Source organism: Lactuca saligna, chromosome 3 (genome assembly GCF_052625555.1).
Source record: "Lactuca saligna cultivar CGN05327 chromosome 3, ASM5262555v1, whole genome shotgun sequence".
NCBI lineage: Eukaryota > Viridiplantae > Streptophyta > Magnoliopsida > Asterales > Asteraceae > Lactuca > Lactuca saligna.
The window spans coordinates 214,047,891-214,119,979 of record NC_136419.1 but is presented as its reverse complement, the minus strand read 5'-3'; the positions used below and the strand labels follow the sequence as shown (position 1 = coordinate 214,119,979).

The following is a 72,089-nucleotide window of genomic DNA, read 5'->3' as shown; positions in this document are numbered from 1 at the left end:
CCAGTCTCAAACTGAGGACAAGGTTATAAAACGATTTTCTTAAAATGTTTTCAAAATAAAATAAGGAGGACGCAGGCGTACGATCAGCCAGAACTCGTAGATAGACCCCAAAAATACCTTACGGGTTATTTGATTTTGTGATATGTTAGAACAACATGATAGTACTAGGTTGGGGACCTTCCGGAATTGCATGATTGTATGATGCTTGATAGCCTAGGGTTCTCCCTTATATGAAATTGACATCATTACTGTAGTTGATTAGTGCATGCATCGTAGCTATACATAATTAAGATCTTATAGCCTGAGAATGTTTTGTTTAGCCTTAATTCCTATTCTTGTTTGATGAAGGGCTTAGGGTAGGATCAGGTATTCAAAAGTCTATAGGGTCCAACGTTATGTATGGTTAGCATACACGAGTGCTGCAGGGTTGGTGGATGTTTCATGAGCGGGTAGGTTGTTTGAGATGAGTCCGCCGATTATGAGATATTTGGTCTTCCTCTAGGAGTGAGGATTGAGCGCTCGGTATTATTATGTATATTTTCAGGGCGTTGTGATGATACTTGAGACAAATATGGGTATGTATGGAAGGTAGTATGGGCCCGTACTACTGAAAGCATAGGACCCATAGGCGTAGCAAGGAATTCACAACCCCTAGGGTTTAGTTGGGAGTTGGTTCCCAGTTCTTCGTGTGGACTATCTGATACTTTGTGTTATGTTTCAGAATGGTGATGACCAGGTGCTTTGTGATTGGATCTGGCTCGGGATCAGCATCAGGATCAGAAGAGGGTGGGCAGGGGGCGCCGACAGCGCCCGAGACTATCAGCCATATGAGACCAGATGAGATGGATGATAGGATTCGATAGATCCCGGACGATGAGGTTGCTGCTATGTTCCAGGCCGAATTACTGGAGATGTTCGGGTCTATTAACACCGCTACGGTGGAGTATTTTGATGATCTCTATGCAACCCTCACTGAGGCGGCTGCCGCGACAAATAAAACAGCCGTATTGGCGGTAGGGTTGGGAGCCGGTCGGGCTTTTCAGTATCGGGACTTCGACAACATGAAGCCCCCTACTTTTGATGGGACTCAGGACCCCATCAAAGCCATTAGGTGGTTGTCTGACGTGGAGGGATGTTTGTTCACATGCTTGTTTCTTTCTGACGAGATGGTCAGATGTGCCCTGAACTTGCTGAGGTCCGGGGCAAAGGACTAGTGGAGGTTTTTGACTGGGTCGTATTCGGACGAGCAGAGAGCTGTTGTTACTTGGGGGCAGTTCAGGAATATGCTCCACACTCGCTACATTCCTCGATTCGAGCGAGAAAGGTTAGCTCAGGAGTTCCTGGAGTTGAGGCAGGATCGGGAGACAGTGACGAAGATCACTCGTATGTTCACTGAGAGGGAGATGTTCTGCCCGGATTTTGCATCTGAGCAAGCTCAGGTGACTCGTTATCTGAGCATGCTCAAGACAGATATTCGACAGTTTGTGGCAACCCAGTGTTGTGATACGCTTCTAGAGTTACAGGAGGCCGCCAGGCGGTGGGAGCTTGAGATTGAGTTATAGCTGAGAGAGTAGGGTTGGGCCTCGACACAGTCGCAACTGGCGCCAAAGTGGTCTAAGACCGCTGATTCCAGGTCAGGGGGACAGCAGAGCCGCACTTGTGGCAAGTGCAGAAAGGGGCACTCGAGTGCTTGTAGGTCTGGTAGCGGATACCGCAAATACGGCCACGGGGGGCATTTTGTGAGGGATTGTCGTCAGGTGGCCCCGGTTCAGGTTATGAGGATCTGCTACCACTATCACTAGGTTGGTCATGTGAAGATCAACTTTCCACAGCTCGCAGCCAGGCCGGCGCAAGCTCCAACACCAGATCAACTACATTGAGGACTACTGATGGGAGTCAGGGTAGAGCAGTGCCCCCGAGGGCCCAGGGGCGTCCCTTCAAGCTTACAGCGGAGGAGGCCAGAGCAGCACCAGATGTGGTTGCTGGAATGTTTATATCCTTTATCTCATTTATTATATCGGTTTTATGCTTATCCGTGTACCTGTGATTAGGTACGTTTTTAGTGAACTCCTTGCTTGCTTTGGTTTTATTTGACTCGGGAGCGAGTCGGTCTTTCGTATCTCAGACCTTTAGTAGGGAGTTTGGTGTGCCGGTTGGCGAGTTAGAGTGTCTGTCGCCAACGAACACGAAGTTTCTGCTTCTTTGGTCTATCGAGGGTGTGAGCTGGAGATCTTCAGAGTGTCCTTTCCGACAGATTTGATACCGATTCCCATGGGGGAGGTGTGTGTAATCGTAGGTATGGATTGGATTAGCCAGTTCGGTGCCATGATAGATTGCGAGGGTCAACGAGTTGTAGTTTGAACCCCAAGTGGGGGAGAACTGATTGTTTATGGAGAGGGCACCAGGTTGGGATCAGGGATTTGTTCAGCCGCCAGGGCTTGACAGTACATTCATCATGGGTGTGTGGGTTACCTAGCTAGCATACCTGGTAGATACGCGGGCCAGGGAACAGGTTTCAGTTTCAGAGGTTCCGGTAGTCAGAGAGTTTGATGATGTGTTTCCGGAGGAGTTACCAGGAGTGCCTCCGGAGAGGCAGGTCGAGTTCAGGATCGACCTACTGCCATGTGCGGCCCCTATCGCTAAGGTGTCGTACCGGTTGGCACCACCAGAGATGCAGGAGTTTTCACTACATCTTCAGGAGCTGCTGGGAAAGCAGTTCATTTGTCCTAGCAGTTCTCCATGGGGAGCACTGATCCTCTTCGTCATGAAGAAGGACGACTCGCACCGGATGTGCATTGATTATAGGGAGCTTATGTCACACCCCAAAACCAAGAACGACGGAAACATTCTAAGGCGGAGGACATCATGTAAAGTATCACATCACAGTATAACAGTAAATAAGCAAACAACATCATCCATTGCATTAAATATAAAATTTTAATACAAGAGTGTTCCGTACAGTTATAGACACCAAAAAGTAAATCAAAATAATAAGATGAGTCTTGGATGCGCTCCATCTTCTCAAAAGCTGGTCTCGGTACCTGTCTACTGACGACCTGAGAATACAAGTTATTTTGAAAGAGTTTATCAGCATTAACCTGGTGAGTTCATAAGTAATTTATTGTCGGTGTTTGTATCAAAACGTTTGAACGTGGTTTTAAACATGAGTTTGTAAACATTGGTGATAAAAGTATGTAAATGTTTGTAAGTATTTGTAAAGTTTGAATCTCTCAGAAAAACCTATATTTTCTATTAAAAGTAGCCTTTTACCAAGGCGTAACTGTTTTGTATGTTCGTTTATAATGAAAGTGTGTAATTCTCCAAGTGTAACTATCATTAACAAAATATAGTTTGTACATTAATGTTTAAGTGAAATGATCACTAAATGTATATAAAGGGTAAATTATTGTAGTACTGTAGTGTTGTATTATAGGAACTACTGTTGTACTAACTACCTTAAACCGGATTTATATTAAGGTATCGTGTCATTAATTGTACCATACTATCGACTAGGTAACAACGACAAATGTAGGTCGTAAAAAGGTATGATGTTTGGCACCCGCAGACTTGCAGGTCCGGTTGTAGCTAGTAGCAAGGTGTAGGATAGTCAATCCAGTATAGATTTATACGCAAACTCACGCTCTCCCACCAAGAGACTCTGGCTACAACTCGGGCCATGATATTTAAGGCATGCTCCGATACAGTGGATCACAATTTTGTCAATGTATTCGTGTATATGTAATGTATTGTTACTCGTTCTAGTATCGTTGTATATGTTCTCTCTCTAGTATAATTGTATATGTTCTTCCTCTAGTATAGTTGTATATGTTCTCCTTCTAGTATAGATGTATATGTTCTTCTTCGAGTATAGTTGTTTATGTTCTAATAGTAATGTAATGTATATGTTCTCATAGTAATAAGTACTGAGTCATGAATGAACTGACTCATTGATCTAGCAATAGTATAAGTATGATCCTGTGCTACCCCGGTGGTAACTTACTAATGATGTAACCAGTACGCATGAATATGGAAGAAATTTTATGACTATATATGTACACATGATATATAATTAATATTGAAACGACCTTCGAATGACTACCCGATATCCCACCGGACCACATCTCAAGCGCGAAAAGGAAATAGGGCGGACGGCCTTCCTAAGCCTTTTAAACATTGCTTATATAACTATACATATACGGGCATGAAATTTATAATAATTATAACAAAGTTTAAGTAAAAGCATTTGATAAGTAAAAGAGTTTGTAAAACAGTTTGAAGTAAAACAGTTTGATAAACAGTTTGAATTGTAATAAAATCATTGGTTTTGTAGTTATTAATCACATGTGATTGATGTAATAACTATAAGTAGTCAACTTGTATTCCCCCACATTAAAGCATTTAAAACATTTAAAAGTATTTCAAAGGTTAGTTAAGGGGCATGAACTCACGTGTGGTGAGTGGATTGCATTGAAGTGTCGGGTACAGTGCTAGGTGACAAATGAAGATTGTACACACACACGAGCCTAGTTATCATATAATGAACATATATATAACTAATTAGCCAAATTTTACTAATGAAATAAGTTGGGACACTCTAGAACATGAAAACACTTTGATTCAAGTGTTAAAGATCACAAGGATTGCATCCAAGTGTTGGTAGGGCAAAGCTAGGGTGTTTGGGGTTCAAGGGTAAACTCCCTTGGAGTTTACGGTTTTGATGGTCAAGACCCAAGGAGTTTACGGTAGTAAAATCTAGAGTTTACGGTCGTAAACTCTAGTCGTAATAACCATGTGTTGTTTTGTGGTTTAACAAGCTCTTTTGAAGCATTTCTACTAAGTGGTTTGGCCTTTGGAATGGACTAGGGCAATAAAAACACTCCTTGGAGGAGTTTACGGCCTCAAGGACATTTCCCTTTGGGTTTACTACCGTAAACCCTTATGTAAAGGGTATTGTCATGTTTTCAAGTCCTTAACAAAACTAGGTAATTGTCTAAGCTATTTTTTAGGGCTAAGGAAGGAAAATGACCCATTTAAACATACTTTAGGGTGTTTACGGTTTTGGGAGATCCCCAAATAGTAAACACCTATAAATGTGGGTCTTTGGTGTTTTTCAAGGCTTACACACATCAATGGAAGGTTTAAACATGTCAAGGTAATTCTTAATCATCAAGCTAGGGCTAAACAAGGGACTTAGGCACACTTTGGTGCCATTTATGGTGTTTACGGCCCAAGAATCTCCTTGGACCGTGAAAACCTCTAACCTTGTGTTCTTGGCATAATTTATTGATGTTTAAATGTAGTACTAGCTTAATAACACTCAAGGATGGAAGTATTTACTATTAGGAGGCTTGATTTGAGCTAAAAGGCCAAGAACACTTAGTGTGTGTTCTTGGTGTTTTGGAAATCTAGACAAAATACATAAATGAATGGATGAATAGATGTACAAACACTAGATTAAGTGTTTTACAAGCTTGAAATGGTTAGAACACTTACAACTTTGAAGATTGGAATTAAATCTAGGATGATACTTGAAAGCCTTTTTGGAGTATACTCTTTTGGGTATTTGCGGAGTAAACACTTATGGCTAGACTTTTGGGGAGTAAACTCATACATAGCTATGAGTTCACGGTTTTTGGGTGGTTTTACAACCCAAACATAAAAGTTTGGTCGAGAATTTCTAAGACCTGAGGTGTTTGCGGTTTTTAAAATTCAAAACCCACGACGACACTTTCTTTCACCCGTTCGTTTAAAAATAATATTAAAATAATCAAATGAACTTTATATTTATTAAAAATAAGAAATAATGACGTTAACTTATGATACGAAGTGGTTGACTTTTAGAGTTTGACCGAATGGAAATTTTGGGTTGTCACATCATCCCCCTGTTAAGGGAATTTCGTCCCGAAATTAAAGCCTAAATAAATAAAGTAGTTACAAATAACTAACCAAAGAGATGAGGGTATTTTAGTTTCATCTGATCCTCACGCTCCCAAGTGAATTTCGGTCCTCGCTTGGTGTTCCAGCGAACCTTCACAATCGGGATACGGCTTTGCTTCGTCTGCTTGAATTCTCGGTCCATGATCTCTACTGGTTCTTCCACGAAGTTGAGGTTCTCGTTGAACTCGATCTCATCGAGTGGGATCACGAGAGTCTCATCGGATAGACACTTTTTCAAGTTAGATACGTGGAATGTAGAATGTACGTTACAGAGTTCTTCGGGTAGGTTGAGTTTGTAAGATATAGGGTCGATTCTTGCGATAATATCGAAGGGTCCTATATATCTCGGATTAAGCTTCCCATGCTTACCGAAGCGTATCAACCCCTTCCAGGGTGAGACTTTAAGAAGGACTCGGTCTCCCACCTGGAATTCCAAAGGTTTCCTTCGCTTATCAGCGTAGCTCTTCTATCGGTCTCTAGAGGCCTTCAATCGTTCACGGATCTGAACGATCTTCTCTGTTGTTTCCCAAATGATTTCCGGGTCTGTGAGAGTACTGTCAGAAACTTGCCCTTAGCTAATTGGGTATCACCCACTTCAGCCCAACATAGAGGGGATCTGCACTTTAAGCCATAGAGGGCTTCAAATGGAGCAACCTTGATGCTCGTGTGATAACTGTTATTGTAGGAGAATTCGACAAGGGGTAAATGAGTATCCCATGCCTTTCCAAAGTGTAATAGCTCAAATTTTCAAATAAAATTTTCATTTAAAATAAAACAATTTCATTCAAACAATAGTATTTATTCCAAGTCTCATTTCAAAATATAATTAAAAGAATCCCCAAGATCTCCAACAATGGCAGTGTGTACGCATCACGCCGGCGCCTTCCCACGGTCCTCGCTAGTACCTGAAACACATACATACAACTTGTAAGCATAAATGCTTAGTGAGTTCCCCAGTATACGACTTACACACATACGCCTTTCCAGGCCCTGACCTTCCGGTCCACAATACTTTGCCTTCCGGCCCGTAACATAATCGCCTTCCGGCCCATAACATTTTGCCTTCCAGCCCGTATCATATTGCCTTCCGGCCCATAGCATATTGCCTTCCGGCCCATAACATTTACAACACATAATACATTTAACATAACACACATAGCACATACATCATACATCATACCTGACCTTTCTGTCACATAATATATCGCCTTCCGGCCCGTATAAACATACATATCGTGCATAGCATCTACCTTTCTATTTATAGCATAAATAACACATATCATATACGACCTTCCGGTCTCACAGTCAAACCCTTCCAGGTGAAGTATAGTGAGAAGACTCACCTCGTAGTATGTAAACTATCAACTCTTGAAACTACTCGCACTCGATCCGCCAATCTGCAGACTCCCTATAATACCATATACCCTTATTAATAATCTTATCAAACAAGACAACTGACCTTACGAAATTACATGCAGGTCAACTCTGGTCAACGGTCAACTTGACCGGACTCGTCGAGTGCAAAGGCGACTCGGCGAGTCTAGACGTCCTCCCCAACTTCCCTGTAGTTCCCCTTTCTACCCGTCGAGTATCCCTCCTGACTCGACGAGATCCTCGTGGAAGAATCGCGGGGCCACCCCGACTCCACTCGCCGAGTCTGAAGAACAACTCGGCGAGTCCCAGTGAACCTTCAAGCTACTCGCCGAGTCTGAAGAACAACTCGGCGAGTCTCAGCAGATCTTCAAGCTACTCGCCGAGTCTGATCATTGGACTCGGCGAGTCCATGCCATGCAGTCGATCAACTGCCTCCTGGAATCCGCATGGTCCCGAAATATATAATCATGGGACTTTCTGGACCTCTAAACATTCTATTACTGGGATTTAAACGCTTGGGTAACAACTTTATAATTTATCTAATCACTAAATGGGTCTCATAAACCCTAGATTCGTGTACACCACCAAAACAACAGAAATGGTCCGAGTATTACCTGAAAACGTGTTCTCTGTGTCCCCAACCTTCAGAACTCAATCCTCTTGATCTTCCTTTGACCAAAACCTTGCCTCTTCTTGCCTAACAATATCCTCAAGGTCCCAATAGCCTTCCCTTCTCCTCTAGTCGTCCACAGATGCTAGGTCCTTCACAATCGGCCAAAAAACGTACAATGACGGCCTAAGAGGCATTATATACGTTCCAAACTAAACGGCTAGGGTTTCTGCTGAACAGCGTCGACTTGCCGAGTCCATATCTGGACTCGTCGAGTCCAGTCGCGCACCCGCGACCAAGCATGTGGTCCTACTCGGCGAGTCAGACACCAACTCGCCGAGTCCCTTCCTAAAATGTCCCAAAAAAAGTTTTAAAACAATACCTGAAATTCCGGCTGTTACAACTCTCCCCCACTAGAACTAGACTTCGCCCTCGAAGTCTCACTCTGCGAATAACTCCGGATGTTGCTCCCGCATTTCACGCTCCGGCTCCCAAGTCATCTCCGATCCCTTCCGATGTTGCCACTGAACCAACACCAGAGGTACCTCCTTGTTCCGCAGAACCTTGATCTTCCGATCCCTGATGGCTACCGGTCTCTCGGCGTAATTCAGGCTCGCATCCACCTATATATCCTCTAACGGAACCACTGCCAATTCGTCGGCTATACACTTCCTCAACTGTGAAACGTGAAAGGTATTATGAATCTGTCCCAACTCTGCTGGCAACTCTAGCCGATAAGCTACCCGACCTACTCTTGCAATTACCCGAAATGGACCTATGAACCGGGGCCCTAATTTGCCCCTCTTTCTGAACCGGATCACTCCCTTCCAGGGAGAAACCTTCAGGAGAACGAAGTCGCCAACCTGGAATTCCAACTCGGACCGGCGTCTGTCCGCATAACTCTTCTGTCGGCTCTGAGCGGTCAATAACCTCTGCCTAACCTGCTGAATCTGCTCGGTCATTTGAAGTACGATCTCTGTACTGCCCATCACTCTCTGTCCCACCTCTCCCCAGCAAATGGGAGTCTGACACCTCCTACCATACAACAACTCAAAAGGTGGCATACCAATGCTCGAATGATGGCTGTTGTTGTAGGAAAACTCCGCCAAAGGCAAATGCGCATCCCAACTACCCCCGAAGTCTAACACACACGCTCTAAGCATGTCTTCCAATGTCTGAATCGTCCGCTCGCTCTGACCGTCTGTCTGGGATGGTATGCGGTACTAAAATGCAGTTTAGTACCCAGCTCCTCATGGAATTTCTTCCAGAACCTGGAAGTGAAATGTACATCGCGGTCTGAAACAATCGAGATCGGCACTCCATGCCGAGATACTATCTCTCTCACGTATAACTCCGCCAACTTCTCCGCTGATGAACTCTCGCTAATGGCAAGGAAGTGTGCACTCTTCATCAACCTATCCACAATCACCCAAATTGCATCGACTCCTCTGGCAGTTCTTGGCAATTTGGTGATGAAATCCATCGTAATCTGTTCCCACTTCCACTCAGGGATCTCCAAGGGCTGCAACTTACCATGCGGTCTCTGGTGCTCGGCCTTAACCCTACGGGAGGTCAAACATCTCTCAACGAACAAAGCGACGTCTCTCTTCATGCAAGGCCACCAATATTCCTTTCTCAAATCCAAATACATCTTCGTAGCACCGGGATGGATCGAGAATTTCGATCTATGAGCCTCCTCCATCAAAGTAGCACGCGTACCGCCCACGAATGGTACCCAAATCCGACCCTGAGACGTCAGAAGTCCTCGTCCATCCTTAACGAACTCTGAAATTAACCCGACGACCCGCTCCTTCTTCTGCATCTCAGATCTCACAACCTCGGCCTGTGCCCCACGAATAGCATCTAATACCGGAGTCATCACCGTCAACCTCAGACATACGTCTCGCAATGGAGTGCTCTCCGCCCTACGACTCAATGCATCGGCTACCACATTAGCCTTGCCTGGGTGGTAAAGGATCTCACAGTCATAATCCTTAACCACGTCCAACCATCTCCTCTGACGCATATATAGGTTGGGTTGATCCATCAAATACTTCAAACTCTTATGGTCCGTGTATATAGTACAACGAACCCCGTACAGGTAGTGACGCCAAATTTTGAGAGCGAACACTACTGCCCCCAACTCTAAGTCATGCGTGGGATACCTCGCCTCGTGAGGCTTTAGCTGTCTCGATGCATAAGCTATCACATGGCCCCTCTGCATCAACACTGCACCTAGTCCCGAAATCGATGCGTCGCAATATACGACAAAGTCCTCCATCCCTTCTGGGAGAGCTAATACCGGGGCTTCGCACTGTCTCTGACGAAGTGGCTCGAAGGAAGTCTGCTGCTCGGGTCCCCATGAGAATGTAACACACTTCCGGGTCAATCTGGTGAGTGGTACCGCGATCTTGGAGAAGTCTCTAATGAACCTCCGATAGTACCCCGCCAACCCAAGGAAACTCCTGATCTCGAAAGGTGACTTCGGTGCCTCCCAACTCATCACTGCCTCCACCTTGGCCGGATCGACCAATATCCCTGCCTGATTAACAACATGTCCAAGAAATTGGACCTCCCGCAACCAGAAGTCACATTTGGAGAATTTTTCATATAACTTCTCCGACCTCAGTACCTCAAGGACGTCCCTCAAATGTCCCTCATGCTGCTCTCTAGTTCGCGAATACACTAGGATGTCGTCGATAAATACGATCACAGACGGATCCAGCATCGGCCTGCATACCCTGTTCATGAGGTCCATGAACACTGTCGGGGCATTGGTGAGCCCGAAAGGCATCACCACGAACTCGTAATGCCCATACCGCGTCCTGAATGCTGTCTTCTGGACGTCCTCATCCCGCACTCTTACCTGATGGTACCCTGATCTCAAATCGATCTTGGAAAACCAAGATGCCCCTTGCAACTGATCGAATAGATCATCGATCCTCGGTAACGGATAGCGGTTCTTGACCGTCACCTTGTTCAACTCCCGGTAATCGATACTCATCCGGTGTGAACCATCCTTCTTCTTGATGAACAGAATCGATGCTCCCCACGGCGAGCTACTCGGCCGAATAAATCCCTTCCCCAGCAACTCCTGGAGTTGCGAGGACAACTCTTGCATCTCTGGAGGTGCAAGACGATAAGGCACCTTCGCAATAGGCGCAGCCCCCGGAACCAGATCGATACCAAACTCTACTTGTCTCGCAGGAGGTACTCCCGGCAAATCCTCGGGAAAGACATCTGGAAACTCGCGCACCACTGGAACCTCCTCCACTGTCCTCGGTCTCTCAAAAGTCTCCCGCGTATCCATCACATACGCCACAAAACCCTTACATCCCTGCTGTAGGCATTGCCTCGCCCTAGCGGCCGAACAAAAAGCTGATCCCGAACGGGTACCCTCGCCGTATACCGTAAGAACTCCCCCACTAGGGTCTCGTATAGTCACCAGCTGACACTCGCAGTCAATGACGGTGCTGAATCGACTCAACCAGTCCATGCCCACGATGACACAGACATCCCCCATCGCAATAGGAAAGAGGTCAATCGGAAACGCAACCCCGAAAATCTCTAGCACGCATCCCCGAAGAACCTCCGTAGCACAAACCACCCTCTCGGCCGCAATAGAAACGCTCAAAGGCCGACTTAACAGCTCACGACTAATGCCAATATGCTGACTAAAAGCTAACGATACAAAGGATCTACTCGCACCCGAATCAAATAATACTAGAGCAGGCATAGAGTTCACAAGAAAAGTACCTACACATACATTAACATAAGCATAACATTTCGACTTTAAAGTAAATACGTGAATGATAGCATACCTGCCACAACATCGGGCGCAGTGCGGACCTCCTCCGAAGTCAGCTGAAAGGCTCTCCCGCGAGCCCTCGGGGCCTCGACCTTCGACGGTCGGGTCTCAGTAGTCCTGGTAGTAGGTGTAGCTCCCTGACGAAGCTGCGGGCACTCGGCCTTCCGATGGCCTGTCTGGTTGCAGTGAAAGCAAACCATAAACCCCTTAGGGCAATCCCTGGCAATGTGTCCCTCCTTGCCACACTTGTAGCAACCACCAGCTCGACACGCCCCCTCATGACCCTTGCCGCACTTCGCGCAAGTGCGGCCCCTCGGACCTCCCATCCTCGAATCAGCGGACTTGATCCGCTTGGCTGCCGGCTGAGACTGAGTCGGCCGCCGATCCACCTGCCGAGACTCGGCCTCCTCCCTCGCCTGAGTCTCCAACTCGATCTCGCGCTTCCTGGCGTTCGCCTGAAGCTCAGTGAAAGTACGGTAGGTGGAGTTTGACACAAACTCCCGGATATCCCTATTCAGAACCCCCAAATACCGGCTCATCCGTGACTGCTCTGTAGACACCAGCTCGGGGCAGAACATCCCCTCTCATGAAACTTTCGTGTGACCACTGCAATGGAATCAGTACCCTGTTTAAGGGTCAAGAATTCCTGAATCAATCGCTCCTTCTCCACCGGGGGAACGTACTCGTCCCTGAACATCTCAGTAAACCTCTCCCACGTCACCGCTGTAATCTCCGCCAGAGTGAAGTTCGCCGTCACGAACTTCCACCAATCCTTCGCTCCCAGTCGGAGCTGGTTCAAGGCGAACCGTACCCTCAGGTGCTCCAGGCATGAGCAAGTATAGAAGCACCCCTCAATGTCGGCGATCCACCTCATCGCCGCAATCGGATCCTGTGTCCCATCGAACTCAGGGGGTTTCGTGTTGCTGAATTCTCGGAACAGCAACGAATCGCCCCCTTGCGGCCTAGCAGCAGCCACGGCTGCGGTAGCGGCAGCAGCTGCAGCCTCAGTCAGTGCGGCGTACCGCTCCTCGAATGTCTCCATCAGCGTGGTCTTAATAGACCCAAACATCTCCGGGATCTCGGCCCGGATCGCTGCAGCCACCTCCTCCTGGATCATCTGACGAATATCCTCGTCACTCACAGTGCTCGAACTCGCCCCATTACGTGTGATAACCATGATGTCTCTGAAATACAACATAAAATTATCAGAGACTCCACCAAGTACAATTGTACTCGATAACGCACCCTACTCAGTCTCCGATATCCAGGGATTCTTACTTGGGTCTTCCACCGACCCGGTGTCTTCGGTAGTACGGGCCCAATACTACCGACCACACTGTATCAGTATTCGTCCCAAATCTTCCTCCCCAAACCCCGAATAATGAGTACTCTACTTCTAGTATTCACTATCTACTTGCACGCTACCGAACATCTCATATAAGCAATCTTCCTAGACTAAGGCATCACAAAACAGGCCATTCTAGTCCTATCATGTATACCTAGTCTTCTAGCATGCATAACAATTCATAATTCAGTGCATAACATAACATCGTAAGGTATTCTGGGGATCTTTACCGTTCGGGCGCTGGCTGATCGTACACACTGCTCCGTTCTTGTTTACCACTTTACCATTTATAAAAATTTATGTCTTTATTATATTTTTTTTAAAAGATTTTTCCTCAAATCCTCGGTTTGAGTCCAGTTACACCCGAAGGTACACCCGAATCCCTCAAACCAAGGCTCTGATACCAATTGTAATAGCTCAAATTTCCAAATAAAATTTTCATCTAAAATAAAACAATTTCATTCAAACAATAGTATTTATTCCAAGTCTCATTTCAAAATACAATTAAAAGAATCCCCAAGATCTCCAACAATGGCAGTGTGTACGCATCACGCCGGCGCCTTCCCACGGTCCTCGCTAGTACCTGAAACACATACATACAACTTGTAAGCATAAATGCTTAGTGAGTTCCCCAGTATACGACTTACACACATACGCCTTTCCAGGCCCTGACCTTCCGGTCCACAATACTTTGCCTTCCGGCCCGTAACATAATCGCCTTCCGGCCCATAACATTTTGCCTTCCGGCCCGTATCATATTGCCTTCCGGCCCATAGCATATTGCCTTCCGGCCCATAACATTTACAACACATAATACATTTAACATAACACACATAGCACATACATCATACATCATACCTGACCTTTCTGTCACATAATATATCGCCTTCCGGCCCGTATAAACATACATATCGTGCATAGCATCTACCTTTCTATTTATAGCATAAATAACACATATCATATACGACCTTCCGGTCTCACAGTCAAACCCTTCCGGGTGAAGTATAGTGAGAAGACTCACCTCGTAGTATGTAAACTATCAACTCTTGAAACTACTCGCACTCGATCCGCCAATCTGCAGACTCCCTATAATACCATATACCCTTATTAATAATCTTATCAAACAAGACAACTGACCTTACGAAATTACATGCAGGTCAACTCTGGTTAACGGTCAACTTGACCGGACTCGTCGAGTGCAAAGGCGACTCGGCGAGTCTAGACCCTTTCTACCCGTCGAGTATCCCTCCTGACTCGACAAGATCCTCGTGGAAGAATCGCGGGGCCACCCCGACTCCACTCGCCGAGTCTGAAGAACAACTCGGCGAGTCCCAGTGAACCTTCAAGCTACTCGCCAAGTCTGAAGAACAACTCGGCGAGTCTCAGCGGATCTTCAAGCTACTCGCCGAGTCTGATCATTGGACTCGGCGAGTCCATGCCATGCAGTCGATCAACTGCCTCCTGTAATCCGCATGGTCCCGAAATATATAATCATGGGACTTTCTGGACCTCTAAACATTCTATTACTGGGATTTAAATGCTTGGGTAACAACTTTATAATTTATCTAATCACTAAATGGGTCTCATAAACCCTAGATTCGTGTACACCACCAAAACAACAGAAATGGTCCGAGTATTACCTGAAAACGTGTTCTCTGTGTCCCCAACCTTCAAAACTCAATCCTCTTGATCTTCCTTTGACCAAAACCTTGCCTCTTCTTGCCTAACAATCTCCTCAAGGTCCCAATAGCCTTCCCTTCTCCTCTAGCCGTCCACAGATGCTAGGTCCTTCACAATCGGCCAAAAAACGTACAATGACGGCCTAAGAGGCATTATATACGTTCCAAACTAAACGGCTAGGGTTTCTGCTGAACAGCGTTGACTCGCCGAGTCCATATCTGGACTCGTCGAGTCCAGTCGCGCACCCGCGACCAAGCCTGTGGTCCTACTCGGCGAGTCAGACACCAACTCGCCGAGTCCCTTCCTAAAATGTCCCAAAAAAAGTTTTAAAACAATACCTGAAACTCCGGCTGTTACACAAAGTCAATCACACAGGATCTCAACATATCTTCCAGTGTTTGGATGGTCCTCTCACTTTGTCTGTCGGTCTGTGGATGGTAGGCTGTGCTCATGTCCAGCCTTGTTCCCAGGGAATGCTGTAGCGATTGCCAGAATCTTGAGGTGAACCTACTATCTCTATCGGAGATGATGGATATAGGTACGCCATGCAGTCGTACGACTTCCCTTATGTATGTTCTCGTAAGCTTCTCCATCTTGTCAGTTTCTTTGATAGGCAGGAAGTGTGCAGACTTGGTCAATCTATCGACGATGACCCATATGGTATCAAGTCCACCCGCTATCTTGGGCAACTTGGTTAAGAAATCCATAGTGATCCACTCCCACTTCCATTCTGGAATCTCTGATTGTTGTAGTAAACCGGAGGGCTTCTTGTACTCGGCCTTAACCTTTGCGCAAGTAAGGCATTTACTTACGAAGGTAGCAATCTCTGCTTTCATATTAGGCCACCAGTATAACTTTTTAAGATCCAGATACATCTTATCTGAACCTGGGTGGACGGAATATCGAGTTTTGTGCGCCTCGGTCATGACCAAGTCTCAGAAACCACTGTGTTTCGGTGTCCAGATCCGGTTCATCAAATATAAGGTTGCGCCACCCTTGGCTTCTAAATTTTTATCCATTCATCTAAGGGATTCAGTCGTCACTTTTTCAGGTTTCATGGCTTCAAGCTGGGCCACCTGAATTTGCTTAGACAAGTGTGAATGGATAGTCATTATCAACGACTTGAATCATCAACCAGAATATTCCTTTCGACTTAGGGCGTCTGCTACTACATTGGATTTACCCGGATGATAACGAATATCGCATTCGTAGTCATTGAGTAGCTCGACCCACCGTCGTTGTCTCATGTTGAGCTCGTTCTGATCGAATATCTGTTGTAAACTCTTGTGGTCGGTAAAGATAGTTCTTTTCGTTCCATACAAGTAATGTCTCCAGATCTTCAGAGCAAACACAACTGCTCCTAGCTCAAGATCGTGGGTCGTGTAGTTAACTTTGTGTGTCTTCAACTGTCTCGAGGCGTAGGTCATGACCTTACCACGCTGCATCAGAACACACCCAAGCCCTTGATTCGATGCATCTCAATAGACTACGAAGTCTTCTATCCCTTCGGGGAGGGATAGTATTGGTGCGGTGCACAAAGCTCGCTTGAGCATTTGAAATGCTCTTTCCTGTTTCTCTTCCCAGTCAAAGGCCATGCCTTTTTGGGTCAGTGTTGTAAGAGTTTTCGCAATTCAGGATAAGTTCTGTATGAACCTGCGGTAGTAGCCAGCGAGACCTAGAAATTGACGAATTTCTGTAGGCGTCTTCGGTGATGACCAGATCTCAATGGCCTTAATTTTGGATGGGTCCACGTGGATTCCCTCTTCGCTTACCACGTGTCCTAAGAATTTGACTCTTCGGATCCAAAATTCACATTTGGAGAACTTCATATAGATCTTCTTCGTTCGTAAAGTTCCTAGAACTTGTCGCCGGTGATCGCCATGCTCTTCCTTACTTTGGGAGTAGATCAGGATGTCATCGATGAAGACAATGATGAACTGATTCAAGTAAGGTCGGCATACTCTATTCATCAGATCCATGAAAATTGCAGGTGCATTGGTCAAACCGAATAGCATCATCACGAACTCGTATTGTCTGTAATGAGTTCGGAAGGCTGTCTTCGGAACATCCTCCTCTAGCACTTGTAACTGGTGATATCCGGATCTTAGATCAATTTTGGAAAAGTAGTTCGCCCTTGCAGTTGGTCAAATAGATCGTCTATGCGAGGCAGAGGGTAACGATTTTTGACCGCCAGTTTGTTGAGTTCTCTGTAGTCGATGCACATACAGAATGATCCGTCTTTCGTCTTAATGAACAAGACCAGTGCTCCCCAAGGTGAGAAACTTGGTCTTATAAAGCCCTTGCTGAGCAGTTCGTTAAGTTGACCATATAGTTCCTGCATCTCTACTGGTGCTAATCGGTAGGGCGACTTGGCTATTTGGGTAGCTCCTGGGACTAAGTCGATTCTGAACTCGACCTGTCGTTGCGGAGGTAATCCTGGTAGCTCTTCGGGGAAAATGTCGGGAAAGTCACTCACTACTGGAATGTTCTTTAGTTCCTTCGTTTCGACGCTCGTATCGACAACGTGAGCAAGGAATGCATGGTATTCTTTACGTAGATACTTCTATGCTTGAATACTTGATATAATACGAAGACTCCCACCGGGTTTGTCGCCGTAGACGATAAGAGTTTCGCTAGACGGGAGGTTTAGACAGACTGCTTTCTCATAGCACATGATGTCGGCGCGATGAAGACTCAACCAATCCATGCCGATGATAACGTCGAAGCTTTTAATCGAGACCGGCATAAGGTCGATTGGGAATGAATGGTTATCTACAGTTAGGTTACAACCTTAGTATATCCTATTCGTGCTTTCAGTTTTTCCATTAGCCATTTCTACTATGAATTGTTCTTTAAGTGTGTGAGGTTGTTGTTTAAGCATGTGAGCAAATTTGTGGTTCACGAAGCTTCGCTCCGCTCCACTATCGAACCGAATGCATGCATATGAGTTATCATTGAGGAACGTACCAGTCACCACCGTCGGGACAACAACTACTTCCCCATGGCCTATTGCTAGTACCCTCCCTGATTCGCCAGCATTCTTTGCTTTGGGGCAGTCCCTCTTATAGTGGCCCGCTTCACCACATCCATAGCAGGTCGGGCTCACGCCAGAGCCGGGGACTTGGGTGATCGGCCTCGTCGGAGATTTACAGAAACGGACTGTGTGTCCTTTCCTGTTGCAGTTAGAGCACTGCATTTCACGGCAGGGGCCGTTGTGGTGGTAGTTGCATTTGTTGCACTTAGGCAAACTTCTAGCATACTGCCCCACCGGAGCAGTAGCAGGGGTTATTGCGGCATGCACTGCCACAATTTGCTACTTTTTGGCAGCTCATTGTTTCTTCTTCTTCTCCTCCCAGAACTTCCGCTTAGTGTCAGCGGGTTTAGAGGGTTCCGAGATGTCTAGGGTTGTTGTTGTTGTAGGGGTTTTGACTCCATGATCAATGATTCGTTGTGCCAGTCGCTTGGCATTGTCGAAAGTATCAAGGTTTGATGATAGGACATTCCCCTGATATGGAGGCACTAGCCCCCATATTTACCTCTCGATCTTTTTCCCTTCAGTGGGAACCATATTGGGGCAGAGGGCCACCAGTTCGCTGAATCTGGCGGTATATGAGACTACGTTGGAGCGATTCATAGTTAGGCTCCACAGCTCTTGCTCCAATGTCGAAGACTGTTTCAGTCTTCTCGAACCATTGCGAGAGGGCAATGACTCCACCGGTTCCCTGAAAGGACTTTGGCTTGCGGTTGGTGAAATCCTTGTAGGAGCACTCTCTCGAGCGCACAGGGATTTCAGCAGGAATAGAGTCAACAAGGGTTCCACCTCTGCTAGCATCAGTAGAGTGATACTGAGCCATGGCAGTTGCCACTGTTGCAGCTACGGCAGCATTCAGGGCTGCAGTATCGATGACTGGAGGAGGAGGAGGTGCAGGGTTATTCCTGGGAGATTTGCGAGGAGGCATCTTTTAGCTATAAGTTTATAAAGATAAACAAAATGGTAAGAATCAATTGTAAGTGGGGTGATAGTGAGACATGGACTAACTAACCATAGCCCAACAGTTGAATGAGTGTTTGGGATCACAACAAAGAAGAATAGCAGAAAAACACAAGTGTACAGATTTTTCCCACAGATTAGGTAGTTATCAATAATACTGGTATTACTGATGTAATAAGTTCATGGAAAATCGACTTAACAGTAGGTCTTACATCATACCATACGGAAAGTTTGACAGTTCCTAGATTCATAGTTAGAGTACTGAAAGTTAGGAATATTTTACAGACAAGTGCTACTTAGAGCACAGATACTAAAGGCTATTCCTTAACCAAAAGACAAAGATGTACGGGGCATCTTCTAACGGCGATGGGAATTTCTCGGGCGAACCCTGAGGTCTTCCACTTGACGAACCACCTCTTGACGGTGTCGCTCATGAGCCCTTTGATGAACTCGAAGTTCTATGACTTCGGTTTGGGAGGCAGCCAGCTGTTGCTACAAGGTTTCATTGGCTCCCCTGGTCCGTTCCATTTCTTATTCAAGACGACGGATGCGGACTGTGTTGACACCAGAGTTGGCATCAATCTCCATGACCCGGTCGATGGCTGCTCGACCTTGTTCAACATTACGAGCTATTCTGCAGACAATGACGGACAGAGCTCGATCTGCAGAGCCACCTTCGCTGAGGTTGTAAAAGCTTCGGTCCCCAAAGTAAGGTAAGGGTTGACCCTGTTCGTCACTCCAGAGATTTAGGTTGGTTGCCCACAACGGTGTAGGATCTGGGAAAACTGGTCGGGGGTTGTTGTTTGGGGATTGACCTACAGGCGGTAGGTTGTTGACTTCAGGCTCAGAGTTAGATCCATTAGAAAAGCCTTCTACAAGGTGATCATCTAAAGGGATTGGATGCTGATCTTCGGGCTCTTCTTTGATCCACCCGGCATTGCCGTCATTTGGGAAGTACGGGTCGCCATGATGGAATCTAACCATTTAAATCTACGCGAGAAGAGAGGTATAAAAATATAGTATATAAGTAGCTTGTAGTGCTGATCTTCGAGCTCTTCTTCGATCCACCCGGCATTGCCTTCATTTGGGAAGTACGGGTCGCCATGATGGAATCCAACCATCTAAATCTACGCGAGAAGAGAGGTATAAGAATATAGTATATAAGTAGCTTGTAGTAGCACAAAATACCCCTATAGTATTTTAAGTTTACGTTCTACTGATCTCGTTGTGGGATTGTTGGTAAGTTTTTAGACTTGTTAACATATCAGAACCGTACTAGGGCATATGCTAATCACTCCTCGGACCAACATAGTTGATCAGGCTATGCCATTGCTAGGACTGACCATACATCCCCGAGCTCACTTGTGATATTTAACAATCGTAACACTTTTGTTCTTGTCATTGTAACATTGATTTTAGTATGAATGCAGACTAGTATACTTAATTAAATATTTTAATATTTAAAGTATAGACTCTTGGTCAGAGTGTTTTAATCCCAAATGGGTTTATAGTTAGTATATCTTTTATGGGTTGATATACTCAATTCACTATAAACAATGCTCTGATACCAAACTGTCACACCCCAAAACCAAGAACGGCGGAAACGTTCTGGGCAGAGGACGTCATGTAAAGTATCACAATACAGTATAACAGTAAATAAGCAAACAACATCATCCATTGCATTAAATATAAAATTTTAATACAAGAGTATTCCGTACAGTTATCAACACCAAAAAGTAAATCAAAATAATAAGATGAGTCTTGGATGCGCTCCATCTTCTCAAAAGCTAGCCTCGGTACCTATCTACTGACGACCTGAGAATACAAGTTATTTTGAAAGAGTTTATCAGCATTAATCTGGTGAGTTCATAAGTAATTTAGTGTCGGTGTTTGTATCAAAACGTTTGAACGTGGTTTTAAACATGAATTTGTAAACATTGGAGATAAAAGTATGTAAATGTTTGCAAGTGTTTGTAAAGTTTGAATCTCTTAGAAAAACCTATATTTTCTATTAAAAGTAGCCTTCTACCAAGGCGTAACTATTTTGTATGTTCGTTTATCGTGAAAGTGTGTAATTTTCCCAAGTGTAACTATCATTAACAAAATATAGTTTGTACATTAATGTTTAAGTGAAATGATCACTAAATGTATATAAAGGGTAAATTATTGTAGTACTGTAGTGTTGTATTATAGGAACTACTGTTGTACTAACTACCTTAAACCGGATTTATATTAAGGTATCGTGTCATTAATTGTACCATACTATCGACTAGGTAACAACGACAAATGTAGGTCGTAAAAAGGTATGATGTTTGGCACCCGTAGACCTGCAGGTCCGGTTGTAGCTAGGCAGCACGGTGTAGGATAGTCAATCCAGTATAGATCTATACGCAAACTCACACTCTCCCTCCAAGAGACTCTGGCTACAACTCGGGCCATGACATATAAGGCATGCTCCGATACAGTGGATCACAATTTTTTCAATGTATTCGTGTATATGTAATGTATTGTTACTCGCTCTAGTATTGTTGTATATGTTCTCTCTCTAGTATAGTTTTATATGTTCTTTCTCTAGTATAGTTGTATATGTTCTTCTTCTAGTATAGTTGTATATGTTCTTTTTCTAGTATAGTTGTATATGTTCTAATAGTAATGTAATGTATATGTTCTCATAGTAATAAGTACTGAGTCATGAATGAACTGACTAATTGATCTTGCGATAGTATAAGTATGATCCTGTGCTACCCCGATGGTAACTTACTAATGATGTAACTAGTACGCATGAATATGGAAGAACTTTTATGACTATATATGTACACATGATATATAATTAATATTGAAACGACCTTCGGACGGCTACCCGATATCCCACCAGACCACATCTCAAGCACGAAAAGGAAATAGGGCGGACGGCCTTCCTAAGCCTTTTAAACATTGCTTATATAACTATACATATACGGGCATGCAACTTATAATAATTATAACAAAGTTTAAGTAAAAGCATTTGTGTAATGCCCCGTTCCTAAGAGTACCTAATTGTGAGTCCCCGGGATTTAAGAGAAATGATATTTTGGTCATCTTGTGGGAAAAGTGGAAAATGAGGGGCATGTATGAAATTTGGGGACTCACCGAGTACGCCCAACGTAATTGGGTAAGTGACGCGGGTGCAAGGTTGAGTACGCCCAGCGTACTCTCAGAGTTCTAAAACCCTAAATTTAGGGTCAGCCACTATATAAGGAACATGTTGGTGCATAACCTAGCCTCCATAAGCTCTCCCTTAACCTCAGAAACCCTATTTAGCTATTCCACCTCCTTTCTTGGGTGTGTTTGGCTTTGGAAAGCTCATTTTGGCAAAAGAAAAGCTAGAAGAAGAAAGGAGAAGTTGTCAAAGAAGGAAAGGAACGATTGGAGCTTGTAGATCTAAAGAGATATCATCCTTTGAAGTTTATTTGAGGTATAAAGCTTCTTGCTTGCCATTTATTTTGCATAGATCTAAGTGTTGTGAAGCTTTAGCATCTTTCTTATCCCAAAGTTCTCATCTTGATTCATGCTTTGTGTTGGCCGAGATTATCTGTCCTTTCAGACCTTTGGAGAGGTCTTGAGTGAGAAAAATGAGGTCCCTAGGGTTGTAGTTGTTCCATGTGTGAGATATATAGGTTCTAATGGATTAAGACCTTAGATTAAGAGCTTTTGGACGTCCCAAGTGATAAAGTTTGAGACTTTATGAATCTTAGGCGTATTTAGCCTAGGGATCTGATGTTTAGGCTTAAGAGCTTAATCCATTAAGAGGTTATAAGGACTTTATGAGTAGTGAGGTTACGCCCCGCGTAACAAGGTTGTACGCCCCGCATAGCAGGTCAGGGCCCCGATCCTCAGCTGCGTTTTAGTGTGTACGCCCCGCATACCAAGGAGGGTACGCCCAACGTACTGCCCCTGATTGGACCTTAATATTGGGCCTTAGAGTTTGGGTTGTTTGTGTGTAGTTGGTTTATGGGCCAAGTTTGGAAATTATGGATAGAGTGTTTTGGGCCCAATTATTGTTATGGACCTTGAATCTAGGCCCATTTGGTGAGGTGGGCCCAATTTGGTAAAGTGGTCCAATATTGGACTTTGTATAAGATTTGGAGTTTGGCCTTGGCCCGATAAGTGGATGTATGCTTGGCCTAATGTTTATTTTGTTATGATGGCTAGTTCGGGATTTGCGGTGAGTTGGTGATTCGAGAATCTGCTCTTCAGTTCAGAGTTTCGGCAGTGCGAGGTGAGTTATCCTCACTATATCGATATGGTCTAAAGCACCAAGGCTGACCCTTTATCGGATTGAGATCCGGTATTAATTGTTATGTTATTGCTTTGATATGTTTGCATCCTGGTAGCTAGGATGGTATATGTTAGAGACCTGGTTAAGTTCGGTTCCCTGATATGTAGGGTGATGCTATACTAGTGACCGGTTAGATCGGTATCCTTGTTAGGATGATGATATGTTATGTGATCTATTTGATCGGCTTGGTGATTGTGAATTATTATATGATTGTATGTTTATGTGCACATGGTTGTTTGGACTGGAGTTATGTTGAAGTGGGTCCTGCTTTGTGTTGTAGGCCAAGATACCCAGGGCGGACCGGTTGTCCCGAATGCCCAGCGAGCATTTCGGATTGGCTGTAGGCCCCAAGAGGGTGGACCAGACGTGTCGAGGCTCGGAGAGTGGACCAAGCCGACTGAAGGCCCGGTGCGGGCAGACCAGTCATACTGTAGACTTAGAGAGTGGACCCGGTGCGTTGTAGGCCCGATGCGGGCGGACCAATCACACTGTAGACTCGATGTATATGGCTAGACTCGGAGGGTGCACCAGGTGGACTGTTGGCCGGCGCGGCGGACCAGTGTCATAGTACACCCGAAGTGCATGGTTGTTTTGTGTTCTGTTATGTTAAGTAAGCTATGTATGATATGGGCCGGAAGGCACTATGTTATGGGCCGGAAGGCATTATGATTTGGACCGGAAGGTCGTAGCCTGGAAGGGCGTATGTGTGGTTGGTATTTTCGGGATATCTCACTAAGCTTTCTTGCTTACAGTTGTGGTTTAATGTTTTTCAGGTTCTCTAGGAGACCGTGGTAAGGCAAAGGCATGATCGTATCGCTCCTCATGTTTATGTTGTGATGTGATTCTTGGAATACTCTAAATGAATTGTATTGAAAACCTTTTTGTAATAATTTAATGAAATCTGGTTGTATTGAAAAGTTTAAATTGGTTGAAATTTTTCGGTCGTTACAAGTTGGTATTAGAGCCTTGGTTTGAGTGAATTGGAGGAACACTTGTGTGACTCGAGTCTCAAATCGAGGAGGGTTTTCAAAAGATAATTTAAAATGGTTTTCAAAATGAGTAAAAGGAGGACGTAGAGGTACGATCAGCCGGAGCCAGTAAGTAACCCCAAAATACCATACATGATATTTGTTTTTGAGCTTTGATAGAACAACATGCTAGTGCTAGGCTAGGGATCTTCAGGATTTCATGATAATGTTGCCTGATTTTGATGCCTATTAGCCTAGGGTTCCTTGTGTGAGATTTCCAATGTTCCTCTAGTAGTGAGGGTTGAGCGTTTGTTATGCATGTTTTCACTAGGGTGTAGTCGTAGTACTTCATACAAATATGGGTACGTGTGGAAGGTAGTATGGGCCCGTACTACTAAAAGCACAGGACCCATACGCGTATCAGAGAAACCATGACCTCTACGGTTGGGTTGCGAGTTGGTTCTCGGGTTAGTGGGAAGTGTATGAGATTTTGTGGTGTTTTTCAGTATGGAGATTCCGAGGCATGTTGGGAGTGGATCCGGGGCAGGATCGGGAGCAGGAGAGGGAGTTTCGGGCGAGTCAGTACCGCCCGAGGTTTTTGGTCAGATGAGCACGTGCGAGTTGGATGAGAGGATTCGCGAGATCCTACATGATGAGGTTGCTGCATTGTTCCGGGCTGAGTTGCCGAAACTGTTTGGGTCGATCAAGACCGCCATGGTTGAGTATTTTGATGAGCGCTATGCAGCTCTCACAGAGACGGCTGCCGTGGCGGCTACATCAGCTGTAGCAGCGGCAGGGGGAGGAGTTGGTCGGGGTTTTCAGTATCGGGACTTTGATAATACGAAGCCTCCCACCTTTGATGGAGTTCAGCACCCGATTGTTGCTATGAGATGGTTGTCGGACGCAGAGGGGTGTTTCTTCACGTGTTCATGCCCTGCTTATCAGAGGGTGAGGTGTGCTCTGAACCTGTTGAGGCTCGGGGTGAAGGATTGGTGGAGATTGACCACGGGGTCATATTCGGATGCGCAGAGGGTTGCAGTTTCATGGGATCAGTTTAGAGATATGTTCAGCACTCGTTATGTTCCGCGGGTTGAGAGAGAAAGATTAGCTTAGGAATTCCTTGAGCTGAAGCAGGACTCGGAGTCAGTGACTGAGATCACCAGGATGTTCACTAAGAGGGCAATATTTTGCCCTGAGTTCGCTTCGGAGCAGGCTCAGATATCCTGATATCTGAGTATGCTCAAGAGAGATATCAGATAGTTTGTGTCTATGCAGAGGTGCGAGACTTTGTTGGAGTTGCAGGAGGCCGCTAGGCGGCGTGAGTTGGAGATTGAGTTGCAATTGTGTGAGCTGAGGCAGGCTCTGGTGCAGTCGCAGCCAGCGCCGAAACAGTCCAAGACCGTTGATTCTAGGGTGGGAGATCATAGCATCCACGCTTGTGGGAAGTGTGGGAAGGGTCATACCGGAGTTTCTAGGTCCGGTGGTGCATGCCGCAAGTGCCGAAAGGAGGGGCACTATGCGAGGGATTGTCGGCAGTCAGCGCCGGTTCGAGATTTGAGGATTTGTTATCATTATCATCAGGTTGGACATTTAAGGGTCAACTGTACATAGCTTGCTGCAGGACCAGTGCAGGCTCCAACAGCGGCCACTTTGAGGATCACGGGTGGAGTTCAGGGTGGAGCGGAGCCCCCAAGGGCTCAGGGTCGTGCTTTTCAGCTTACATCAGAGGAGGTCAGAGCAGTGCCGGATGCAGCCGCGAGTATGTTTCTTTCTTGATGTCTTTTTTATCTTGTGAGTACTGTGGATTATTGTTTATCTGCTAGTCTTATTGTGTGGTTTTCGGTGTGGTATTCGTTGTTCTTTGATGGTTATGGTATGGTTATGGGTTAGTGTTGGGAGTTTCGTTGGTTATCATTCATGGGGGTTATTAGTGGAAATCCGGCGTCTGATTTGAGGGATGGTTAGCATCCGCATTCTGAGGAGTGGTTAGCTGCAGATTGAGTTTCTTTTGAGCTCGGGTTAATCAGTGTTGATATGTGATTTTGTGAAGGTTGTTAGTGCAAGTGGGAATCAGTTCGCGTGTAAGTGGTGGTTTTGTGCAGGGTTGTTTTGGGAGGTCGGTGATAACGACCGGTGGTTGATAGTCAATGCCCTAAGTGGGGGAGAATTGGAAAATTCTTTGGAAGATCGATGAGCATGTGAGGTTGTTTAGCTGTTTGGGATTGAACAGTGTTCTGTCAGCCAAGATCGTAGGCTGGTATGAGTAAGTGACAGGCATGCGGTGCGGGATACAGACCAAGGGTATTTGATTGTGGAGGGCCTGGGATCAGGCCGGGATCGAGTTTGTATGATGGTGATAGAGTTCGGAACCCCTAGAGGGCTAGAACAGTATGCATGGGAGGATTTCCCGGAGAGATAACTCGGAGTGATGAATGCTAGTTGAGCGGTCCGGATAGACTGAAGGCCGGTAGGCGTGCCAGTCAGGCCGAAGGCTCGGAGGACGGTCCAGCCAGACTGGAGGCCCTGGAGGGCGGTCCAGATTGGCTGAAGGTTTTGAGGGTGGCCCAGATTAGCTGGAGGCCTGGTAAGGCCGACTAGTCATGCTGAAGACTCTGTAGATTTTGTTAGACCGGTTTGAGGGAAAGGATTGAATATGTCGTGATGTGTTAACATTGAAAGGTCTGGCCCCAGGTATTGATCTTGATTGGTGGAGATAGTGCATGGACTCGAAAGTCCTTGCGAGAAGATTTAGAGCATGTGTGTTGCATGGATAGCGGTTATACTATAAGGGAGTGTAAATTCACGGAAGTGAAAGTAGCAGCGCAGAGTTATCATTGGAGTAGTCCAATTATGGTCATTGAGCAGCATGATTGCGGCAGTGGTATGGGATCACATCCGGGTTGGATGGTTGCTGAGGCTCGGCAGGAATGCATGGATGGAATCTCATATTTCCAGTTAGACTTTGTTTTTTTTTGTGATGGAAAATCATCCGGAAGGATGTTTGGAAGTGTCATCAGTGTATCGGGTTTTTCCTAACCCGAGGACACCAGGGCCAGTTCAGTGTGGTTATGAGATGGCGGTGGAGAACTCGTGGGAGTTGCTCTGAGGCTGAAGCATGTGTCATCCTGTCAGTAAGAAAGGTAAAGTTGGGTTTCGGATTTCGATGGTCGAGTCTTGAGGAACCTGGTCCAGTGAATGCCAGGTGGTGCATTGCAGGGGTAGTTCTGGAGTAGAGTTGTTGCAGGCTTCGAGGGAGAAGCCTAATTTAAGTGGGGGGAGAATTGTAACGCCCCATTCCTAAGAGTACCTAATTGTGAGTCCCTAGGATTTAATAGAAATGATATTCTGGTCATCTTGTGGGAAAAGTGGAAAATGAGGGGCAAGTATGAAATTTGGGGACTCGCCGAGTACGCCCAGCGTAAGCTGGGATTACGTCCAGCGTAATTGGGTAAGTGATGCGGGTGCAAGGTTGAGTACGCCCAGCATACTAGAGGTACACCCAGCGTACTCTCAGAGTTCTAAAACCCTAAACTTAGGGTCAGCCATTATATAAGGAACATGTTGGTGCATACCCAAGCCTCCATAAGCTCTCCCTTAACCTCAGAAACCCTAGTTAGTCGTTCCACCTCCTTTGTTGGGTGTGTTTGGCCTTTGAAAGCTCATTTTGGCAAAAGAAAAGCTAGAAGAAGAAAGGAGAAGTTGTCAAAGAAGGAAAGGAACGATTGTAGCTTGTAGATCTAAAGAGATATCATCCTTTGGAGCTTATTTGAGGTGTAAAGCTTCTTGCTTGCCATTTATTTTGCATAGATCCAAGTGTTGTGAAGTTTTAGCATCTTTCTTGTCCCAAAGTTCTCATCTTGATTCATGCTTTGTGTTGGCCGATATTATCTATCCTTTCAGACCTTTGGAGAGGTCTTGAGTGAGAAAAATGAGGTCCCAAGGGTTGTAGTTGTTCCATGTGTGAGATATATAGGTCTTAATGGATTAAGACCTTAGATTAAGAGCTTTTGGATGTCCCAAGTGATAAAGTTTGAGAGTTTATGAATCTTAGGCGTATTTAGCCTAGGGATTTGAAGTTTGGGCTTAAGAGCTTAAGCCATTAAGAGGTTATAAGGACTTTATGAGTAGCGAAGTTACGCCCCGCGTAGCGGGTCAGGGACCCGATCCTCAGTTGCGTTTTAGTGTGTACGGCCCGCGTACCAAGGAGGGTACACCCAGTGTACTCCCCCTGATTGGACCCTAATATTGGCCTTAGAGTTTGGGTTGTTTGTGGGTAGTTGGTTTATGGGCCAAGTCTGGAAATTATGGATAGAGTGCTTTGGGCCCAATTATTGTTATGGACCTTGAATCTAGGCCCATTTGGTGAGGTGGGCCCAATTTGGTAAATTGGTCAAATATTGGACTTTGTATAAGATTTGGACTTTGTATGCTTGGCCTAATGTTTAATTTGTTATGATGGCTAGTTCGGGATTTGCGGTGAGTTGGTGATTCGAGAATCTGCTCTTTAGTTCAGAGTTTCGGCAGTGCGAGGTGAGTTATCCTCACCATATCGATAGGGTCTAAAGCACCAAGGCCGACCCTTTATCGTATTGAGATCCGAATATTTATTGTTATGTTATTGCTTTGATATGTTTGCATCCTGGTAGCTAGGATGGTATATGTTAGAGACCTGGTTAAGGTCGGTTCCTTGATATGTAGGGTGATGCTATGCTAGTGATCGGTTAGGTCGGTATCCTTGTTAGGATGATGATATGTTATGTGATCTGTTTGATCGGCTTGGTGACTGTGAATTATTATATGATTGTATGTTTATGTGCACATGGTTGTTTGGACTAGAGTTAGGTTGAGGTGAGTCCTGCTTTGTGTTGTAGGCCAAGATACCCAGGGCGAACTGGTTGTCCCGAATGCCCAGCGAGCATTCCGAATAGGCTGTAGGCCCCAAGAGGGTGGACCAGACATGTCGAGGCTCGGAGAGTGGACCAAGCCGACTGAAGGCCCGGTGCGGGCGGACCAGTCATACTATAGACTCAGAGAGTGGACCAGGTTAGTTGTAGGCCCCGATGCGGGCGGACCAATCACACTGTAGACTCGATGTATATGGCTAGACTCGGAGGGTGGACCAGGTGGACTGTTGGCGGTGCGGCAGACCAATCTCACAGTAGACCCGAAGTGCATGGTTGTTCTGTGTTCTGTTATGTTATGTATGCTATGTATGATATGGGCTAGAAGGCACTATGTGATGGGCTGTAAGGCATTATGATTTGGACCGGAAGGTCGTAGCCTAGAAGGGAGTATGTATGGTTGGTATGTTGGGGATATCTCACTAAGCTTTCGGGCTTACAGTTGTGGTTTAATGTTTTTCAGGTTCTCCAGGAGACCATGGTAAGGCGAAGGCGTGATCGTACCGCTCCTCATGTTTATGTTGTGATGTGATTCTGGGAATACTCTAAATGAATTGTATTGAAAACCTTTTTGTAATAATTTAATGAAATCGGGTTGTTTTGAAAAGTTTAAATTGGTTGAAATTTTTCGGTCGTTACAATTTGATAAGTAAAAGAGTTTGTAAAAGAGTTTGAAGTAAAACAGTTTGATAAATAGTTTTAATTGTAATAAAATCATTGGTTTTGTAGTTATTAATCACATGTGATTGATGTAATAACTATAAGTATTCAATTTGTATCCCCCCCCCCCCATTAAATCAATTAAAACATTTAAAAGTATTTCAAAGGTTAGTTAAGGGGTATGAACTCACTTGTGGTGAGTGGATTGGATTGAAGTGTCGAGTACAGTGCTAGGTGACAAATGAAGATTGTACACACGCACGAGCCTAGTTATCATATAATGAACATATATATAACTAATTAGCCAAATTATACTAATAAAATAAGTTGGGACACTCTAGAACATGAAAACACTTTGATTCAAGTGTTAAATATCACAAGGATTGCATCCAAGTGTTGGTAGGGCAAAGCTAGGGTGTTTGGGGTTCTAGGGTAAACTCCCTTGGAGTTTACGGTTTTGATGGTCATGTCCCAAGGAGTTTACGGCAGTAAACTCTAGAGTTTACGGTCGTAAACTCTAGTCCTAATGACCATGTGTTGTTTTGTGGTTTAACAAGCCCTTTTGAAGCATTTCTACTAAGTGGTTTGGCCTTTGGAATGGACTAGGGCAACAAAAACACTCCTTGGAGGAGTTTACGGCCTCAAGAACATTTCGCTTTGGGTTTAATACCTTAAACCGTTATGTAAAAGGGTATTGCCGTGTTTTCGAGTCTTTAACACAACTAGGTAATCGTCTAAGCTAGTTTTTAGGCCTAAAGAAGGAAAATAACCCATTTAAACATACTTTAGGGTGTTTACGGTTTTGGGAGATCCCAAAACCATAAACACCTATAAATGTGGGTCTTTGGTGTTTTTCAAGGCTTACAAACATCAATGGAAGGTTTAAACATGTCAACGTAAGTCTTAATCATCAAGCTAGGGCTAGACAAGGGACATAAGCACACTTTGGTGCCATTTATGGTGTTTATGGCCCAAGAATCTCCTTGGACCGTGAACACCTCTAACCTTGTGTTCTTGGCATAATTTGTTGATGTTTAAATGTAGTACTAGCTTAATAACACTCAAGGATGGAAGTACTTACTATTAGGATGCTTGATTTGAGCTAAAAGGCCAAGAACACTTAGTGTGCATTCTTGGTGTTCTTGGTGTTTTGGAAATCTAGACAAAATACATAAATGAATGGATGAATAGATGTACAAACACTAGATTAAGTGTTTTACTAACTTGAAATGGTTAGAACATTTACAACTTTGAAGATTTGGAATCAAATCTAGGATGATACTTGAAAGCGTTTTTGGAGTTTACTCTTTTGGGTATTTCGGGAGTAAACACTTATGGCTAGACTTTTGGGGAGTAAACTCATGCATAGGTATGATTTCACGATTTTTGGGTGGTTTTACAACCCAAACATAAAAGTTTGGTCAGTAATTTCTAACACGCGAGGTGTTTGCGGTTTTTAAAATTCAAAACCCGAGACGACACTTTCTTTCACCCGTTCATTTAAAAATAATATTAAAATAATCAAACGTACTTTATATTTCTTAAAAATAAGAAATAATGACATTAACTTATGATACGAAGTGGTTGACTTTTAGGGTTTGACCCAATGGAAATTTCGGGTTGTCACAGCTGAACAAGTTAACGGTGAAGAACCGTTATCCTCTCTCGAGGATAGATGATCTCTTTGATCACTTGCAGGGGGCATGATGGTTCTCCAAGATAGATTTAAGGTTGGGATATCATCATGTCCGGGTTAGAGAGGAGGACATGGAGAAGACTGCGTTTCGGACTCGTTATGGTCATTACGAGTTCGTAGTGATTCCTTTTGGGCTCACCAACGCGCCGACAGTATTTTGGACTTGATGAACCGGGTCTGCAGATCGATGCTGGATCGATCAGTTATTGCGTTTATATATGATATCTTGGTGTATTCCAAGACTCGAGAGTAGCACGAGGACCATCTCAGGGAGTTGTTGGGAGTTATGAGATGAGAGTGGCTATATGCCAAGTTCTCGAAGTGCGAGTTTTGGTTATGATAGGTCCAATTCCTTGGGCACCTCGTTAACCAGCATGGGATTTTGGTCGACCTTTCCAAAATCGAGGCAATCATGCAGTGGGAGTTTCCGAAATCTCCCTCAAATATAAGGAGTTTTCTAGGATTGGCAGGGTATTACCAGAGATTCATACAGGATTTCTCCAAGATTGTAGTACCTCTCACTTGTCTGACGAGGAAGGGGGTGGATTTCCGGTGGGGCCCTGAGCAGTAGAGGGCGTCCGAGGCCCTCCGTCAGCAGTTGTGTGAAGCTCCAGTTTTGACACTCCCAGAGGAGTTGAGGATTTTGTGGTGTTTTGTGATGCATCCATCACAGGTTTAGGGGTTATCCTCATGTAGAGGGGAGGAGTGATAGCTTATGCATCGCAATAGTTGAAGTCGCATGAGACGAGATAACCTATGCATTATTTAGAGCTGGGAGCGGTGGCGTTCGCTCTCAAGATATGGAGACATTACCTTTATGGGGTTCGTTGTACCATTTACACGGATCAAAAGAGCTTGAGACATATCATGGATAAGCCGAACCTGAACATGATGCAGCGCAGGTGGCTGGATGTTGTCAACGACTACGATTGCGAGATCCTTTACCACCCCGATAAAGCAAATATGGTGGCGGACGCTTTGAGCCGCAAGTCAACTGGGACTTGCACCCCAGTGATATGTATGAGGATAGCAGTGGGTTCCCTGCTTGTGAGTTTGATCAGAGAGGCTCAGGTCGAGGGCATGTGGCCACAGAATTGGATGATGGAAAGGATCAGGGGTGAGAACACTCGGTTTGTGCAGGATAGCCAAAGATTATTAACCCGATGCAGTCGGGTGTGGGTTCCGATGTCTGGTGGGGTCAGACAGATAGTCATGGAGGAGGCTAATAAGTCTCATTTCTTTATTCACCCGGGGGCTACCAAGATGTACCGGGATTTGAGTTTGAGCTACTCGTGGCCGTGCATGAAGTGAGAAATCGCTTGGTACGTCAAGAGGTGCTTGACCTGTAGGATGGTGAAGGATGAGCATCAAAGGCCGCACGGCAAGCTGCAGCCCATCGAGATTCCCATGTAGAAATAGGAACAAATCACGATGGATTTTATGACCAAGTTACCGAGAACAACAAAGCGATTTGATGCCATCTGGGTCATTGTGGATCGATTGACCAAGAGTGCCCATTTCTTGGCCATACGAGAGAGTTCGTCAGCCGAGAAGTGTCACAACTAGAAATTTTGTGTCTTGTAATCACTACATTCAAGTAAAGATTGAATCAAAAGCTTAAAAGCATGTGTGATACTTATTTAATGACATCAAAAACTTTAATCCAATACATCATGAAAGTGCTGCAAATAGTCAACAACCAATTGGAAACCCTAGAAGTCCTCGTTTAAGTCCATTTTGGACTAGGACTTCCTTATTGGACCCAAATGGACCAATAAACTTCCAATTTGACTATCATGGGCTCTAATTGGACCCACATTAATTTATTTCAACATTTTGGGCCATATTGGGCCTAGAATGAAATAAATTAAAAGTTTTGAACCATGATTAACTTAAACTAGTCCAACCAAGTGTGAAGATCATATTATATTTCTTTTAGATCAAAACTCATCCAACTTAACTTCTATATGGGCTTGAGAGCTTTAAAGCCCAAATCTTTCCTTTTCCATCCAAATTCTCGGCCCAAGGCCCAAATCCAAGAAGAGAAGAGGAAGGGTTGACTAATGCATGCCACCTCTTTATTATATGGTGGTTATCCATGCATTACCCTCCAAACCTCCATGCCATCTCATTTCTCCATGCAAATCTATCTCTCTCCTTCCCTCTTCTTGTTCGGCCGTGAGTAACACACACACACACACACACCTCACAAACTCTCTCTAGATTACTCAAGAAATCCTCCTTCCTCTCCACACAAAAATCTCAAAAATTAGGAGGCTTTCAAGAGGATATTTCCACAAACTCTTCATCTAAGGTAAGGTTATGCTTGGATCTATGACTTAGATTCTTTGTTTTATCAAAACCTCTTCCTAATCCATGCAAAAAATCGTGATCTTGCATTCTAGAAAACTCCATAAACTTGAAAACTTCATCAAGGGGGCTAGGGTCAAAAATCACCAAGCTTTCTTCCATCCTTTCTTCAAAAACCGAATCAACATCCAAAGGTGAGCTTCATACCCCCCTTGTTTTCGGTTTTTATAAGTTTTGTGGGGGAGAATACAAGCAAATGTGTAGATCTATCATTATGTGTATGCTTTGTATGATTTCTATGCTTATATGTATGTTTTGTATGATTATGATGCTAGATCTAGTTATGAATCACTAAAAACCGATATATAATTTATGTTAAATGATACTAGCATAAAATATACTACTACATACAATGTATACCAAGAAAAATAGCTAAGTGGCTTAACAACACTTACTTTGGGCTAAAAACTCACTTTTTTGACATAAAATGTTAAAAATACAAAGTTGAAGGGCCTAAAATGAAATATTTCGAAATCTGATGGGTGAGATGAGTCAAAACAGTCCCCATATTGTATTTTCTGAAAATATACTCTTTTGGAGGATTAAAAACATAAATTTCAAGCTTAATGGGCTAAAAATGACAATTTCGGCCCAATAGGGCCCATTATGCGAAATTTTCTGTTTTGGAGGGCCAAAATTGTGTCTTTCTGTAAAACAGTGGACTACTAATGTTACAAGTACTCTTCAAAGGTTTAAAATGCTTTTCAAATTTAAAAAGGACCAAAGTTGCTAAAATTTTCCATTTGGGGCCAAAATTGTAAAAACTGTGAAAAAGTAGGGTTATAACCGAGAAAACTGCAATTTCAGGGACTTAAACTGTTTTCAACGAAAAATATGCTGAAAAATGTTAATTTCAATGATTTTTGGTGTTAAAAAGTCAAGAAAATTAGTTTAAGGACTAAACCGGAAATTAATTCACCTAAAGGGGTGAAAAAGTAAATTTACAAAATAAAGAGGGATTGTAAATAGAAAATTTTCAATGATAATTCAATACACTCGTTGTGAACAAAGACTGACACTACGACTCTTGATGAATTACAATATACAATGTCACCAACAATCGTTATCAAACGAATTGATTCGGTCTCGAATCAATAACAAATCCAAAACTACTAACACTACAACGCTCAATACACATATGAAACTCTCGGAACTCTATACTCTTGTGGAAATTACTCAATACGTCGACGTACACTCCTTAGGCCCAAAAGTTGCAAATCATGCTTGTTGAGCCTAGCTAGCCCAATGACATGATCTTTAGGCCCAAAGGATACTTGCTTACATGTAGTTGGGTCTAATACGACTTAACCGCGTGTAAAAGGACTTTCAATGGCAAACGTGTTGCTGGTCCCCAAGGGTCCTTTGGTGCTGCTAGTAAAGTCGGGAACTCACAATTGCGGGATGGGCTTCGGGCCCTTCGCAATTACAATGGTCTTGAACGACGTAGGGAAATACCGAGGGTTTCGCACCTTCATTTTTTTCTCCTCGGTCGTGGGACTACACAAGTCCGGGAGGATTGAGTTGTGTGAATAAGTGCGAGTGACGCCTAAGGGATCGCTAGTACGGTTGTCAACTGGACGTTTTCATTAACGTACGTTACAACAATTCACCAGCCTCTGTATACTCAATGCCTCCGGAGCTCAACGAACACCTCTAACGTAACGAAATAACAACACATAAACTAAGTAAAGCAAAGTGATAGGAAAACGTTGGGTTTTCCTAGGGTTTTCAACTAGTACACTTACGAACTATATGCCGAATTTCACAACTCGTACGCTTACACATATAGAAAACAAACAAGCATACTCACGGATCTTCACATATTTTTTTTACGGTATACTATTTTCAGAAAATATCGAATTTTCTGGTGGTTTTCAAAGTAATACCAACATTGGATTTTAAACATTACTTATGAACTCACCAACATTTCATATGTTGACGTTTTCCAAAATACTTGTATTCTCAGGTAACAGATAAGTGAAGAAAGGACTGTACTCTATGATTGTTTTGCGGTTGTTTAAGTAACAATGAACAATGTATTTTTGGGGAATGTAATATTTTGAAACAATGTAACGAATGTAAACGCTACCAGTTGTAGTATTCCAATGCTTGGTGATGTATGATGTTATGTTTCATGTATATTCATTGTGATGGTATTCAATTGAGTCACAACAGCCCCCAGACGTTTCCGCCGTCTGGTTCGGGGGTGTGACAGGTTGGTATCAGAGCTTTGTTTATAGTGAACTAGCATATCTAGCCACACATTGATATGAAACTATAAACCAAAAAGAGGGACTAACATAACTCTGAACAAAACAAGTAAATAAAACACCCTTGCTTGCATTAGGAATAGGAACATAACGCCGAACCAAACAAAAATAATACTAGTATCTCGGTTAAATTCAGGACTGTTCTTAGTGGTACCAAGAAGTGGATGTAGCCTGATCAACTACACTCTCTCCAAAGTATAACTAACACACGTCCTGATGAGATCAAGATAGCTAGGGAACCTAAAACTATACCCCTACCACCGAAAAGAGAACGCCTGTTTAGCTTGTGCAATAGCGGTAGAGTCATAGGAAAGTGATAGCTTATTCGTATACTTTCTCCCAGTCTTCATGGAGGGAGAGCATCAGGGCATTCAGTTTCACCAAGCCCTAGGGGCACACGGGATACTCGAAGACGAACCAGAAGGGAATCAAGAGGGAGTCCACGGCGTTGAACTTGACGAGTACATGGACACCGACTACGAGTTCTAGGATTCCGACGATGACATGGAGGAGGATCAGGCCCCGGACGTGGATCACGTCGCATCTCCTGTTAGCAAAGTGCAACAGGATCACCATGTCCCACTAGTGAATCCCACGAGGGATAATCGCTCCCCAGAAGCCGAGATTGCCGACTTGAGGCAACAACTGTTCGCCATGGAAGCACGTGCCGTGCAAGCAGAGCATGAGAGGGATGAGATCATTGTAGACATGACTGAGATGGCTCAGCTGTTGGCTCAGTACTTCGGCATATGATTTCACCGTTATAGTAGGACGCAGCTCATCGCGGTTAGGGATAGACTTATCTTAGTAGGTCGTTAGGAAATATGCTATGTACTCCGACTCTATGTTTAAGTGACTACACTACTCATAGAGCCGTTATGTTGTCGAACTAGTATCACTCATGTATGCTCTTACGAGCAAAATTTTCATGTATCAAATGCGGATAATATCAATAAATTTCTACGTGTTTTGTTACGATACTACAAATTGCTATGTGTTGAGAAATTATGATTGATTGGTCAATGGTAGTAGTGTTTAAGTTCGTACCATGCACCTAGTCAGTAGGATCACGACCTCACAGAAACCACATACCCTCAACATCTTTCCGTTTTGTGACAGAAAGATGCCTCCCCGACCTACTCGCGGAAACCCAGGACCAACCCCACTTGAAGTTGACTCAGCCGCGTTCCAGGCAGTTGTATCTGCAGCAGTCACTGCAGCGATTGCGCAAATTTATCAAGGGAACAATGGAGGAGTCAATGGGCAAGGAGCCGGAAGTTCGAACAACGGAATGAATCAAGGACCCACCAAGACATGTACCTACAAGGACTTCACAAACGCCAAACCACAAACTTTTAATGGCACTAGAGGGGTGATCACTCTGAAGCGATGGATCGAAAAGGTGGAGTCGGTATTCGAGATATGCGACTGCCCTGAGCAGATGAAGGTGAAGTTCGTGGCCTGCACTTTTGTGGATCAAGCGCTCACCTGGTGGAACGGACATGTAGAATCCATGACGCTCCCTGTAGCCAACTCTATGCCGTGGGCAGAGATGAAAGAAATGTTAATGGCTGAGTACTACCCACGAGGCGAAATACAAAAGATGGAGCAAGAGCTATGGAACCTCACTGTGCAGAATGCGAGTATCGATGCCTACATATCGAGATTTAGCGAACTATCTCTGCTGTGCCTGGGTATGATCACCTCGGAAGGAAAGAAGATTGAGCGATTCATCTGGGGACTAACATCACCAATTCAAGGGAATGTGATAGTTGCAAACCCTGAAACATTTGACAGTGCGAAAAGATTGGCAAAGAAGCTGTATGACCATAACAACAAGAAGGGAGAGAAGCCAGTGGAGACTGAGAAGACGAAGGAAGGTGATGGCAAGAGGGGAAAGAACAATAAGAGGAAGGGGCGCCAGGGCCCCGACACCTCCAAGAATCAACAGACAGTGGCGGTTAATGCTGTTACCGCACCGGTTCCAGCCGCACCACATGCTCCAACCTCAGCCACTTCAAATGCTTCCAGACCTTATTCCGGTAATCTTCCCAAATGCAAAAAGTGCGGTTTCCATCACAATGGAGAATGCAAGGATTTTCAGTGCACCAGTTGCAACCGAAGGGGACACACTGCAAAGTACTGCAGGACTTACCCTCCCCGGAACCAAAATCAGAGAACCAACAACAACAACCATCGCAGCAACAACAACATCAATGCCGGCGACAACAACGCAGGGCCTAGCCACACCTGCTTCGGGTGTGGGAGGACTGGACACATCCGCCGAGACTGTCCTAACAACAACAATCTAAGAAACGGAGGAACAGGAAGGATGTTGACCATGGGTCAGGGTGAGGCTATTCAGGACCCCTCTGTTGTTACCGGTACGTTTCCCTTAAACCACACTTATGCATGCATCTTATTTGACACCGGAGCGGAGCGAAGTTTCGTAAGCAATAAGTTTAAGCATTTAATAAAACAACTGCCCCAAAAGCTAAATGAAACCTATACGGTGGAAATGGCCAATGGGAAAACCGAATCCACTGGGGAAATCTACACCGGATGTACCCTAACCCTTAATCAACACGTCTTTCAAATAGATCTAATGCCAGTGTCAATTAGGAGTTTCGATGTGATCATCGGCATGGACTGGTTAAGCCCCCACCATGCTGAAATTATGTGCCACGAGAAGGCCGTTCGTCTTCTTCTCCCAAATCACGAAACCCTAGTAATTTACGGAGACAAATCTAGCATGAACCTTTGCCTCGTTTCGTTCATCAAGGCACAAAAATATCTACGAAGGAACAATCTGGCGTTCCTGGCTCACATGGTGGATAAAACCAAGGAGGAGATTAACGTTCGAGACATTCCCGTAGCGTGTGAATTTCCGGACGTGTTTCCTGAAGATCTTCCGGGAGTACCCCCAGAGAGACAGGTTGAGTTTCGAATCGACCTCATTCCAGGAGCAACTCCTCTCGCTAAATCACCCTACCGGCTAGCTCCTGCCGAGATGCAATAATTATCCAGCCAAATCAGCGAACTTTTGGACAAGGGATTTATTCGACCTAGTTACTCGCCATGGGGAGCTCCGGTGCTCTTTGTCAAAAAGAAGGACGGATCTTTTAGAATGTGCATCGATTACAGAGAGTTAAATAAACTCACAATCAAGAACCGCTACCCACTCCCACGAATCGATGACCTATTTGACCAGCTCCAAGGAGCTAGTTATTTTTCTAAAATAGATCTACGGTCCGGATACCACCAACTCAAAGTCCGGGAAGAGGATATTCCAAAAACCGCTTTCCGAACTCGTTACGGACATTATGAATTTGTCGTAATGCTCTTCGGTCTAACGAATGCCCCTGCCGCATTTATGGACCTAATGAATCAAATCTGCCGACCGTTCCTCGACAACTTTGTCATTGTTTTTATCGATGACATCCTCGTCTATTCTCGAAGCAAGGAAGAGCATGGCCAACATCTTCGACAACTCCTAGAAACTCTGCGATCAAAAAAGCTTTATGCCAAACTCTCCAAGTGTGAGTTCTGGTTGCGGAGTGTGAACTTCCTAGGTCATGTAGTCAGCCAAGATGGAATCCATGTGGATCCCTCTAAGGTCAAGGCTGTAGAAGGATGGGCAATCCCGACAACGCCCACAGAAATTCGTCAATTCTTGGGTCTAGCAGGCTACTATAGGAGATTCATTCAAAACTTCTCTAAGATAGCCAAGCCACTTACCTCGCTTACGCAAAAGGGCGTACCATTCAAATGGACAGACAAACAAGAGATTGCGTTTCGGACCTTGAAACAAGCTCTCTGTAGTGCACCTGTGCTATCTCTGCCTGAAGGAACGGAAGATTTTGTAGTCTACTGCGACGCGTCAAATCAGGGCTTAGGTTGCGTTCTCATGCAACGTGGGAGAGTGATAGCCTACGCATCCCGCCAACTAAAGACGCATGAAGTAAACTATACGACCCGTGACCTAGAGTTGGGAGCTGTAGTCTTTGCCCTAAAGATTTGGAGGCATTACCTTTACGGTACGAAGTGCACCGTCTTCACGGATCACAAGAGTCTCCAACACATCTTGAACCAAAAGGAGTTGAACATGAGGCAACGAAGATGGGTTGAATTGCTAAACGATTACGAGTGTGAGATTAAGTACCACTCAGGCAAGGCCAACGGGGTAGCTGATGCATTAAGTCGGAAGGAGTACTCTAATCGTTGTACGAAAACTCTCTCGATAACCATTCAATCTCACCTGGCCACTCAAATTGCAGTAGTCCAGTCAGAGGCCATGAAGACGGAAATTAGAGCAAGCGAAGCATTGCGCGGAATGGAAAAGAACCTGGAGGCAAAGGAGAATGGAGTATACTATTTCATGAACCGTATTTGGGTCCCTAAACTTGGAGGGTTTAGAGATGTTGTTATGAAGGAAGCCCACAAGACGCGATACTCCATTCATCCCGGTTCCGATAAGATGTATTTGGATATTAAACAACACTATTGGTGGCCTAACATGAAGGCGGAAATCGCGACCTACGTCAGTAAGTGCCTTACGTGCGCCAAGGTAAAGGTGGAATACCAGAAGCCCTCAGGATTGTTACAGCAACCGGCAATCCCTGAGTTGAAATGGGAGGGGATTTCTATGGATTTCGTGACCAAGCTACCCAAAACGTCGGATGGATTAGACACCATATGAGTAATAATCGACCGATTGACGAAATCTGCCCATTTCCTGCCAATTAAAGAATCTTACAAGATGGAGAGATTGACGCGTTTATACATTCGAGAGGTCATGAGACTCCACGGAATACCAACATCTATCATCTCGGATAGGGACAGTAGGTTCACGTCACGATTTTGGCAATCACTCCATAAGACGATGGGAACAAACCTCGACATGAGCACCGCTTATCATCCACAAACGTATGGTCAAAGCGAGCGAACCATCCAAACGCTCGAAGACATGCTCCGTGCATGCGTGATAGACTTTGGAAAGTCTTGGGATACCCACCTACCCTTAGTCGAGTTCTCATATAACAATAGTTATCATTCGAGCATCAAGGTGGCTCCTTTCGAAGCACTGTACGGGCGTAAGTGTAGATCACCATTATGTTGGGCCGAGGTAGGTGACACCCAGCTAGCAAAAACACATACATCGAACAAAGCACTAACGGGACTGGAGATCATTCGTGAAACCACAGAAAAGATCGTTCAAATCAGAGCTCGATTACAAGCATCGCGTGACCGACAAAAGAGCTACGCTGATAAACGGTGAAAGCCCTTAGAATTTCAGGTCGGTGATCGAGTACTGTTAAAAGTCTTGCCCTGGAAAGGAGTTATTCATTTGGGGAAGCGGGGAAAACTAAATCCACGATACATTGGACCTTTCGAAATCGTCGCCCGAATAGGTCCGGTAGCATACAGACTGCAACTACCCGCAGAGCTAAACGGTGTACACCCTGTGTTTCATGTCACTAATCTGAAGAAGTGCCTATCAGATGAAACCCTTGGCATTCCTCTTGAAGAAATCAAAATCAATGAAAATCTCCTGTTCGTTGAGGAACCAATCGAAATCATGGACAGGGAGGTGAAGCGTACTAAGCAAAGTCGCATCCCGATCGTGAAAGTACCGTGGAACGCAAAGCGTGGGCCAGAATTCACGTGGGAACGCCAAGACCAAATGAAGCAGAAGTACCCTCACCTATTCTAGCATTCTCAAATCTAGCTTTCAAACAGAATTTCGGGACGAAATTCCCTCTAACGGGGGGATGATGTCACAACTAGAAATTTCGTGTCTTGTAATCACTACATTCAAGTAAAGGTTGAATCAAAAGCTTAAAAGCATGTGTGATACTTATTTAATGACATCAAAAACTTCAATTAAATACATCATGCAAGTGTTGCAAATAGTCAACAACCAATTGGAAACCCTAGAAGTCCTCGTTTAAGTCCATTTTGGACTAGGACTTCCTTATTGGACCCAAATGGACCAATAAACTTCCAATTTGACTATCATGGGCTCTAATTGGACCCACATTAATTTATTTCAACATTTTGGGCCATATTGGGCCTAGAATGAAATAAATTAAAAGTTTTGAACCATGATTAACTTAAACTAGCCCAACCAAGTGTGAAGATCATATTATATTTCTTTTAGATCAAAACTCATCCAACTTAACTTCTATATAGGCTTGAGAGCTTTAAAGCCCAAATCTTTCCGTTTCCATCCAAATTCTCGGCCCAAGGCCCAAATCCAAGAAGAGAAGAGGAAGGGTTGACTAATGCATGCCACCTCTTTATTATATGGTGGTTATCCATGCATTACCCTCCAAACCTCCATGCCATCTCATTTCTCCATGCAACTCTATCTCTCTCCTTCCCTCTTCTTGTTCGGCCATGAGTAACACACACACACACACACCTCACAAACTCTCTCTAGATTACTCAAGAAATCCTCTTTCCTCTCCACACAAAAATCTCGAAAATTAGGAGGCTTTCAAGAGGATATTTCCACAAAATCTTCATCTAAGGTAAGTTTATGCTTGGATCTATGACTTAGATTGTTTGTTTTATCAAAACCTCTTCCTAATCCATGCAAAAAATTGTGATCTTGCATTCTAGAAAACTCCATAAACTCGAAAACTTCATCAAGGGGGCTAGGGTCAAAAATCACCAAGCTTTCTTCCATCCTTTCTTCAAAAACCGAATCAACATCCAAAGGTGAGCTTCATACCCCCTTGTTTTCGGTTTTTATAAGTTTTGTGGGGGAGAATACAAGCAAAGGTGTAGATCTATCATTATGTGTATGCTTTGTATGATTTCTATGCTTATATGTATGTTTTGTATGATTATGATGCTAGATCTAGTTATGAATCACTAAAAACCGAGATATATTTTATGTTAAATTATACTAGCATAAAATATACTACTACATACAAAGTATACTAAGAAAAATAGCTAAGTGGCTTAACAACACTTACTTTGGGCTAAAAACTCACTTTTTTGACATAAAATGTTAAAAATACAAAGTTGAAGGGCCTAAAATGAAATATTTCGAAATCTGATGGGTGAGATGAGTCAAAACAGTCCCCATAATGTATTTTCTGAAAATATACTCTTTTGGAGGATTAAAAACATAAATTTCAAGCTTAATGGGCTAAAAATGACAATTTCAGCCCAATAGGGCCCATTATGCGAAATTTTCTGTTTTGGAGGGCCAAAACTGTGTCTTTCTGTAAAACAGTGGACTAATAATGTTACAAGTACTTTTCAAAGGTTTAAAATGCTTTTCAAATTTAAAAAGGACCAAAGTTGCAAAAATTTTCCAATTGGGGCCAAAATTGTAAAAACTGCGAAAAACGAGGGTTATAACCGAGAAAACTTTAATTTCAGGGACTTAAACTGTTTTCAATGAAAAATATGCTGAAAAATATTAATTTCAATGATTTTTGGTGTTAAAATGTCAAGAAAAATAGTTTAAGGACTAAACCGGAAATAAATTCACCTAAAGGGGTGAAAAAGTAAATTTACAAAATAAAGAGGGATTGTAAACAGAAAATTTTCAATGATAATTCAATACACTCGTTGTGAACAAAGACTGACACTACGACTCTTGATGAATTACAATATACAATGTCACCAACAATCGTTATCAAACGAATTGATTCGGTCTCGAATCAATAACAAATCCAAAACTACTAACACTACAACGCTCAATACACATATGGAACTCTCGGAACTCTATACTCTTGTGGAAATTACTCAATACGTCGACGTACACTCCTTAGGCCCAAAAGTTGCAAATCATGCTTGTTGAGCCTAGCTAGCCCAATGACATGATCTTTAGGCCCAAAGGATACTTGCTTACATGTAGTTGGGTCTAATACGACTTAACCGCGTGTAAAAGGACTTTCAATGGAAAACGTGTTGCTGGTCCCCAAGGGTCCTTCGGTGCTGCTAGTAAAGTCGGGAACTCACGATTGCGGGATGGGCTTCGGGCCCTTCGCAATTGCAATGGTCTTGAACGACGTAGGGAAATACCGAGGATTTCGCACCTTCATTTTTTTCTCATCGGTCGTGGGACTACACAAGTCCGGGAGGATTGAGTTGTGTGAATAAGTGCGAGTGATGCCTAAGGGATCGCTAGTACGGTTGTCAACTGGACGTTTTCATTAACGTACGTTACAAAAATTCACCACCCTCTGTATACTCAATGCCTCCGGAGCTCAACGAACACCTCTAACGTAACGAAATAACAACACATAAACTAAGTAAAGCAAAGTGATAGGAAAACGTCGGGTTTTCCTAGGGTTTTCAACTAGTACACTTACGAACTATATGCCGAATTTCACAACTCGTACGCTTACACATATAGAAAACAAACAAGCATACTCACGGATCTTCACATATTTTTTTTACGCTATACTATTTTCATAAAATATCGGATTTTCTGGTGGTTTTCAAAGTAATACCAACATTGGATTTTAAACATTACTTATGAACTCACCAACATTTCATATGTTGACGTTTTCCAAAATACTTGTATTCTCAGGTAACAGATAAGTGAAGAAAGGACTGTACTCTATGATTGTTTTGCGGTTGTTTAAGTAACAATGAACAATGTATTTTGGGGAATGTAATATTTTGAAACAATGTAACGGATGTAAACACTACCAGTTGTAGTATTCCAATGCTTGGTGATGTATGATGTTATGTTTCATGTATATTCATTGTGATGGTATTCAATTGAGTCACAACAGCCCCCGGACGTTTCCGCCGTCTGGTTCGGGGGTGTGACAAGAAGTTAGCCGACGTGTACGTCTGCGAGATCGTGGCTCGCCATGGGGTTCCGGTCTCCATTGTCTCCGATCAGGATGTTAGGTTTACCTCTCCTTTCTGGTAGAAGTTACACAAGGTGCTGGGCACACGGTTGCACTTTAGCACAATGTTCCATCCGCAGACAGAGAGTTAGAGCGAGCGTACCATTCAGACCCTCGAGGATATGTTGAGGGTGTGCGTCATTGACTTCGGTAAGAGTTGGGATTCCCACCTACCGCTTGCAGAGTTCACCTACAACAACAGCTATCATTCCAGCATTGGCGCCCCGCCTTTCGATCTGTTGTATGGACGGAGATGTCGCACCCCAGTTTGTTGGGGTGAGGTCGGACACAGGGTGATGGGACAGACAGAGGTAGTCTTGTAGACTACCGAGAAGATTCATCAGATTAGGCAGCGACTGTAGACTGCCAAGTGTCGACAAAAGAGTTACGCTGACAAACGTTGATCTGAGTTGGAGTTTCAGGTAGGCGATAGGGTACTCCTGAAAGTCTCACCCTGGAAGGGTGTGATCCGCTTCAGTAAGAGGGGGAAATTAGGTCCCCGTTACATCGGACCGTTCAGGATCATTGCTAGAGCTGGCAAGGTGGCTTACAGGCTAGAGTTACCAGAGGAGCTTAGTTAGATCCACAACACTTTCCATGTTTCGCAAGGTCGACTCTTCGAGTCATATGAAGATGGTCATGAACTCGACGAGTCCAATGGAGATTGCCTTGGGCTCGACGAGTTAGTCGAATAACTCAGTGAGTCGGCTAGGGTTTTCCCAACCTTTGGACACGTACGAACTTGACGAGTTATAGGGAAACTCATCGAGTTATAGGGAAACTCTTCGATTCAACCAAGGATTTCACGACTTCTTGAGTTCAGGAAGGACTCGACTAGTCGGTGAACTGCACTCGACGAGTCGCGTCAGCATGGACTGTTGACTTTGACCAAGGGTTCACTAGTTGGCCTCTGGGGGTATTTTGGTAAATTGGAAATTTATGGAAAAAAGGTTTTTATGGTGATTATAGGTGGTGGAGTTCGTGTTGGTGATTCGAGAGTTTGATCCTATCACTTCAATGTGACATCGTGAGGTGAGTTCTCATCACTATATCAATAGGGTCTACGGCACCAAGGTCGACCCTTTATGATTTACATCCTGGTTTAGGATGGTTGGTATGTTAGATTACGTCCTGGTTTACGCTGGTTGCTATGCTAGTAGTCTGTTAGATTGATATCCTGGTTGTAGGATGGTTGCTATGTTAGAGATCGGTTAGATCTGTATGACTATCTGTTATTGCATGCTAGCGTATGATATTTATGTGCACATGTTTATTGGTTTGGGGAAAGGGTTGAGGCAGGTCCTGCTGTGTGCAGTAGGCCAAGACACCCTGGGCGGACCGGGTAGACTGTAGGCTCGGATCGGGCAAATCTCGTCAAGCCGAAGGCCCAACGAGCGGTCCGGATAGGCTGAAGGCCCCGATGAGGGCGATCCAGGCGTGTTGAGGGCTCGGAGAGCGGTCCAGATAGACTGAGGACCGGAAGCCGGTCCAGTCAGATTGATGGCGCATTATGCATGATGTATATGTTTGCTTGTAGGTTTATATGATATGGTTATATATATATGGCGTTGGTATTTTGGGGGTAACTCACTAAGCCTTTGAGCTTACATTTATCGATTATTGTTACAGGTACTTCTGATGATCGCGGGAAGGCGAAGGCATGATCGTACAACTCCTCACCTTTTATGATTTCATGAGTTGATTATGGGATACTTTGACAATATTCTAGTTTGAAAATAAGTTTTGTAATAACCATGTGTTTTGAAATGTTTTAAAAAGTTTAAATTTAGCATGATTCTTTTTTGGGTGTTATATAAAATATATGATCTTACTTGCCCTTTCTTGGCCGATCAAAGCCCATGTCTTTAATCCTACGTATGAAACCAAAAGACAAATTAACAACAATAGAAAGTTAGGGTTTTTACCTTAAGGATAGGAAAGAAGAGAAAAATGGTTCGTCAATTACAATGGTGGTTGTGGATATAATGGCTAAGGTTTTAGAGAGATAATGGAGAAAGAGAAGGTTTTTGTGATGGTGTCATTTTGATGACATCGAAGATCATGGTGATGACAACGATGTCAAGGGTTTATGGTGACAAAGAGGGAGAAGGTGGAGGATTATGGTGACATTTGGTTGAAGGAAAAAGAAAATCAGTGGCTAATGGTGATTAAAAATAGACGAACCATGAGTGGTGGTTGAGTTGATGGAGGAATGGCGATGACGACTTGAATGAGCCATGGTGAAACATATGGAGATCGAGAGAGAGGAGGCGTCGAGAGTGAGAAGATAGGTGGTGGTTAAATGGTGTGTTTGGTAATGGGCGTATGAAAGCTTTTAGCTTGTAGCTAAAACAAAAAACTTTAAATTCAAAAGCTATTTCAAGTAGCATTTAACAAAAAGCTTTTTTATAATTGGGCAAATTGACTGATTTACCCTTTTTTAAAATTAATTATGTGTTTCAGATATTTCATTTTATATTGTTTTATAAGTTTTAAAAGTTTTCATCTATTTTTTCATATATAGACACACACACAGAGACAAAACATGTACAAATTATGGTGTGTTTGGTTACGGGCTTATGAAAGCTTTTAGCTTGTAGCTAAAACAAAAAACTTTAAATTCAAAAGCTATTTCAAGTAGCGTTTAACAAAAAGGTTTTTTATAATTGGCAAATTGACTTATTTACCCTCTTTTAAAATTAATTATGTGTTTCAGATATTTCATTTTATATAGTTTTATAAGCTTTAATAGTTTTCATCTATTTTTGTCGAATACTCATATATAAATGAAAGCTACACCTTTCATCTTCTAGCCACCAGCTAGTTTTCTCGTAGACGCCATTTAACTTTTAGCAAAAAACTCAATTTTAATAAAAAGTTCCGTTCAAAAGTACGAGCTTTTAAAATATATAATAATTACCAAGATATGGTATAATATTTTTTTTCATGGATTTTGTTATTTCTGAAAAATAATAATTACTCTTTTAACTAAATTTACCACCATCATCACCATCTTCACGTCCACCGTTATCTACTTGTTTCCGGTAGTTAAAATGTCCACCATTATCACCAATGGAATGCACACAAATTGACAACGTAAGTTGGAAAAAAGGTTAATACCGTAGATTAATGATGTCATTGGAGATTAATGATGCCATTGATATATAAGGATGAAGGGGGTTGGCTTGTGGTGGATGTAATGCCCACCGAGGTGTGTAGAGCGACTCTCCATGTTTGGAAGCTTCGAGCATGGGTTCTACTTCCATGGTGTAGGTGACTGCCTTCTTCATCCGGACTACATTGACTTAATTATTCTTATTTTTTTTTAAATATGAATGACTTTTATAATTTTGCAAATTGACTTAATTATCTTTTTTAATTAATTTTTAGAATTGTATTTTTTTTTGTTTTACATTAAGCTTTTACACACGTGCTCTTTTATGTAATTTTTTACATTTCCAAAGCTTCTGGTTGTCAAACACTTATATAACAAATAAAATCTAAAAGCTTCCGGTTAACAATTACCGGCTAGAGTTACCAAACACACATTTTGTATGATACTAATATAGTATCACCTCTAGTTTTGTATTTCTATTATTCACCAACAACATTCTTCGATATGGGACACCTCTGACCCCCTTAGAATCAGTCTCTACAACTAAAGACATTTTGATATAAAGTAACATAAAAATTGATACTTTTTTTTTTGATACATCATTGAAAACCCGATACATATCATTATAACTACAATCATAAAACAATTACTACACATGACAAGGCTAAATAAAAACTACATTAACAAAGCTTATTGGCCCTCGATCAAACCATATAGAAAAAATCGTCAAGACAAGATGCATAAATTACCAGAAGCAAAACATTGTAAAACAGACGAATGGATCGTGAAGTTGTAGTCTTCATCATTCCTACATTATTATTATATGTGTATTATAAATTGGAGTTGATGCTACTATTCGGGAGGATAAATTACGAGCTTAAACCCATGACTTGTGACAAACATTTGTTGTTGCATTTTCTTTTGTTGTTGAATTAAACGAGCAGAATCTACTACAGAAGGTGTATGACACAACTCCAAACTCTTTAGTGCAGATACCTCTGCCAAACCAACAGGAATACCCAACAAGTTGCTACATTGTTCAATAACAACATGTTCTAGTCTCGGGAAGTGATGACCCAAAGCCTTCCATACAACCAAATCAGTCTTCCTAGTTTGCAACACTTTAAGCAGCCAAAAACCCCTATCAAGAGCATCCCATTCAGCTCCCTTGAATGCATACACCTTTAGTTTAAGCACTTGAAGATGTCGCAACATCCCTATCGTAGACATATGCTTCCAATCCAATAAAGTGTCTGATAAATTCAACTTGTTTAAATTTGGAGGGAATTTGTAGAGTGAAGGAAGACCCCGAAGTTTACCTTAAGGTGGCGGACGTGGGAAAGTGTCGTTTAATAATTTTAATTTTTCAAGGTTATCAAGCTTAGCAAAATTGTCGAACAAACTTGGAGTACAAGTAATTCTAGATCTCTTTTCCTCCATGAGTAATGAAAGTTTTCCACGAATTCCAAGTTTTTTAAGATTGGGAGTTCTCGCTAAGATGTTTTCAATGCAACTATCGGGTGAAATCGCGGAGATGGTTTGTATGTTTCTTTGTACAAACGAGTATTCGTTATCCATATGTCAACTTGAATGTCAAGATCACGTGATGTTGTCTCAACAATTAAAGATTGAAGACTCCATAATTTTGAAATCGATGGAGGAACAACTTTAAAATTGCCAAAAAGCGCGATGTAGCGAAGATAAACGAGTTGTGTGATTTCAATCGGGAATCGGGAAATGTTTATTGACATCATGTCTATAACTCGAACCAATTTAAAAGATTCATGGATGAAGGACGTATGTTCTCGAGATAATTCCTTTTCCTCACAAGGAAAACAAAGAAAAGAACGAACGTGGGGTCTGTAGAATGTAAACCTGCAACCTTTTGTTTACTATATACAAACAAAGATAAAAGAAGGAGAGATTAAATAAACAATGACAAACTAAATACTAATCATCCTAAAAACCAGGTCATGAAGGACCTTTTCTACGCAACATGCATACATGATCTCCATACTAAAACTCTACACCCCTTCTTTATTGAAAACAAACATATGCCTTATATAGGCCTTACACACCACGTGATAAAAAAAGAAAACAAACTAAATACTAATCATCCTAAAAACCAGGTCATGAAGGACCTTTTCTACGCAACATGCATACATGATCTCCATGATACCCATGCATATCGGTCAAAGCTATGAGCCATTATTTTTTTATTCAACTCAATCTTCCACATCAAGATTATACCCAACAATCACCCCCCTAATCTTGACAGTAATCTGATTCCTCAAAGCAGTGCTGGCTCATCATCATCTTGAATCATATTAGCTTCTTCTTCCTTTATTTCTTTCTTAGGACACTCAGCTGCATAATGTCCATATTCTTGACAATTATAACATTTAATATGTCTCTTGTCTCGATACATACCTTGCTCCATTCGATCTTCATAGCTTTGGAACCGACCATCTCGACCTCTGCCACGACCTCTTCCTTGACCCCGACCTCTTCCTTGTCCAGATTGATCTTGATTGAAGTTACCACGTTTGGTTCTCTCTTCCCATTCTTCTTTTGACAATAAAAGTTTGTTTTGATTTTGGTCATTATCATCTTCATCAAGAACCTTGATTCTCTCTTCATATGCCTTCAACCTTCCCACAGCTTCCTCAAGTGACATGTCCTCTATCTCGGAGTATTGCTCAATCGATGCAACAATCTGCAAAAACTTCTTAGGAACTGAATTTAGTAGTTTTCTTACCACTATCTCATCCTCCAAGCTAGACCCAAGACTCTTGAATTTGGATGCAATTTCACTAAGTTTCCCCGAAAACTCATCGATCGTGTCACCCTCTTTCATCTTCAACATCTCTAGCTCGGTTCTAAGTGTTTGCAGTCTCGCCTTTTGAACTCTTTCGGCTCCCAAATACCGCACACGAAGCGCTTCCCACACATCTTTTGCATCCTTATGCTTAGCCACTTGAAGCAATATATCTTCAGGTAGAGTTTGAAACACAAATGCTCTTGCCATTAGTTTTTTCTTTGCTTCCACCACCCTTCCCGTTTCCGGATCAACCGCTTCCCATAAACCATATGCTTGTAGGATCGACTCCACCATAATCGACCAACTTGTATAGTTTGTAGCTGTTAACTTGGGGCATTGCAGCGGGATACTTTGATTGCTCAAGGGTACAATCTGACTTGAACCTCCCGGGTTTGTTGCTGGCATCTTCTCTTACTTCACCTTTCTTCTTGTACAGGACCAAACAATTCAGATCACACACACAGATCACACATATCTGAATTATTTTCGATCTCTTTTTTTTTCTTCAAACTATCCACACACACTTGTAGGTGCACCACAAATCTTGTTTTCTGATCTTCTTTTCCACTTTGACTAACTTCTTCACGCAGATTGGCTTCCCCACACAGGTTAGCTTCACCACACAGGTTTCTTTTCTTCTTGGTTCACCCAGAACTTGGATTCAGCACACAGCTTTCCTTCAACTCTCACAACACTCAATCACACAGTTTTTCTTGGTTGAACTCGTTCAGCACACAACCTCTCTCTCACACAAATTAATCTCACACAGATTGTTGTTAAAAAAAAAACTCTCTTCACACAGATTCTTGGATTATAAACTCGACTCACACAGAGCTTCGGCTCACACAGAACCGCAACAGCAACAGATTCACATAGAACCTCTTCAAAGATCCCACGTGTTGAGCCTAGGGCTCTGATACCAAATGTAGAATGTAAACCTGCAACCGTTTGTTTACTATATACAAACAAAGATAAAAGAAGGAGAGATTAAATAAACAATGACAGGAGAAGTACTAAAACTCTACACCCCTTCTTTATTGAAAACAAACATATGCCTTATATAGGCGTCCTGAAGTACTAAAACTCTACACCCCTTCTTTATTGAAAACAAACATATGCCTTATATAGGCCTTACACACCACGTGATAAAAAAAGAAAACAAACTAAATACTAATCATCCTAAAAACCAGGTCATGAAGGACCTTTTCTACGCAACATGCATACATGATCTCCATGATACCCATGCATATCGGTCAAAGCTATGACCCATTATTTTTTTATTCAACTCAATCTTCCACATCAAGATTATACCCAACAGGGTCCACAAGGTCTGGAGTGAATAAAGTTCATGACATGTGAATGAACACAAAGACGTCGGTGATAAGGGATTATTAGCGAATTTGAATCTAGAATTTGATGCCCTTTGATTACTTCCAAAAACTTTTCTTCTGAAGCTTCTTTGAGGCATAAATCGCGTAACATATCATGAACACGACATGTTTTAATCCTTCCATTTGATCTCCTCTTAGCAACTAATATCAGATTGCGTTCAACAAGATCTTCCAAATAATCTTCCGCTAAATCCTCCAAACAATCTTGACCTTTCTGTTGAATAAACCCTTCTGCCACCCATAAATTTAGCAGTTTCCAAACGGGTATCGGGAAATCTTCAGGAAAACCACCGAAATAAATGAAACACACCTTTAAATGATCAGGTAAATGCTTATAACTTAATGCTAATACATTCATGCATTGTTTCGGATCTCTTGCAACATACGAACTAACACTTTCGGCATCTTTTTTCCACAAATCACGCGTCTTATCTTTCTTCAATAAAAGCCCAACAACTACCACAATCGCAAGAGGTAATCCGTAGCATTTTCTAGCAATCGTTTCACCAAGTTCAACAAGCTCAAATGGACAACTTCCTCTTCTGAAAACTTTTGTAGAAAGCAGCTCCCAACTTTCATCATCATTCAGAAACTTCAAATGATGTGGGAGGCTATCGGGGTTTGCAATTAAAGCCACATCTGTGTTACGACTAGTTAATAGGATTCTAATTCCATAGTTTTGGTTTGGAAATGCCATTTTAAGATCATTCCATGCATCTGGGGTCCACACATCATCGAGCACAACTAGATATCTTCGACCATTTAAATGTTTGTATATTTCTTCAACCAACATTTCCTCATTCAGTTTATACATTTGTTCAGAAGGATAATCAACAACTGAAGTTAATATGGCAAGAAGTAATTCCTTTTGGTTGAATTCTTGAGAAACATAAACCCAAGAATGCACAAAGAAGTGAAATTCAATGGCGGGATCATAGAACACCTTCTTCGCAAGAGTTGTTTTCCCAAGTCCACCCATACCCACAATCGACACAACTTAAAGCAACTCGGAGATATTAGTGAGTCGACTCACTAACTCTTTTGTCTCTTCATCAAAACCAACAACATTGTCTTCCTCAATCATGGGTTTTCTTCTTTGTGATGAACAAGAAGCTCTGTTTGAAGATTCGACAGTGTAAAGAGCTTCAATGCCAAACATCTTGTTGTCGTAAATCTCCTTCACTTTTGTCTTGATGGATTCGATATCTTTTGCAACAGATCGAAGCTTTGTGGGGTAATCAAATACGTGGATGATTCTACTGAAGGTGCTTCTCTCTTTCTGCATGGCTGAGTTAACTACAAATGTGTCAATGATGTCTTATGCTTCGTAAGCTACATCTCTGATTTGTCTCACTAATTCTCTTACATATTCATATTCGTTACATTTCTCTTTTGCATCTTTGAGAAATGTATTCATCAAACTGAGTTCTCTGTATAGAGAATCAACTTGGCCCTTTACTCCATATATTACATCCGAGTTGTAGAGTAGCAGTTGCTTCAAATTCTCCAACAGAAATTCAACCACAGCATCTGCCATTTGAGATCTTTATAGATTAATTAATCCCTTTCTTTCTTTTACAGGTACAATTCGTTATGGTATAGACTTGGATCTGCAACAATAGGAAAATAAAATCATGATGAATCTTGCTTTTAAGTTCTAAGGAAGGAGACGACGACAAGATCTTGATACAAACAAGATAAATTGAGAAATTGAATTACTGCTATCAACTGCACAATCGCGTCCAAAATCATATGTGAAAAAGGCGGAATCCATGACTACCTTTGACTCCATAAGTCAAAGTTTAGTGGATATAAATACAATCAGCCATAAGAATTCAACTGTTGCAAATTTCCACAGCTATCAACACGGAAATGATGAGAAATTATCAAACAATCCAACATCCGGAAGGTTAAAAGTAAAGTACGAATCGAAGTATATAATCAGGTATTGAAGTGAAGAGCATTAGATGCAATCAATAAGCTGTACTCAAACAGAAGGAAAAAGCACAAACCAGATCGATCATTCGTAGACGTTACTCTTTTCATGGAAATTAGCCATCTGTGTGTTGTGTTTGATCATGGAAGATGGAGAACGGCGTCGACCGAGCGTTGACTGTTGAGTGTTTTTAAAAGTTATTCACTCCATATAATCCGTCTATGATTGGAGACGCATATTAATAATATTTTAGAGTGAAATACAAAAATGGTACCTAAGCTTTACCAAAAGTTGCAAGATTGGCACCTTCTTTTGCTATTTTCCCATATAAGTCCCTAAGTTTAATCTCTCTCTCTCTCTCTCTCTCTCACTCTCTCTCTCTCTCTCTCTCTCTCTCTCTCTCTCTCTCTCTCTCTCTCCCTCTCTCTCTCTCTCTCTAAATATTCTAACTTCACCACTTTCTTTTAGCTCCCTAACATAAAAACCTTTTTAAAATCATATTGTACGGTAACGGTGGAAAATGTAGGGACGGACCTAGGGGTGGTTGACGGTGGCACCGATAACCCTTAACTTTTCCGGCCGCAATGGAAAAATTTTCAAAAATTTTCGAAATTTTTATTTTTTCTACTACCGTCCAACCCCAAACTCTCATGTGCAACCCCTACTATAAAATCCTGCATCCGTCCCTAGGAAAATGATATCAAAATGATGCATAAACGATAAAATGAATATGGGTAATGTATATGGTAAGTTTTTTATTGCAACATTTTGTATGTTTGATGAAACGTCATCCTGTTTTAAAAATTGTTTAGACCCGTTTTACTCGTTTTTTGTTTTTTGTTTAAGAAAGTTAGTTTTAATGCAATTGTTACTCCTAATATACATGAAAACTTTGACTTGAATGATAAATTTGATCTCTATTACGGAGCAAATGTTTATAATGAAACGTATGGAAATATGGACATTGCTTGAGATATTTTTGATGCCACAAAAGATGATGTAGAAGTTCTCGGCGAGAATGACCGCGGTTTTCAACGCGACTGTGAAGAGATAGATGATTTCAGTCCCGTTTGATACACATCTTTTCAGGTCCAAATAGATCTTTCTGGCTGAATGGACCGGAAAGACTGTTTGATTTGCACAAAAAAAAAAATGTCTTTCCCGGTAAGATATGCCTTTCTCAGAAAGCCCCAAAATCATATTATTCTGGCTGAATGGGCTAGAAAGACAATTATACACCAAACTCCGCCTCTTTCTTTCTTTTTTGGATTTTTTTTAAATAACTTTTTTTAAATTTATTTTTTTATTTTTTATTAATTTTTTTCATCATTCAGTATAGTCAATCAGATACATAATCAAATAGCATGGTTTCTTTTTCAGTCAGAAAACTTTCCCAAACAGCACTTTACCGGACAACACTTTCCCAGACAGAAACTATCAAACATGACCGAAGTTGTTGTTTGTTAAAAATAAGAGTGTGGCTTCTATGAGTTTATTAGGAGTTAGGGTTGAACTTTCTTATATATATATATATATATATATATATATATATATATATATATATATATATATATATATATATATATATATATATATATATATATATATATATATATATATATATACATACTAGGTGAACGCTCGCGCGTTGCGCAGAAACACTTATATAGTTGAAGTATTTACAAATATATGTTTTTTAATGCAACAATAACGTTGTTATTAAATTTAATATACTAAATTGATATAATATATTGATTATTTTGAATTATATGATAATATATACATCTATTGTAACTTCATAATTTCATTTGTTTGAATAACATCTACCAACGAGTTACACATAAATAAAATTAAATATAATATATGGTTTAATGTTATTTATAGTTGTTGTTATTATTAATTAATTTTTTAAAATTTATCTGCTTAATGTTTTAATTTATATCATTATAATTATTAAAAACACCGAACATTATTTTTTGATTTTAAAGGTAACAATATAATAATTTATATAGAGTTATTTTTAACTACTGTTTTTGTAACTATATATATATATATATATATATATATATATATATATATATATATATATATATATATATATACACACACTAGGCGAATGCTCGCGCGTTGTGCAGAAACACTTATATAGTTGAAGTATTTACAAATATATGTTTGTTTAATATAATAATAACGTTGTTGTTAAATTTGATACAATAATTTGTATATACTAAATTGATATAATATATTGATTATTTTGAATTATATGATAATATATACACCTATTGTAACTTCATAATTTCATTCGTTTGAATTACATCTACCAATGAGTTACACATAAATAAAATTAAATAATATATAAGGTTTAATGTTATTTATAGTTGTTGTTATTATTAATTAATTTTTTAAAATTTATTTGTTTAATGTTTTAATTTCTATCATTATAATTATTAAAAACACCGAACATTATTTTTTGATTTTAAAGGTAACAATATAACTATTTATATAGAGTTATTTTTAACTATTGTTATTGTAAGTTATTTTAATCTACTTATTTGAAAACTTTTAACGATTATAAAAATATTTTTAGGAAATATTTTAGTTAGATTGATATTATAATTTAGTTTTTACATTTATCACTAAAATTTATCACTTTTAATTATCTACAAAATATTCTTTGGTTTTTTAAGTGGAACTTAAATTTTTATTTAAGCTGACATTGTAATGTTATACTTAGAATAACAATTTAAATATTTTGTTCAAACTGTTCAAAAGTTGTAGCTTTAAACTAATAATGATTTACATACAACAAAAGATTAAATCTAATAAATTAAGTATAATATGTTAAAAGTTAACGATATAACTTTATAAATAGAAGTAAATATATTATAATAAAATTGAAATTTAGTATATTTATGATTACACTTTAGGTTTGATATTTATTTAACCTTTTTAACCACCTTATAATAATTATTAGAAAAACACTACAATTAATCGCTTTTAACTATTTACAAATATTATTTGGTTTGTTTAAGTTAAACTAAAATTTATATTTAAGTTGAATCTGTAATGTTATATTCAAATTAATAATTTAAGTATTTTATACAAATTGTTCCAAAATTTTATCTTTAAAATGATAATGGTTTACATCCAACAATATATTAAAACTAATAAATTAATTATAATATGTTAAAAGTTAAAAAAAATCTCTTAATAAGTAGAAGTAAATATATTATTTTAATATTGAAATTTAGTTTATATGTGATTACACTTTAGGTTTGAAATTTATTTAACCTTATTAACCAACTTATAATTATTATTAGAAAGAAATTGAAAAGTCATGGGAGTTTCAAATGAATGTGATGAAAGGAAAAATATATGCGAGTTTCAAATGAATATGGTGAAAGAAAAAATACTTCGTTTATAATATAGTATGTGTCACAACTAGCATTCTAGCTAGGAAATTCTATTCTCTTGTAACCATTCAACTATTGTAAAACATATATTCTAAGTAATTATCACTCAATGCTCATTTAAATCCACCTCTCATGTTCAATAAAGAGTCTAAAAACCCTAAAAATATCCCGGTTTGAGTCCATATTGGACTAGGATTTCCTTATTGGGCCTAATGGACCAATAAGCATTCAATTCAATTATTGTGGGCTAAGAAACCCTAATTGGATCCTAAATGGACACAATTCATAAATATATAACATTTTGGACCTTTTGGGTCTAGAATTTTTCATTCTAACCCTAATAGGCCTTATTGGGCCATAACAACTCCAATTAACCCTAATGGACCATAAAAACCCTTTCTTCTTCCACAATGGGCTGTGAACCAATTAATAAGACCATTGGGCTGAAAACTTCTTTATGGGCCTCATGATTTTGAGTAAGGATCAAGATTTGGGCAAAAATGAATCATCTTCTCCTTCTTAATGCAACTCTCGTCCAAACACCATTTAACAATAAAAAATTAAATTGGGGGGGGGGGGGGGGGGGTTGAGTTTGGAGGTGCCACCTCCATATTATTCACCATACATCAAGGTAATTGTCTCTCATACTTCTATGTAAACTTGTATAACCCAACATACTTCAAGACTCGTCTCTCTTCCTCTCTTCTTTCATTCTCAGCCAAAGATACACACACTTCACTTACAATCTCTCTCCAATAATCTCTCAAACACTCACAAGAACACTCCTACATTTTCCTCTAAATTTTCAAGAATTAGAGTATACTTCAAGAGGTTCTCATCAAGATCATCACTCTTTGGTACGTTGTTATCATATTTAAGTCTTTTATTTTCATCCTTAACCTAAGAACACTCTCTTATGAAGCTTTATTTCATGATTTAACACCTTATAAACTTCATAAGTTCGAAACCCACTCAAGGAGCGTGTGAGAGTCAAAATCACATCAACTTCTTCCAGTTCTTCTTCAAAACTGAAACATCAAAGCAAAGGTGAGTTCATACCCCCTTGTTTTTGGTTTTCATATGATTTTTGGGGGAGAATGCAAGTAAAATGTGTAGATCTATGTGTTATATGCATGTCTTGTGTGATTTCTTAGTTTATTTTGTGAAAATGTGCTAGATCTTAACAATCTCGATATTTTAAGTAACATTGAGCAAAGAGCCATGAACTAAGACACTTTATACATCATATTATCAATTCAAAAGTGATTATATGTTTAATATATTTAAGTTTACAACAAAAACCTTTTTAAGGGTAAAAAATTGTCAAGAAAACAAAAGATAAGGGTAAAATATGACATTTATGTTTTTATAGGGACCAACCAGGTCCTACTTGTATAAAAAGGGATTTTTTATGATAAACATACTTTCCAAAGGGACAAAAATGTAAATTTGAGCTTAATGGGCCAAACATTTGGGCTTTGAGGTTTTGGCCCCAAATTTGCGAAAAAATGAAGTTTTGGGATTAAAAATGTTATTTGGCCAAATTTTGAATCATAAATGTAAATAAATCAAATTTTGGAGTGAAAATAACATTTATTTCTAAATTGGACCAAAAATGTAACTTTTATCAAAATTGGGCTGAAAGTGACAGTTTTTACATACAAGAGGTTGGGAATGCAATTTTCTGCTAAACTGAGCCAGAAATGTCAAAATATAAATTTTTGGATTAAATTCGTGAACTTCTAAATATTTGGGACAAAATTACAAATTTTTATAAATTATGGACTAAAGTATTATTTTTACAAAACTTTGGGGCTTAATTAAAAATTTCAGGATTATTATCCAAAACGTCGTTTTTACAAAAGAGGACTTTTTATCATCAATTGGTAAACCTCGGGCTAAAAAAAACAATGGAACAATAACAAATGGATGAAATACATCGATAACTATTTTATTGGCCCTAATATTCACATTTCATGCCCAATGGGCCTTAAGGGCCCATTCAAGTGTATATTGAGCCAAATACTTCTCCATGACACGTTTATTGGGTCTTGTGGCCCATTTACATGTTAATTTGGGCCTGAGTTATGGGTTACATGTTTGTTGGGCCTTTATGGTCCATTTACATGCCTATTGGGCCCAAATTACCCTCTTACATGTTATTGGGCCCTTGTGGTCCATTTACATGCTAATTGGGCTTGGAATGGAATTCACATGCTAGTAGATCATAACTATATCTTGTTGGATTAATGTCTAAGTCCATAACTATAATTGGTAAGACTTGACCCGACCCGGCATGGTCCATTTGGGTTGCATACCATCATGTACTTGGATAGACTATAATGAGAGAAATAAGACACTTATGGTTATTAATATATTATAAGTTCTAGTATATTAATAATAAGAATAATAAGATTATTTAATTAGTATTGATCAAGAGTTAATCTAGGATTAATTAAGTGATCAAAAGAAGACTAATTAAATATATGGGTTGATTGTGTAAATCATCCATACTTATATAGTGGGCTAATGCTCCATGGATAATCAAGTTGGGCTAAAACCCATAGGATGGTCCATGGATGCTCCATGGTGTATTTGAACCCATGGATCCAAGGAAATGGAAAGCCATGACAATTAAGGATTTACCCTAATTGTAACACTATATAAAGATATTATTCTTGACAAAATCGGCCACTAGTGAGAGTAACAAAAGGGCTAGCCGATTTCATGAAGTGTAGAACTCTCTCAAGTTATTCTAAGTGTTTTGATGATTGTGATTCCATTTGAGGCTTCCACACTATTGGGGCTAGGCACTCAAGCTTCATGAAGACTTTCTACATCAAAGAGGTATGTATTCTATCTTGTTACACTCATTGTTTTGTATGCTAGATTAGGATAATACCTTGGATATTCTTATTTGCATGTATAATAGAGAAAACATAGATCCAAGGTATTTAGGGTTGCATGTACACTTAGGAGTGTTAGAATGCTCAAAACCCAACAGTGGTATCAGAGCCTAGGCTTGTTTTCTTGTAATACTTGCAAATGGAGCTGAAAAATCGAGTTTTGATGCTGTCAGCCCAGCAGACTCGTCGAGTCCATGAAGGGACTCGACGAGTCCAAGGCAAAATGCATCCAACTCGCCGAGTTTTGTTCATGCACTCGACGAGTTGGACCCCAGACAACATATTTTCGAGGTTTTTGGCTAGAAATGGACTAGGAACATTACCCTACGTTGTTTTTGAACTTATAAACTTGTTTTTTAATGTGGTAATGTTCATGCTAATCCATTTTTAAAGATAATTGTCAATAGATTCATGTTTTGTATTAGTTTAAGGTTTAGACTAATTACATGAAGAAGTTTGATATGAATTATCTTGTTCTTATGAGTTGCTTAGATTAATAGAAAAGTTAATTGAAATAGTTGTTTTCAATCCATTTTAATCTAAGAGTTGAGTATAAAATGTGTTTGTGTAACTTGTCCTCAAGTTACATGAAGAGTCACATTAAAGACTCATAAAACTCATAAAAGTTGGTAATGGTTACAAAATGAAGAGTCTTGTGTCATTGAATTTTTTTTATGACTCCATAACTTGTCCTCAAGTTATGGAAATTCAAGAGTCACTTCATTAATAAATAAATAAATAAATAAAGTGTAACCTTAATTAATTCCATAAGTTATAAAAATAAAGAAAAGTTAATTCTTTTATTTGTTTAAAGTCTTCCATAAGTTATGGAACTTGAAGAGTTTTTGGATTAAAGCTACTTTAAACACATAAGTTATGGAATTAATTAGTTTTGAATAGTTTCAAAACTTGCCCTCAAGTTTTGGAATTTGAAAAGTTTTCTCTTATGAACACTTTAATTCCAAGTTAGCCCTTAGAATTTTAAAAGAGTTAAAATTCAACACTTATACTATTTATAACATTAATGGTTAATTATTATATATATGTATAAGAACAAGTCGTTTTACCGTTAGTAAGCCTCATTCACGAAGCCGGTCTATAAGGTGGGTATAAGGTTGTTGCCTATAAAATGGCGACTTAATGGGTGTCTACTCTCACCCACCGCTTGCTTGACTGGTGGAGGGTCGTTAGCCGAACGGGTAGGACAATGACTTTAAATTCTCCCTTCATTAAAAGTATTAATGATAAATACTAAAGTAACTAAAATCTTAATAATTCCCAATCTTAGTTACTTTAGGAAAAATGTGAATTTGGTGCTAGCCCATGGAATTCACACTTTGTACCTTACCAAGTCGTTGGTGGAGCGTGTGTGGTTAACCGGAACACTAACTTGGACTAGTAAGGACCACGAAGGGTGACTTAATGTTTGTCATAGATCAATGGAGTGTGTGTGGTTAACCGGTACATTGATTAGGTGATAATATTAAGGGTACCAAGTGAATTGGTATGGTTATTCACACCTTGTTTTGTGATCCTCGGCATCCCAGTCACAAAATTTGAGAGGGCACACTCGAGATTGAAACATGCCATTGAAAAGTTCAATGAATCTCAAAAGATCTAGGAATTTCAAATCCAATTAAAACCTAATAAATTATTTCGTTTTTCATGGTGGAAATTGGTGAATCGTCATTCGCCTACCTTCAAATATTTTATAGCTTGGATTACGGCATACCTCTTCTAAGTTATAAAATAGTTTGTAGGGTCCTAGCCTTAATATTTCATATTGGGTGTCATATTAAGGACTTTAAATCAACTATCTTGAATATCTCCCAAAACATGTCTGGTTTAGACATTTATGATCTTCCCAAATCTCTTAAAGATGATGTTCCTCAACATCATGCTTCACTTCCTCTATCTCCTCCAATTATTCTCCCTACCCCACAAGTTCTTGAAAAGTTTAAAGTCACTCGAGCCCTATTGGCAAGTAAAAGTCTTGGTGTGGTCACATCTTGGAGATGTAGTCACATATTGGCAAGCCGGGAGAGTTGGGTGTCAAAGTCTTGAGAAAGTTGGTGGTTCAATCACTTTCTAAGTCATATAGTGAGTTCTTTTGGAACACCTATGAAAAAGACTATGACAAGACCCTTAATGATTTTATCTATTTTTTAAGATCAACTTCCTCAAAACTTGATGGACACTGACAATAGTGACACAGGAAATCCAGAAAAGCATTCTCTTCCCAATGGAAAGGGACCGGCCATAGTCTACTTGGTTGACCAAATGGTAAAGAGAAAAACCTAAGTCTGTGATAGTCCCGTGTACCATTATCAAAGGGTCCATATGTTTATATTGCCAAAGAAAGGGGCATTGGTTGCAAAGCTGCCATAATTTACCTAAGGATGTTAAAGTCGATAAGTTTGACTCTACTTCAGGTAAAGTCCACTATCTAACTCTGCTAAGTTTCTATTCTGAGATTCTTGATACATGATGTGACTGGGTCACATGGTGATGTTTTAAGAATCAAAGAAAAGGTAAAGAAACTTAAAGAAAGAATATTCTGAATCTGATCGCGTAGATGGATTTCTATCGCGTAGTTTGAAGATCGGATTCTTGAGCTACTTCTTAGGAGTTATAATATATTGCTTGTGAATAGATAACAACAAGTTTTTCATGTGGATTGTAAGGATAAGTTTTTCCGCAAAGTTTTAAAATGAAAGAAAAAAAAGGTTTTAATTTTATTTATTTTAAAAATATCCTTACAATGGCATCTGTGGAAAATTGTTGCTTATATGTTTCCAGTAATAGCAATATTCGAAAGTGGATTTGATTCTTCATTTGTGGTAGTGTCTGAATTTACCAAATGAAGAAAGTTTTTCATCACCCAAGTTTCAATTGGACAGAAACTTGGAATCATACAAGTTGTATTGTATGATGAATGAGAATTTTCATCTTTGAAAAATTAAGACTAATTCTTTGATCACATGTATATGTGAGTCAATTGAAGGACTAAGGAATTAGGTACACTGAGTGTGCACTGGTCAAGGTCCACCACAAAGATTGATTTGTCGTGATTTACTAAAGATTAGTAAATATGATTACACTTATAAGGTTAAGTATAATTCTATAACAATGAAAAGGTTCCAATGTATGGCAAAACAAATGAGAAGAATTAAATTAGGCAGAAGGATAAAAGTTTCTCAAATCTGAAAAGATGGGAGAGTACTTTAGTATCAGTTTTATGATCATCTTAATGATTTAGAAACCATATCACAAATTCATACTCTAAGGACGTCTTAGTGCATTGTTATGGCTAAGAAGAGAGGTCATGAATTGTTGGATTGGTTAAGATCAAGGAGATGAGTCATACTCCGTTCCAAAACAATTCTTAGAGTCATACTCCAAGATTGTAACATTGAGTGACATAAAGTAAGGTTTAAAACACTTATCAAATGTAGTGTGAAATGTTTCTACTCTTGTACATTTGAGATTGGTAAGTTGTGATGTCTTGGATGAGACAAAGACCAACTAAGACCAATTGTGTGAAGTGTTAGTCTTGATAAGAATCTGCACTATCCCTTGAATATTTGTTTTGTCAAGGAATGGTTCTTGACTGGGAAACTTATATGTCAAGAGGACAGTGGGAGCCTTAAAGATCCTGAAAGAGTTTTAAGATTTAATCAAGAGTGAAACCTGTAATTTATCACTAGCACACGACTTAAGGTTTGCAACCTATCGTGTTGACATAATTCTCATTTCTGTACCTACTTCAAATAAGTTGGATTTGCATGTGAGTTATCAAAGTTCAACTTGGAAGCATTGGTGGGCCTTGTGCTACCAAGGTGACAAGAAAGTAAGATTGAATAAGTTTAATCCATGTAAGGCTGAATTTGTCACTAACCTTATCTTGTGATTATGGTTTTGACAAATTCGCATGGATAGGAACTCATACATTATAAAATCTAAGTGTCATAAGGTTTCTCTCCGATTCATGAAAATGATGGTGAGGAAACGCTTTCACTAAGTAGATTTTACGTACATAGCAATTGTGTTATTTGCATTTTCAAAAGTCGTTAGTGGAGCGCGTGTGGTTAATCGGCACGCTAACATGGACTTGTGAGAAATGGAAAATGCCTAAGCAATTGAGACTATGATTACGGAATCCCTTTTCATAGTTCTTGAAATTGCTTAGACACACAGCTGAGCTATCTACGGAAAGGTGTATGAATCTAAATTTCAGAAGTCCAGCAGATTTCTGAAAATATGTCAGAGCTAGTGGGAGCATAAGTGTTATGCTGATAATCATCATGTTAGTGGGAGCATGATTATTATGATTAGTATTGCAAGCTAGCAATGTTAATTATAGAAAACAAAGTTTCAATTCGTGAAGTTGCAGGGGTTGAAAAGTTGTTTTGCTATAATTAAGGGAGAGGAAATTATACTTCATTTCAACTCTAAAGCTTAGATTGAGATTTTAATCATCTTTAGTCAAGAATATATATGAATTTTGTGTTGGAATGGTTCAACTTGAAGAAATTCAATATATATTGCATTTTCAAAATTCGATTATGACTACGGCATCCCTCTTCATAGTTAAATTTTGAAAACATGGCAAATAAAAAAATATTGTAGCAAAAGACTGGTCTAGTATCATGTCTTTATGTCAAACATCATGAATCGTGTCCCATATGCTTCAGATATAGGATCGATTTCATGTGCTATAATATTCATCCTTTCTAAATTTTCCAAATGCTTAAGGCATTTAGAAGGGAAAAGTCTAGAACTGGATATGACTAAAGTGATTAAGCAATTGTCGAGGACAATCTAAGGTTTACCAAAGATTGGTTTCTCAAGGACAATTGGATGTATAGTGATAAATTCTGGAAGGACCATATTGACATAATCTGTAAGGAGGCAACTCTTGTTCAGAAGTGATAGTCAAAATGGGATCTGGAAATGTTTCAAAGGTAGAAATTATTCAATCTATGTAAGATTAGGAAACTTAATGCAAGAAGAATGTTCCCAAGGAGCTGATCTCCTTTGGAATGCTCTGTAATGGTTGTTGTCAAGTCTTTCTGACTTCGTGCATAATCATTACAAGAGGATCAATGCATATAAGTTTAGAATCTAACAGATTTCAGTAAATGACATGAATTTGGAATTCTTGCATTTACAATAAGGATTTGGGATTGTGAAATGAGTATCATTAGAATCATGTTCAATTGATCTACATCACAATGTAAGGATTATAGACAAACATAGTGTCATACTTGGGGTATGGCATAACTATTGTTTAGAAAACAAAGTGTGCATGCTAGGAGCATGGGATGACTGTTGTTTTATTCAAGTCTTAAGTTGATTATTTGAAACATTGAATAATGTGTAATCAATATGGTGATAAATAAAAGGTGGTTTTATTTATATTCAAAAGGGTTCTGAGACCATATTAGATTCGATTATTATTGTGTTTCACTTTGCATGTTTTGACTTCCAAAATAGCTAGGTTATTCTTTCTGAATGACTAAGTTATTTAAACACTCCACAGTCGTTCATATGTTGGAAGTAGGTATGAATCAAGACTGTCATGAATCGGGTCTGTAGATGGCTAAATGGGTTTAGTCATGGCAATGGTTGCTACAACATTCATGAGTGCTCATAAGTTATGAGTATTGGAATAAACCCACGCTCACTTGTATCACTTCATGGAATTTATCTCGAGTGATCATGAGACGGTAATATCATATAAATCTTCAAACCTAGAGATATGAGTTGTTACCTATGAGTTGGTTGTGCATTGATTGCACGTAAACGCATCATTAACTTTATGTTATAAAACGTGCCTTTGTGTACAATTCAACAAGTAGTAGAACAAGTATATGAGTCGAAGTTTATCTGTTCCTTCTAGAAATAGAAGCGATATCTGGGCCCCTCGATCATTTTGTTGTGACCTATGTATCGGCCGGTCAGAACTGAATTGATGTGTTCGATTAAGTTCTTTGTCAAACAAATCGAAAATCGGGAAACAAACTGCTGGACAATAAGTACGACGTTGTTCCATGTATTTGTCCGGCTGATATCATGAGAACAGAGGATTATATGATTCCTTATCTAATGGACAAGTCATTGACAAGGTCAGAGTTCATCTACAAGGTCAGAGTTCGATAGAAGCTTTTGAGAGCTACGATTGCCAGTTGGTTCCTGAAGTCATACGCAATAAATAGTTTTAGACTTATCCAAGTGGGAGACTGTTGGATTAATGTCTAAGTCCATAACTATAATTGGTAAGACTTGACCCGACCCGGCATGGTCCATTTGGGTTGCATAATATATGGGTTAATATATTATAAGTTCTAGTATATTAATAATAGAATAATAAGATTATTTAATTAGTATTGATCAAGAGTTAATCTAGGATTAATTAAGTGATCAAAAGAAGACTAATTAAATATATGGGTTGATTGTGTAAATCATCCATACTTATATAGTGGGATAATGCTCGATGGATAATCAAGTTGGGCTAAAACCCATAGGATGGTCCATGGATGCTCCATGGTGTATTTAAACCCATGGATCCAAGGAAATGGAAAGCCATGACAATTAAGGATTTACCCTAATTGTAACACTATATAAAGATATTATTCTTGACAAAATCGGCCACTAGTGAGAGTAACAAAAGGGCTAGCCGATTTCATGAAGTGTAGAACTCTGTCAAGTTATTCTAAGTGTTTTGATGATTGTGATTCCATTTGAGGCTTCCACACTATTGGGGCTAGGCACTCAAGCTTCATGAAGACTTTCTACATCAAAGAGGTATGTATTCTATCTTGTTACACTCATTGTTTTGTATGCTAGATTAGGATAATACCTTGGATATTCTTATTTAGGGTTGCATGTACACTTAGGAGTGTTAGAATGCTCAAAACCCAACATATCTTTGCGTAATCATTGAACTTCGTATACTTATATATGTACCTAGGGCCAGCCCATGCCCAGGGCGAGCTGGGCCATGGCCCAGGGCAGCAAATCCTAAAAGGGCATCAATTTTTCATGGAGTGTTATAGATATTATTATACTTGGGCCACATAGTAGCAGGTCCAGTCCATGTCAAAGAGGGGTAGCGGGAAAAACTTAATTCAACCTAATTAGGCACCGACTGAAAAATCGATTCAGCACACTTGTAGTCTCAATCTGAGCAACAACCACACCTAATAATTAAAAGGTGTAGAACATGAAGCATTTGGTTTTGGAAAAAGCGATGGATGATTGAAATTAAAAATCTTGATCTAGTCTGAGGTAAACTAATGGTTCTCTTCTCTCACCCTTACTCAGTCTTTCCTCTTATATTCCTTCGTTCTCGGTCTAAATAGTTTCATCTAGTATCCTATTATTCTCCAGAACAGTTTCTTCTAATCTGTTTATCTCCTATTAATATATTCAAATTATAAGAATTTTGTGAATCGCTAAAGTTTCAAACGGTCCTCCACTACCGGGCATGTTAAACTGAAGATTTAAAGGGGTCATTGAATGAATTAGTCTTCCAAAAGTCTTAATCCAGTATGTTTTTTCTAGTGTTTGAATTTCTTTCATAACCTACCTAAAGTTGAGAAAATATGATAATGATTATTATTGAAATTTTTTAAAATTTCAATTTTGTTATAGCTTGCAGGTGAAGTGAAGTTATCGATTAAAGTTGTAGTCTTGTTGATTCAGAACTGGGCTTCATTAATTTTTGAGGTAATTTTTTCCTTCGACTTCTTTTGACTTTTATAAGGTTTTTTCTAATGAGATTTTCTTAAATTTCTGATTTAACAGTTTTTTCTGAATAGTATGATGCGTTTTTGATATTGAAATTTTGATATATTCTGTTTTTTTGAATAATATGATATAATTTTTTCTAAATAATTTGATGTATATGAAGATCTGATGCATCTCAAAATTTGATAAGTTATTTTAATTTCTTAAGATATGATGTATCAGATTGCTGAAAATTTGTTATGTAAATTCTGATGTTATGTGTGAAATCTATTTTTGAACAAGTGATTAGTTTTTTGTTTATGTCTGAATAATGTGATATGGTTTTTCTGAATAATCTGATATATATGAAATTCAGATGTCTCAAAATTTGATAAGTTGTTTTAATTTCTGAAACTTTGATGTATTAGATTTTAGAAAATATGATGTTGACTCACAATTTCTTCAAGACCATTTTATGTTTTTTGTATAGGTTGTGGTTATGGATAGCTAACTTCGGCGGAAAGAAGTATTGAAAGCCAATGTCTATGAAGTCTTGCTTATCATCAAATAACATATGTTTTTCTTCAAAAAATGTAAAATGACACAGTTTGTATGCTTTTGTTTGTACAACTATCATTTAGTTTGACTATAAAATTTATTTCACTTTTCCTATATAATTTTGTTTAGAAATGTTAGGGCATTGTTTTACTTTTTTGCTCTGGGCATTGAAATTTATTTCACTTTTCCTATATAATTTTGTTTAGAAATGTTAGGGCATTATTTTACTTTCTTGCCCCTTGCATTGAAATTCTATGGATCGGCCCTGTATGTACCTTTTGAATATGAAAACATACAACATACAAGTAAACATTAAACATAGTACAGAGGGTTGAGAATCTAGTGAGACTTGTCGGTTGGCACCTTTGATTGTACAATCATAGCCTGTAGTTATAATCAGAGTTTCTTGGACGGAAAGCGGGAGTTTGTGTCTAGATCTATATGGCGTGACCCCCCACGCCTTAGTTGTTCGCTACAGCTAGACTAGGCCAGTCTAGGGCGACAAAATCTTGAGCAATACCAGCATTTGGAAAAATGCCAAGACGGGCAACCTAGTCAATATCATGCATTGTTATAACGACTCATATAGGGATTCAATACCAAAATTTAACCTTTTGAAGATTAACTTTTCGATTGTGTCAATGAAAAATGACTTATTTAATGATACAAGAACAACGACATTGTTATAAATCAGAAAATATCGGATTTTCTCAGGGAAAATATTCATATACAATTATCACTTACTCACAATACAAGAAATCTAAACTACATTCATATAAGTTACAACTATGAAATTCACACATGCATTTATACTTGATTTTCACATCATTTTCAGACATTTTAAAGAAAATATCAAATTTTGGGTTTTTACGAAAGATACAAAGACTTTTATTCAACCATACTTATGAACTCACTAACATTTTATATGTTGACAGTTTTCAAAATAACTTGTATTCTTAGGTAAGCAGGAAGGTTATCAAGAATGTGTGGATTTATTTTGTGTAACATCACTCATCGTACTTTTAATACTTTAAAATTATGTAACTTATAACAATGTACTTGATGTAAACAATGTTAGTTGTTATATGTAATGTTGGTGATGAATGTGTTATGCTTCATGTATATTCATTGTGATGATAATTCAATTGTTAGTCACACGAGCCCCCGAACGTTTCTACTGTCTGGTTCAGGGGTGTGACAGGGTGGTATCAGAGCAATGTTTATAGTGAACTAGCATATCTAACCATACATGATATGCAACTATAAACACAATGGGACTTAATAACTCTTAACAACAAAAAATTCACACTTATGTGCGCATATTAGGATAATAACCTAACAATATTTAATAAAAGCTTCTGGAGGAAATTGAACTCTATGATTAAACCTGAGCAGTTATGTAGTCATATTAGGGATAAATATAGCGTAATCAACTATATTTATTTAGAATATGACCAACATATGTTCGGGAGTAGTCGTAGTGGGAAATAAATCCAAAAGCGTATCTCACTCTCCAATAACTCTAGGGAACCCACACACAAATAATTAAAAATACTATGAGGATAATTAAAATATGATTCATTTATGCACTCTCGCGCAGTCAATATGGCTGGTTTCCACCACCCTGGATATTTGTATTTCCTTAATCAGGGAAATAATGGATGGCTAAAAGAATCTGAAGAGGAACCTGAAGATGAACCTAAAGAGGAACCTGAAGAGAACCCTGAGGAAGAAGAAATTGAAGAAGGACCTGCCGAAACTGTGGCAGACGAGGGAGAAGAAGGGTCTGGTGACGACAACGAGGATGATTCGGACGCAGAGTCTGTAGTCATCAACATACCATGCCCAGTGAGGGTGTCGGCTTACCGAATGGGTCGTAGTGACCCTACCCCTTCCTGGGTGTCGACATTTGGAAGTGGAGCAGACAACAGGGACAGTGACCCCCGTTTGACATGGCTCAAGGGTTCTATAACTTGAGGGATGAAGTACCAGATGACCGAGCACTTCCAGTCATGGTGAGATGATTGAGGGATACCGGCGATCTGGCTCAGAGCACCACCGATCAGATGCACAAGATGCGAACAAGGGTTGTGAGGCTAGAGCAGGAAACGCGAGAGGTTATCCGGGAATTCCACATGAGGCAGGTGAGGTAGGAGGCTCAACTTTCAGACGTGGAGCGACAAGTGGTTCGCCTTCAGGGAGCATCCACTTCCTCAGCACCACCCCCTGGCACATCCCACCATAAATAGTATCAGACACATCTTTCATTAGTATTATATCTATGTGATCTATGTTATGTACTATCGACTCTATGTTTAAGTGACTACACTACTCATAGGGTCATCATGCTGCCGGATTTTATGTTAGTCCATTTTACTGTATGCCTTCTGGCAAATTTTCATGTATCAAAACTATTAGTATTAATGAAAATTCTTTATGTTTTATCATGACGTTCTTATCTGCTATGTGTTTTACTTCCTTGTTTTATGTTAATGCGTGAAATTACTTAAATACACACTATACGCCTAGCCTATGGAAATTCGCAACTCGCAAAACAATAGGCACTTAACATCTTTCCGTTCCATGACAGAAGGATTCCTCAACGACCCACCCGCGGAAACCCGGAGCCGTCGCCTCCAGAAATTAATTCGGTTGCATTCTAGGCAGTAGTGTCCGCTACAGTCACTACAACACTTGCGTAGATTCTCAATGGAAACAATGGAAAAGGCAATAGACAGGGAACTAGAAGCACAAATAAAGGAACAAACCACGGAGTTGCACGACCATGCACCTACAAGGATATCACCAACGCCAAACCATGGACCTTTAATGGGACAGGAGGCGTAATAGCACTGAAGTGAAGGATTGAGAAAGTAGAATCCGTTTTTGAAATCTGCGGGTGTCTCGATGAGTGTAAGGTCAATTTTGCAGCCTGCACATTCATTGATCAAGCCCTCTCCTAGTGGAATGGCCATGTAGAGGCCATGACACTCCTGGTGGCGAACGTGATGCCCTGGGAAGAGCTGAAGGAGATGATGCTGGCAGAATACTGTCCTAGAGGTGAGATTCAGAAGATGGAACAAGAGTTGTGGAACCTCACGTTTCAAAACTCCAATATTGACGCATACATATCCAGGTTTAGTGAGCTATCTCTTCTATGTCCCGGAATGATCACCTCAGAAGGAAAAAAGATTGAGAGGTTTATCTGGGGATTGACTATAGCTATCCAAGGAAATGTCATTGCAGCGAACCCTGAGACATTTGATAGCGCCAAGAGGCTGCCCAAGAAACTGTATGATCATGGATATAAGAAGGGTGCCAAAACAGTAGAAGCGGAGGTTAAGAAGGAAGAAGAGGGCAAGAAAGGGAGAAACAACAAGAGAAAGGGAAAACAAAACTCGGAATCAT

At 40.6% G+C, this 72,089-nt stretch overlaps 1 pseudogene across 1 annotated transcript; it reads right to left on the bottom strand.

Moving 5' to 3' along the window:
* Positions 1 to 48,615: 48,615 nt before the first annotated feature.
* On the bottom strand, positions 48,616 to 54,276 carry LOC145037794 (putative late blight resistance protein homolog R1B-14; annotated as a pseudogene). Its single transcript, XR_013678996.1, has 3 exons — positions 54,150 to 54,276; positions 52,063 to 53,747; positions 48,616 to 49,807 (listed from the first exon to the last, which is right to left on the bottom strand). The product of XR_013678996.1 is annotated as a putative late blight resistance protein homolog R1B-14 (transcript).
* Between the last annotated feature and the right edge of the window lie 17,813 nt (positions 54,277 to 72,089).